The 72089-nt window shown below is 39.2% G+C and overlaps 1 protein-coding gene across 1 annotated transcript; it reads left to right on the plus strand.

Moving 5' to 3' along the window:
* The first annotated feature begins 22323 nt into the window (after positions 1-22323).
* Positions 22324-26934, plus strand: LOC148030037 (protein NUCLEAR FUSION DEFECTIVE 4-like). The gene is made up of 3 exons (XM_087686301.1): positions 22324-22949; positions 24345-25321; positions 25902-26934. Exons 1-3 carry the CDS (start codon positions 22620-22622, stop codon positions 26524-26526), a joined length of 1932 nt encoding a protein of 643 aa, XP_087542427.1. The 5' UTR covers positions 22324-22619; the 3' UTR covers positions 26527-26934.
* The last annotated feature ends 45155 nt before the right edge of the window (positions 26935-72089 follow it).

Here is a 72089-nt window from a genome sequence, read left to right on the forward strand (position 1 = left end):
GGATGTGTGTGTTTGCATATGTGCATGTGTGCATATTTGTAAGTGTGTGTTTTATAAGTTTGTGTCCATTCTCTCTCTCTCTCTCTCTCTCCAAAATTTTCTCTCACTCACATATATTTACATGTGTATGAGCATTTTGCATATATGCATACATATGTGTATATATGTATGCATGTACATATACGTTTGCACGTGTTACACGCATACATGTGTATGTGTGCATATATTGTTGTTGCATTATCATCAACAAAGGAGTTAAGCTACCAGGGTTGAGCCATCTAGTAGAGGGAGCCCCTTAATTGAACCCTCTTGTATCATCTTGTCAATCATCCTGCCCCTTAATTGAGCCATCTAGTAGAGGGAGCCCCTTAATTGAACCCTCTTGTATCATCCTGTCAATCATCCTCAATAAAGGGTCCACATATAATTTTTCAAAGACTCGCCTTTCTAATGCCACGAGGCATATTCCACAGTGGATTCCATAAAATTATATTTGTTGCTAGGGCTCATACACAAGGTGGATTCCTTGTGCGAAAATTCGATGAGACGAGCATCCCTCTCGTTTTCCATTCTCCTTGAGCCAAGTGCAGCGTGAATCTGCCTCGGCCCTAGCGTTTCTGCGTAAAGTAGTTCACTTCGGGTTCAACGCTAGTTGCCATTTAGGAAATGACCGGTAGGGAAAACGTTGATTCAGGTCGGTCCTAAGTGGAAATGGCCAGAATACTTCCACTACGTGGCAGACGCGGAAAGTCCTAGATCGCAAAACCCATGACCTTGAAAGGTCCATAAAATTGAGGAGCTAGCTTTACAACTGGGTGTTTGTCAACACTTTGTAATCTTCGCTTTTCAATGCGTAACCAAACATAATCATCAACTTTGAAACTCATAGCTTTTCTTTTCTTGTTAGCTTGTTTTGTATATGATTGCTAGGCTTTCACAATCATATCTTTAACTTCATCAAAAATAGTAGCATATATGTTAGCAATATCATCAGCAGCTTGAACTTTGTTGGACAATGATGTAACTGGTGTAGGCAATCTATATCCATAAATGATTTTAAATGGTGCTTTTTATGTAGCTGTATGTGGTGTGTTATTGTATGCAAACTGAAGTAAGTGTAAATGTGTGTCCCATGTTTGTGGTTTTGAAATTGTGTATGCACACAAAAGATCTAAAATTGTAATGTTAGTAGCTTTTGTTTGCCCATTTGTTTTAGGATGAAATGCAGATGAAAAATCAATCTTTGTTCCTAAATTAGCAAATAAAGTAATCCAAAAATTATTGAAGAATCTAGAATCACGGTCAGAAATAATAACTTTTGGCAAACCATGATTAGTGAAAACAATTTTCAAGAATAATTGAGCAGCTTAAGATGCAGTTAACATTTTCTGAAATATGCTTGTTTGCTAAACCTATCGATAGTAGTCCAAATCATATCATGATTAGCTTTAGTGTTAGGCAAACCAGTGATAAAATCCATTGAAATATGTTCCCATGGTCCTTCTGGAATTGGTAAAGGCATTAATAAACCATATTATTTACCATGGTGTCGTTTAACTCTTTGGCAAATTAAACATTCAGATACAAAGTTAGATACATCAGATTCCATGTGTGGCCAAAAAAAATCTTCAATCAGTGTACGCAAAGTAGAAATAATTCCTCTATGGCCTTGATATGGGGGACAATGAATTTCATGCAAGACAAATGATCGAAATGGAGCAGTTACACATAATCTTTTTTCATAGAACATAAATCCATTAGCGTAAGACAATGAATCAATTGGAATCCAACTATTTGCAACTAATTTATTCCAATCAGCTTGAAAACTAGGGTCTTGGTCATAGGTATCTTTCATAGGAAGAAGAGAGTCAAAAGATATCACAGAGATATTATGAATAGTCGATCTTCTACTTAAAGCATCGGCAACAACATTCTCTTCTCCGGGTTGATATTGTATGAGTGGATGAAAACTTTGAATAAAAGCAGCCCATTTAATATCTCAGTCAGATATTTGTGGTTGACTAAGGAGATGTTTAATACTTTATTGGTCATTTTTTATCGTGAATTCAGATCTCATTAAATAGTGTTTCCATTGACGTAAAGCTTGTACTACAGCTAGCAATTCCTTATCATAGGTAGAATACTTAAGTTCAGAGGGTTTAAGTTTGCAGCTAAAGTAGGCAGTGGGATGGGAATCTTGCATAAGGACTGCTCCTATTCCAGATCCACTAGCGTCAGTGACTACTAGGAAAAATGGTCTATTGAAGTCAGGTAATTGCAATATAGGAGCATGAGTTAAAGCATGTTTCAGTAAATCAAAGGACTTTTGTTGATTGTCGAACCAATGATACACAATGCCTTTCTTTAATAATTTTGTCAAAGGTAATGCAAGCAATGAAAAATTTCTCACAAATTTCCTATAAAAGCTAGCAAGACCTAAGAAAGAACGTAATTCATGCACATTTTCAGATATCGGCCAATTCAAAATTGCTTCTATATTTTTAGGGTCAACTTTAATACCTTCAGATGAAACAATATGTCCTAGGTATTCAATTTGTGTTTGGAAAAATTCACTCTTTTCAAGATTAGCATATAATTGATTGTCTTTCAATAATTTGAAAACCAAAGATAAATGTTCATAATGCTCGTTTTCATTCTTACTGAAAACCAATATGTCATCAAAGAAAACAATGACACAATGCTGATGCCTCAAAAATATGTGATTCATCATACAACCGAATGTGGCTGATGCATTAGTTAAACCAAAATACATAACAAGGAATTCATAGTGTCCAAATTGTGTTCTAAATGCAGTTTTGAAAATGTCAGATGTGTCCAATCGTACTTGATGGTATCCAGATTTAAGATCTATCTTGCTAAATATTGCAGACCCTTGTAGTTTGTCCATAAGATCATCTACCCTTGGAATCGGATATCTATTCTTAACAATGATCTTATTTAGGGCACGATAATCAATGCACATCCTATATGTATTATTTTTCTTCTTCACTAATAGGACATGTGCACCAAATGGGTCTAATGAGTCCTCGAGTTAACAATTCTTTAACTTGGGCTTGAATTTCTTTCCGTTCAATTTGATTATGTCTATATGGTGCTTTACATGGTGGTTGTGATCCAGGAATTAGGTCTATTTTGTGATCTTCAGGATATATAGGTGGTAAGCCAAGCAGTAAGTCAGCATCAAAATTTTCTTGAAATTGTGAAAGAAATTGTGCGTACTTAGAATTCATCTGATTTTCTTTAACTTCAATCTCATTCACCCATATTAAGTAGGATTTGCTACCTTTTTGTAATGCATGTTTAGCCTGTGTATGACTAAGCAATGGAAAATTATTGAAAGTGTGTATACCTTACAATGTGATTTGTTTCCCATTAGAATGAATCTTCATTGAATGCGTGGAATAATCTATATCGAGATTATACTAATGACGCCAAGGCATTCCTAAGATAATGTCACTAGATTGCAAAGGCACAACTAGGAAATTTCTACATTCAACATAATCACCAATTTTAATTTCTAAATCATGCACTTATTGTATTCCATTGTATCTAGTGCCTAAGAATGCAGTCTTGATGCGATAATGAGTGGAAACAATACGTAAATTCAATTCTTTGACCAATTTTGCATAAATAAAGTCGTGTGTGCTCCCATCATCATGTAAAATAGTCTTTTCTCTACCATGCACAAGACATTTCATCGTTAATAAAGAACGAAGATTTGGCATACTTGGTAAAGTATCTGAAGTAGTACCGATATCGTCGTTGTCTTCCGTGACATTTGGCATTTCTTCATGTTCTTCATCTTTTGTCACTCCCAAATAATTGATGTGAACAGTTGGCTTTTTGGATTGACAATTCGCCGCTAGATGTCCAGGTTGATGACATTTGTAATAGACTATGGGTTTGGCCTTAGACACATTATTGGTAATAGCGTTAGGAATGTTGGGATTTGAATGGAAAGATGGTTTAGGATTTGGATTTGTGTTTGATGGTAAAGCAGGGGGTCGTGTCCAGGTTTTACGGAATGAAGATGGAAGGAAACGATTTTGATTGAATCTTCGAAAATTTGAATTGAATTATTTTGAACCAAAGTTACCATTAGTTTGAAATTGTTGTGATCGCTTCTCTCATCCTCGAATTTTGTCTTCAGCATCATGGGCCAAGAAAATTGCATCTTCGAGAGTTGTTGGCTTGAACATGTTCACCTCCGCATAAAAATGTCAAAGTAAGCCAGACATAAACTTGTGTTTATGGATTGTCTCAGGTACATCTTTGAGCATTCAAAATTGCAATAAAGCATTCCAAAAACTCTCGGTATATTGTGAAATAGGCTTACGATCCCTCTATTGCAGAAGATCCCACTGTTTGATTGCTTTTTCGTAGAATTGGGGTGGAAGAAAATTCTGCAAAAATTTCTTTTGGAAAGTCTCCTAAGTAGTAGGATAATCAATGCTTTTGCGGACAACAGTCCACCATAGGGATGCTCTGTCCACTAAGTGATTAGTGACACACTTAATTTTGTCTTTCTCAGCATACTGTTCTTCATGGAAATAATCATCAAATCGACTGATAAAAGAAAGTACAATCTTTCCATCATGTGACCCATTGAAAGTACAAAATTTGAAATTTCTTTTACTTATCTTTGTTTCTTTCCTAATAGATTACACTTCAAGTGTCACATCAATCATACATCATATAAGATCTTAAGATTGCGGTCCATCTTGGTCAGTGGTAGATCATTGCAGATTGGCCAATTAAGCTTGCAAAGTTTGACGTGCTCTTCATTCCTCTTGAAGCTGCATCATAATTAAGTCCATTTTTTGCTCCATCATTGGTTTCAGTAAATCAATTTCGGTCATAAAATCTTCCATGGTTTGATCGGATATACTGTAAAATTTCAAAAGACCTCACACACTCGAAATCTTGTTAGTGGGATGAGCGTAGCTCAAAGTTGGGTTTACAAGGCTTATTTCTTTTTTTTAAATGGCTTTTTGCAGTATTTCTTCTTTGCGGATGTTGAATTTGATATCACGGTCTTCTTTCAAGAGGATACTTCGTACGTATAGTTTGCATGTAGCAATCTGTTTGTTGGAATTGAACTCTATCAGACCCTAGGTGTGAACAGGGGCTTGTAGGGAAGTTGAAAACCCGTTCAGGACTAGCTGTATATGAACAGCCACTGTGGGAGAGGTTGAAACTTTAGAGTTTGTAACCTTAGTAGCTTTAAGCTTAAAAGCTATTGTTGTCGACGTGAAAAGAGGGGACCATTTTTTATGCCGTCGTCCATTGCGACATACTCTCGCCCACAGAAAGATCAAAATTACAAGAGCTTTAAGCTCTTATAAGCTTTTAAAGCTTATCCTTTAACTTAAGCAATGATAATAAACTTCTTCTATTATTTGTAAATAAGCGACTTGATGTAGGAGTTTGTATGCTGGTCCTCCACCTATAGAGGCTGGTCCTTCGCGATCCAAGTGCGTAGCAGGGGGTTCTTCATTGCTAGGAACACGCTGGTATTGACGGATTGCCGCGAGACTGACTGTAGAGCTTGATCGTTCCAGGAGCTTCACCTTTGCACGAGATGATGAGCGATTGGAAGCTCTTGATCTCATCTTTGCTCTAATACCACTGGTGCACAGTTCGGATGTTGTATGCGTACGTAGCGAGTGCCAGAAGGTCCCCGAGAACAAAAGAACTCTACTTTTGCACAACAAAATCAATGACAATGCATTTAAACTAGAATTACCATAATACTGAAAAATCCACAACACTTTTCATATCAGTTTATTGTGACCTTTTAGAGGCCAATTACATGTACATCCTGTCTATGAAAATCCTCCTTTGTTAGAAGAAGAAACTGAAATCCTTGAACCTGAAACTATTCTAGATACTGACTTTTTGACCACTAGAACTAACCGTAGATATTCTAGATATTTGGTTAAGTTTAAAAATCATCCTATTGACGAGGCCCAATGGATGCACGCTCGAGACCTAAGTGTTTACCCCTCACTGTTGGCTCCACATTGAGCTAATAGCGATTGAGAACAATTACTATCCCACCCCGGGGGTATGATGCCAGGAGGCATATTCCACGATGGATTTCGTGAGGTTTTGCGGTGGATTCCGTAAAATTATATTTGTTGCCGGGGCTCATAGACAAGGTGGATTCATTGTGCAAAAAGTTGATGGGGACGCCTGTCCTTTTCGGGCATCTTGTTAATTTAATGTGCAAGTGGGTGATTCCATAGCGGGTGATTTTGTAAAATACATATTTAAATTAATTGATGTTTATGAGTTTAGAGTGCGCACTCGTAATAAATTAAGGTTAGGATTGAGTTCTAACCAATTTATTTATTTTGTAGCTGAAGACTGCTAGGTATTCACTTTTGTCGGTTTAATTTTATTATTTTCTAACAATTGTGAATGCTTCAGTTGATGTGTAGAGCAGGCAACGGTGGCGTTGGGAAGCACTGGGCGATAGCGTGTATTCACATTATTTAGAAGAAATTATCATTTTGATGGACGCGCATCTTAGCCGTGGCACCAATATTTATTTTGACGTGCTTATTTATTGAAGCACCTGATATTTATTTATTATTTTTTATGCGCATCGATGCACGATTTAAATATTTGTTATTGGACATTGTATTTGGGCACAGCTCGGCTCTTTGGGCGCCCAACCGCTTTATTCTTTAGTTGGACAAAAGCAAACACAAAAGCTAAAGCATGCTAATTGTAAATTGGGCTATTTTTTGAGCTTGAAGATGAATAATATATCAAATACGTGCTTTGTGGAGCGCTCACACAAGGCATGGGGGGAGATTATACCCAATTAGTCTTTTGATTCATGTCATGCAAGTCTTTTCTCTTGTTTTTTGTGCAAAAGTAGAGTTCTTTTGTTCTTGGGGACCTTCTGATGCTCGCTATGTACGCATACAGTATCCGAACCGTGCACCACTTTCTCCTTTCCATGATCATATCATGTATTCAATTGAGAGAGAGAGAGAGAGAGAGAGAGAGAGAGAGAGAGAGAGAGAGAGAGAGAGAGAGAGAGAGAGAGAGAGAGAGAGAGAGAGAGAGAGAGAGAGAGAGAGATTATGTGTGTGTACGTCTGTTGAATTGGGTGGAGGGAGATGGTAGAAAATAAATATAACCCCTACTCACCCTTCAAGAAAAAGCCATCTTTATTTCTTGAATACCAAACTTCTTCTTATTATACCACATAGGCTCAAGACCCTTCTAGTTGATTTGGGATCCCCAAGGCAAACCTTTTGATGATACATAGAATAGATTACACAACATATCCAACCATTAAAATTATTATCCCATCCTATAACTTTCAATTTGAAAAAACATTCAACTCTTTTTAATGGTGTATGTGCATTTGTGGATGTTTTTAGAGTATGTACATGCTGCATGCACATATTGATAATTAAAATATCATTTCATTTCATATGTCTAATTAAAAAGAAATTCATATATATATATATATAGAGAGAGAGAGAGAGAGAGCCACATACAAATTTTTAAAGACTCAATTTTCTAATTTTCATGATCATATCATATATTCAATAAAAACACGCACACAGAGAGAGAGAGAGAGAGAGAGAGAGAGAGAGAGAGAGAGAGAGAGAGAGAGAGAGAGAGAGAGAGAGAGAGAGAGAGAGAGAGAGAGAGAGAGAGAGAGAGAGTATATGTGTGTACATCTATTCAATTGGGTGGAGGGAGATGATAGAAAATAAATATAGCCCCCACTCACCCTTCAAGACAAAGCCATATTTATTTCTTGAATACTAAACTCCTTCTTCTCATGACACATAGGCTTGGGAGCCTTCTGGTTGGTAAGGGATCCCCAAGGCAAACCTCTCAATGATATATAAAATAGATGAAAGAAACAATACACAAACTATAACTACCAAGAAGAATAGGAAGACCCTATGAAAATGAATAGTAAAAGAGTTGAGTGCTAGCTCATGCATTCATCACCCTAAGAATCTACAAGACTATGATTGTGGCCACACAACCTCCTATTATAAAAAAGTAGTTGGGATGGCCTACTAGCAAAAGGTTGGCCCAATCGTCAAAGGTCTTTGGTTGGTGCTCATGAAACTGTGAAATGATCACTTCCAACACAATAAATGGGATAATATAAATATGCACCAAAGTCTATACACATAAGTAAATAGTAAAATATAAATGCATACAACAAATGGTCCTAATAAAAGGCATATTATTACATTGCATCACCATGGAAATGGTGGTTTAAACATAACGTAGAATTGTTACTCCTTTTGCATATAGTTTCAAAAGTGCTTTCATTGAACATGAAGAGACTTTCAAAGACCTCACAAATATTAATCCAACCAAATAGGAAGGGTATTCAAATGAATAAATAATGTAGATTAATAAAATCTACTTTCAATATGGAAATATTACCATTGGTTCGCATAGAATGCTTAGTTGTCTAACTAATGACACTTTCAAAAAATATTTACCAATTTTTCCACAAAAATGCAGAGGGCAAATGTCTCCCTTTTACTAGCCTATTAGAGGTGAGAAAGCGGTTATTTTGTTCAAGTGCTTATGTATTGTGCACCTTACAAGTAACGGACTATGATGTAGAGTTTTCTTTGAAGTCACTTTGAAGGAAATACATGCTTGTTTTACAATGCATGATGCACGATGCACAAGGATGAGTATTGACAATTTGAGCTCTTTTCAAAAGGCACATGCTTTATTCTTGAGCATATTCTTGCTATTGTAGTTGTAGTCCATAGACCTTTTGAGGTCATCCATGTAAGCTCACTACTATTTTGATACCTTAGTGGTTGTTCATGATGCTACATTTATTTGGGCATATTGTTGTTACACATATGAATCTCCACATTATCACTCAAGCCTTAAAATTGTATCATGCAAAGCTTAATTGGATTTGCATGTGGAAGAATGACAAGTTCAAGGAGTCAATGCATTTGATTATGGTTCTACACTACTATATTGATGTTTCTAAGAAGAATGTTATGAGCTCTAAAATAGAGTAGCTTGAAATGAAGAAAGAAAACGATAGATACATCATATTTTACACCCGTTAAGGGACAAAACTAACATTTTATAGACCTTCTAAATTCTCATTAATTACAATAGTTTCTTTATTTAAAAAAGAAAAAACTTCAACTATCATTGGTATTGCATTGAGTTCTTGATCTAGATGCAACATGAGATTGACATGGCCAGTAGGTAGATAATACAAGTCTTGCTAGTGGAGATCACCCACACATGGATTATGTCATTATGATTCCCCAAAATTTATAAAGTTTACTATAAAGAGCTTTCACTCTTACTCTTATCATCATTAATGTCAACTACATATGAGACTTCCAAGTGGCTACCACTACCATGATAAAATGATAGGTCCATATTGCACACATGTACTTTTGGTTAACTATTAATACCTTTCTACTTAGAAGCTTTAAACAATAAACAAACAATGATTACTTAGTTTTCAATGTGAATTAAAGTAGATAAATTAAATACTAAAAGATATTTACATCATCCTTAGGTTGCAACAAGGAATAAACCAATTAAACTAACTAGTGCTTTGCTAAGTAAGCTATGTCCCACTTAAAAGGAATAGGAGGACTTATCTTCTTCAAAATAGCTAAGATCTCTTTCATACATTCATCAAAACTTTGTAGCAAAAACCTTATAGATTTTTTTCATGAGCACCCTATTTCTATTTTCCCATAGTTGTTGAACAACCATATCATGCATGGAATTCCACAATTTTAAAGAATCAAAACAAAGGCCCAAATGATCACCAAAAAGTGTCATCCTCATAGAAATACTTGCCTTGAGATAACTCGGTAAAACCACGTTTTCATTTTCATCCATGCTATAGATGGACTTCTATAGTGCCAAATTAGATGAGGGATGGATTCCCTCTTGAGAGAGCACATAGGAAATGAGGAAGAGATCCCCTTGAAATTTGAGACTCTATCTTTGGTTGGGAACCTCCTAGAGATCAGCTTCCAAAGGGTAAAATCAAGTTAAATAGAGGGGTTACTAATCCAAACCCTTTTGCATCTATATCTCCATATTTTCCTTAAAATATTAGCAAAATCTTTCTTCCAATTTTCATTCATTTTCATAAAGAGACCATTGCTATGTTTTCAAAATCCTTTCTAGTCCCCTTAGCTTCAACACAAATTTCCCCTTTATTGGCAAAGAATTTAAGTGAATGGACTTTTTGTATAGCAAAAGAGGTGGGTCTGTCTCTTCGGCTAACATGTAACAATCTAATTCTTGTTCTTATGATCTCAATAGCCTTGCAACTTCATCATGGGCTTTAAGCTCTAACCTATTCACATCCTACATATCAATGCACTTAACTAATTCTACATAGTTTTGGCAAATTTAACATTTTTGGCTACGTGTCACATCATCAGTAAATAAGAATAAGGGAAGGTCCAACTTACTTAAAATAGTTGTGACTCACCATTTTTACTAAAATTTGTACCCCAATGCATCTCTATAAGGAGATTGCACCAATCCATGACAAGAGCTTAAGCCAACTCTGATTGCAAAAACTTGATAGAAGTATCCATAGCAAGAAATTTATCTCCCCACTCCAATCAATCCCACTTTCCTCTAGGATTTTTAGCCTTTGACTATCTAATCCCTTTGAATGCAGGCTCAAGGATGAAGGCTCTCAATATGCTTAGGGAAATAATAAGAATGCTCCTGCTTTTAAACCCCGTATCTTCAACTCTATTATGCCTCCGTAGAGACATAACAAAAACACAGGACACACCGGTCTGCCAAAACAGTCCTATTGCTGTAGGAAACTTCTTAAACAAATTCACAGCCATTAAACACACATAATATTCAGGAGAAATGCATAGACATGAGATACATATCATATTCATCAGTGCAGATTATTGTCTTGAAAGATACCACACAGATTTACACCATCACAGCCATTCCGAATCTAGACTACACCAATATTCAGGAAACAAGCATATATTATCTGAATCAGACATCAATGACAAGAATCTGGTGCTGACTTGACATATCCATGTTTTTGCACTATGCAGGGTTTCAAAAGACACAACAGTTTGATCACCAAGACAAGCGCGTGTATTTCAGGTGAAACCTCACATGAAAGATAAAAGTTGCTTTGCATATGCTGAACCTTCAAGCCTACATGCACACAAATACTAAGGTATAAAATAGCAAATATATGGTGGAATATGAGCCCTAATATGTGGCACAACTTGGTGGATGATTGGGACAGACCCACAAGCATGCAACTAAATGATATGTAAACTAACCCAAAGAACATAGTTATACTTTGCCAGAGGCCTTGCACCCCTTGACAAGTCACACTGAGTAGTAGTGAGTAGAGCCCGTCTAGGATACTCAAAGCTCTCTGGTGGAGTTGCATAACCAGCCCTAAGTGTCAATAAAGTGAAAATATGCAAAGTGAAATACACTACAATCATTTCAAGGCAACACACCAGTACTGGAAACCGATCAAGTACAATGACATCCATACTATATCATAGAGAACAAAGATATAGAACCATGACTGAATAAATAAACCACTACTCCAATGGCAAAGAGTAGAAACAATAATCAAGAAATATGTCGATGATGCTCCAACATCTACATCATAATTAATGTATGGCAATGTACCATACAACTTGAATTTCAAACAAGAAACTGCATCTCCAAAGAAATATGCAAGATAATCCAAGAAAACCCGTAAAAGAAAACAAAACAAAACTGCATCTGCATCATACTGATTTAGAGCTTCAATTTGCACCATATCATCTGAACAATATTGCTTTGGATCAATCCTAACTGATATAGCATATATCTCCTAACTTTCAGGTCGATTTTCAAGTTTCTAAAAAACTTGATCTCCAGGTTGTTGTTGTACTTACTGTTTTCCAGCTTGCTGTGACACTTTGTGTTGCATTTCTTGTTGATTTGGATGCTGCCACACACGATATATTGTTGTAGGAAACTAGATTGCTGGTGTAGGAACTCAAGTTGTAGAAATTTAGGCTGCTGCAATTCCTATTCAAATTTTGCCATTACCAGCAAACCTCAACAATCCTGAGTTACTGAAATATGTTGTAAACCTGAAAATTTCAGCAAACCTGAAAAACAATCTTGTAGGTAAAGGATTTGAACACTTCTTGATGGAGAAAACCACAACATAGTTTTGAAATTGTCATCTAACTCATCCAATATCCTCGCAGCCATGCTTAAAAACAGATTAATATGACCCATATCAACCATTCCTTTTGTAGCATCAATTGCATAGATATCAACTACTGTAGGTACTTGCATGATTCTACTCACTTCAACCTCATTTCCAAACTGATTAGAATACTCAAAAACTTCAAAAATATCAGATTGAACTGAGATATCAACAACCTGATCATTACCCTGATCATTCACATCTACATTGTTCACTATAGTCTGAGATGCTTCCATATCCTAATCTAGAGATTTTGCTTGCTGCTCAGGATAAAGTTGCATAGATCCAAAATTCTAAAATAATTTATCCAAGTCAGTCCCTAAACTTCCCTGAAATTCAAACAACTCCTGCTCAACCAAAAAGTCTTCAGGATGTTGCCCTGAATCATCATAAATTGTAGAAAGAGCAATTTGCTGTGTAGGAACTTCATTTTCAACCATGTTAGGCTGCTCTTAATACCTCTGAATCATGATATCCACATCCATTCCAAACATTGGCACGATGGATAAATTTTCCTAAAGAAAAAAATCATTCTCATAAATACTCATTGTGATAGGCTTGCCTTCTTCCTACTCATTTAGGTTAACCTTCCAAACTTCATCTTCAACTACTCTTACAAATCCTCTCATTCTGTGCTCATACCTCTGCTCAACTTGAAGAATAACCGTCTGTCCTTCCTCCTTTTGCATATCAGGGTTATCCATTTGCTTAGAATCTGAAGAATGCTGATTTTCAGGTTTCCTATTGAGTTTATTTTCAAGATAATATGTTCTTGAGTCTTGAATTAATTTATTATGTTCATTCCCTAACCTGTCTTGAAATTTAGGCTGCTCCTGATCTTCGATAAAACTACTTGAATGTTGTTCTTGATCTATAGGAAAACTGCCTGAATGCTGTCCTAACAGGTTTTGGACTATAGAATGAGCAGTTTGATGTTCCAAAACTGCATTTCCTTCAATTATGGGAAAACCTTGATTCTCTTAAATAATGCCCTCAACATCTATCTCCAAGATAGGGACTACATAAATATTTGCTTTGCATGCATAATTCTTCCTCATCTTCTTCCACTTCATCAATCATATTAACTGTTTGTGCATACAAATCCTCAAGAATAACATCTTGACTCGGAATACGAGAATAAGCCAAATGAGTATGCAAGTTAGCAATTTCATTATCTTTCAGCAAAATAACTTTCTCAAGAGCATCACTAACCTTTAAACAATGAGAAACTTGCAAATCCATTGCATTCTTGACATGAGAAACCTCTTGTTGAAGCCATGCTTTCTCTACCTAAAACCGATGGATAACATACAAAGCTTCAACTGCTACAGTTTTTACTGCATTCCTCTCCTCTCTGCAATTCTTGACTTTCAGCCTACTGTTGTAGACCTGGACATTGCTAAAAATTGTTCATTTGTTGCTCGAAAACTTGTTGAAAACTGATCACTTGCTATCCTAAAGCTTGTTGTCCTGAAAACTGCTCATACATGCAATTAGCTTGAGAGTTTATAGCAGTAGTAACTTGCTGAATTTCTTCAGGCTGAGTAGTGATACGACATGGAATAGTATTCAACATGCTGGAAATATATGTATCCTGCAAAAATACATTGTGAAATGATGGATTTTGTACTACATGTAGTGGCATTTCAAGTACTTGTAAAGCCTTTTTAGTGAAATATGACTCCTCGGCTGCATAATCTTCCTCAAAACCAGTAAGAGAACCAAGAAAATAATCCATAATAGCATCCTCATTGAGAAAAACATTAGCCTCATGCTTGTCATCCATGACAACAACATCTTCTTGAATATGTAACTAATCTTCTTGATTAGCAGAATGATCAACTTCCTTGATGATAACTTCATCAGTTCTTTCTTCTTCATGAAAGCTAATTCGAGATTGATTATGGCAATATGCTAAAGACCAAAATATGGAAAATACCTTCAAGTTGTCAATGCAAGGTGTGTGATGCTCCACTCTCCCATTGGTAAGCTCTTGTGTTGGGTTTGGGGCACTGGAGGATCCGTGGCTGCTTTGGCTCTTGTCCTCTCTGAATCCCTCAGCCTCAATCTCTTGCAAATCCATAGGTAAAGGATAGCAATCATCATCATCACTTGAACTTAAATCCTGATCCAAATCCAAAACATCATAATACTGCTCCTTGAGCTTCTCAACTACTCTAAGCAATCTCTAAACTTGCTTCAAACTTGAGCAAGACTTAACCTTTTGACCTTCATGGTCATAATGCCATTCATAAGGATCATCAAGTACAATCTCAAAAGAAGTTAGCTTTTCCCATGCTCTATCCAGTCTTGAACTAGAACCCTTCTTGGTTGCTAAAGAGAACTTCTTACGGATACCATTGAACTACTGACATAGATCAAACATATAGAAATACTTGCAGGACTTCTCGCTTTCACAAGACTCATGGACATATGGACATCATTTGGAACTATGCCCATGCTCAAAATAGACTTTGAATCTCTTTTCCTTCTTCTTGGATTTACCCATAATGATGCATTTCTATAGTTTGAAAAAGAATTTGCTTTGCTTTGATCCAACCTCCTTCTGCAATGATGGAGTAATAGGTCTTCAGCCTATAATACTCAGGGTACTTCTGCAATTCTAACAGTTCATGCTGCTTGAAATACTCCTTTATAGGTACTTCTTGAAAATTCCTAAAAACTCCTTTATCAACCAGACTTCTCGAGTTTATCAAGTTATCTCCAATATTTTCTGCAATTCAGGTTATGCTTATCATTTTTACAGCCCTCTAAAACTGTTGCACTTCAGGTTATACATGAAACTCCTGCAATTCAAGTAAGCAGCCTGAAAATTCTTGCAATTCAGGTTATCAGCTTGAAACTTCCTATAGTTCAGGTTATCAGCCTGAAACTTCTTATGGTTCAGGTTATTAGCCAGAAACTTCCTACAGTTCAAGTTATACCAAAAAGTTCAAGACATCTTGAGATTTCTCCATTCTTGCACTAGCAAGTCTGAGTATGAGGGACTCACTCACTCACTCACTCACTCTCTCTCTCTCTCTCTCTCTCTCTCTCTCTCAATATCCATAATGTAGCATACCACTTTTTGAATAAAAGAAAAACCATAAATTGCATATAATTTTGAGGAATGCCATTTATACTTACAATAGACGCCATAATTGGCTGTAGGCATGTACTATCATGAATATTATAGCCCATTTAGGTACAAAGCATGAGTGTTCATAACAATATGCTGTCCTAAAAATTGCAAATTAGTATTTCCCATCTTTGAACTTCATAACCTTCTTTCTCTATGAATATATCATCCTGACATCTTGATATGATGACTCCATCTTGAAACTCCCAAAATAATCACAGATCTAAAATTTTAGCTTCAATTGAAAACAAGATCTTCAAGAAGAAAGATAAAACCTGAATAACTTGCTTCAAATCCACAGCATTGAGAACTTTCAAAGAGATTGAATTCTTCAAGAACAAGAACTTCAAGATATCCTCCTTCAAACAATTTGATTGTAGGGTATTTCTTATGCAGGGATATGCTAATACTTGCAACTTGTAGAAGTGCAAAAAAATGGCTGAAAATGCAAAAATGCCTTGAATTCGTGAAAGATCTTGAAGCTTTCGTTATGAAAAAATTGGTTCTAGACTTGATGCCTAAATCATGAGAATTTTGCCCATGAAACCAACAAGATCGCCAAAGTGTTATGCCTCCGTAGAGACATAACAAAAACACAAGACACACCGGTCTGCCAAAACAATCCTATTGCTACAAGAAACTTCTTGAACAAATTCACAACCATTAAACACACATAATATTGAAGAGAAATGCATAGACATGAGATACATATCATATTCATGAGCGCAGAATTCCTGTCTTGAAAGATACCACACAGATTTACACTATCACAACCATTCCTAATCAAATAACTTGAAGTAGACTGCACCAATATTCAAGAAACAAGCATATATTATTAGAATCATACATCAACGACAAGAATCAGGTGATGTCTTGACGTATCCACATTTTTGCACTATGCAGGGTTTCAAAAGACACAACTGCCTGATCACCAGAACAAGCGCCTGTATTTCAGGTGAAACCTCACATGAAAGATAAAGGTTGCGTTACATATGCTGAACCTTCAAGCCTACATGCACACAAATACTAAGGTATAAAATGGTAAATATATGGTGGAAATTGAGTCCTAACAAACTCCAACACCACCATTCTTCTTAGCAGTCATAAGGACATTCCAAGAAATAGCATGTCATCTTTGAGCAGGCCCAAAGTTTTCTTCCATCTACTCTTAGGAGAATGAGTAAGCTTTAGATCCAATGGAGACTAAAAGGGATACAATGCTATTCAAAATTATTATCTTTTTTATGAAGGGTAACTGGAAGAGACTCAAATTTTGTGTTTTGTGATGTAACTTTTGAAGTAGCCAATAAAAACTACGATTTGAAATTACTCCGACATTGAAAGGGTAGCCTTAGTTGAACAAGTGACCAACAATAATTTTTTTGACATGTTGTGTTAACCATTACTTTGTCTAATGAACAAATTGTGTTTTTGACTTGTAAGCTTGAGACCACTATAAGGTGCTCATTAATGCTTATTAGTAGTTTGGTTCATCTTAGCCTTGTCAACCACTAGAATGTTTGAGTTGCCATAAGTAAATCATTGAGTGCAAATGGGAGATCGACTAGGAAGAGGTAGTCCTCTTAGATTCCCTTGATGCAATCTAAACTTGGTTATCCTTAAAACTAGATCGGTGGCAATGGTAATGGCAAAAAGTAGTGGAGCCACATGGAACCCTTTCCTAATAGATATGGAAAGCTAGAATCTTAGGAGAGATATGTCCATTAATATTGACTACTATTATTGAGGTATTCATAAGTATGTAGAGACTACATTATAGAACTGCCAACCAATTCCTGAAGCATTTAAGAGTTCAAGTATAAATCTCCAACTCACACAATCATATCCTTTCTTAAAATCCAGATTTACTAAGTGAACTTGCTGTGCTCTCACCAAGGCTAAATCCATAGAAATTCAATATTTCATCATGAATTTGTCTACCATGAAGAAAGCCATATTGAGAGGGATGAACTATTTTAGGAAAAAAGAACTTAACATGCAATGTAAGAGCCCTTGCCAAAAATCTTATAGCAAACATTGAGCATTGAGAGGGGTCTCCACAAATTCAACTACAAACCTATTCACACATTTAGGGATGAGCTTGATAAAGCCATCATTGGTAAAATTAGGGATCCCATTGACAAAGTCACATATATTAGGGTTGCATACCACCCAAATGGTTTCAAAAATGCTACACATAGGTCATCACTTTCAAGTGTCTTCCCTCTCTTGATCTTCTTCACATAAAGCTTATTTTCTAAAAAATGAATGGCCTTGAGATAAGAAAAGATGTCTGCTAAAATTTTAATCTCACAAGGGGCAAGGAATTCCTACAATATTTTTTCATACCCATCAATTTCAATTGAGCATAAACCAACAATTGCTGATCATGGTTTGATGAAGGCCCTTTCTTTGCTTAGATTTGAGAGACTAAGAAAAAAAGGAACAAGGCACATCAACTTTGATATGCCATTGTGCCATTAATTGTATCCTTCAACTCTCGATATAATGCTCAACCTCTTGAAGGAAAAGCACAAGAAGTTGATGAGAAGGATGGCAAGAAATAAGATTAAGTAAACTTTCTCTATAATCAATAGCAACATTGAACAAGCCTGTGAACACATCCATATTATTTTGAGAACTTAGACACAACTTTGATGCATTTCTACAATCTTGCAAAAGAGGAAGAATAGGAGTATTTTGCATCCTCCCATATCTATTTAGCACCCTCCAAATAGCACTAATCCTTTAAGAAGGAAGCATTCAATGGAAAAGGCAATGGCCTATAGTCATGGAGCCTCCAGATAATAACTAGCTAGAAAACTCAATAATACAATGATCTAAATTAGACATTTTTGCAAGCACTTTCAATTTAGAACTAGGCTAAAGTACCCATTGTCCTTATTTGATGTAGATCCTATGTGGTTTAATGGCTCACCATGAAGCCCCACTCTTTCGATGTGCCATGTAAAATGTCTATCATTGGATTTTCTAGCAATCAACATCATATCTACTAAACCATGGGAGCCACAAATAAGTTTTGGACTCTATTTATCATCATATAGATGGTGGCTAAATTATGTGATCTATCACCTTTTGAGTAGGTCATATTCCAATCGCCCATGGGGAAAGTGATCCATGCTAGTCCTAGTTTGCAAGAAATCCCATTTCTTAGTACGATTTGCAAATGCCTTAGGAGTGTGCACAGGGACAAGGGCCAGTTCATGCATATCAATCATACAAGGTATAGCCAACAAGCTTATATCATCATCTTTCCATCTCATATGTAGCCACGACTCTCATTTGATTATCACTTTGAGCTTATTTGAAGAATGGTAATAGGGGCTTTCCTAATCTTAGGTTTACCTTTGACCAACAAAGCCTTATGTTTATTTACTAAAGATCTTGAGATCTCGTCACCATGCTTACTCCATCTTCCCCATATCCACATCATAATCTTTAGCCACAAGAAAATAGTCAGGCTCTATAGAATCACTCTTTCTCCTTGAAGGTAAGCCGTCCTTCCCCATCACTTTGTGGGTTAAACTTTTACTACTATAGTAAAGGCTAGCCACATGTGGAGTTCCCATGTATTAGAAACTTGAACTCATGAGAGTGATGAAGCATTTAATAGCTTGAATTCCAATAAAGGAAATAGTTGTCATGTCATCTTGCTCACTACCTATCTCATTGGCCATGTCACCTTTAGTCGTTACTATTCCTTCTCAAGTACTTGGCCACAATTGCTTAGTTATGTCATTCTCTCACTTTGGAAGATTTTCCCCCCTTTAGAAAAGTAAGGTTCAATATTGTGTAAATCTCATATTTAGAAAAAATCATAAAAATCGAGGAGAGACAATTTAGAAGCTATATCAAGGCATTTGAGTAACAAAGGAAGAAAACATTGGAAAACATAACAAAGAAAGTAACAATTTAGAAGCTATATTGAGGCATTTGAGTAACAAACATAATACTTGTAAACTTTGGAGTTAAAGTTTTTGTTTTGGCTCTCAATTTTTGTTTCTATATTGATCATTGCAACCATCATTGGTTCAGTTTTTTGCTATGTGATATCAACTTTATACCTACATAGGGGCTAGTTGTGTAAAGGTTTACCAATAAAGATGTTTTCTCCATTTTCATTCATTGATAGTTCTCAAACTTTATGAGATTACTACATGAGATTGAATCACCTTTGTAAAACACCCACAAATCCAACATTCAATTTTGAGGCGAGCCTTTCAATATGGTTTCCAATGTTTGTTTCTTTGCAAGAATTTATTAAGGAAAGTAATTACAACACCCTTACATGGATGAGATTAGCTTTTTAAGTAAAATTTTTCATCAAATTAGAGGACATGGATTTCTCTCCCTTAATGACAAGAATAGTGCACCTTCGTAATCTCACTAGTCAAAACACTGTCTAAGATTCTCACTATACTTCTTCTACATCCCAAAAGAACTTCACTCCTACATAGCCATATTGACTTGCACAATATGCTCTTAATTTATCCTACACATAGTATAAATCCTCCTTGAAGCTGCCCTTATCACCTGACATGGCTTGCTTCCAAAGTGATGGTGTGATGAAAATCAAGGCCCTTCATCAGCTTCAGCAATTCGTTCAAACATCCCCTAACATCTCTACCATCCGAGAACAAGGGCTTAACAATTTCATCAAGATTGAAATATGTTCACCTTAATCGAAGGGCCTCCTTTTCCAAGTTCTTAGGGTGCTTCTAGGATCTTCCTTAGACAACAACACCTTTGCCCTTCATTATCCATGCATTATTATCAAAGGCATTGAAATCATCCCTCTTCTTGAAGTCAATAACATCTTTTCCTTTATTATTTAACTAACATGTGAGTGGTACAAGTAGACTTCATCAAGAAGAAGGATGGATGGCCCATTTTTATCCACAATGTACGGATTAGTGTTAGTAGTGCTCAAGCCAAACTCTCATGAGAGTTTCTCTAAAGTTTTGGGTTGATTTATCCCAAGTATTGCTCCATTTATGCAAACATTTATAATAAAGTGACAAATATAACTTCAACTTAACTATTACAAGAATGACTCTCTCAGTAAATGCCCCGGTTTTAACCCAAACAACTTGAGCAAGAGAGTTGTCTGCATGTCTCAATGCATGCTTAGATCGACATAGCATGTTGAATATCCCTTTCTATGTGTTGAGTAATGTTTGTGCAATTGTGTGTCCCTAGGCACTTAAGAAGCTCAAAAGTGAGTCCTTAGGATAATTGAACTACTCTCATGATGGACCAAAAGAAAATTTGTGAACACCACCACATAATCCAATGGGATGTCTCTAATGATTCTGTATCTTAGTTGAAGATTTACATTTGTCAAATGGCCTAGGTGTGCACATTTTGAAAAGGGTTTTCCATGTATCTAAACATTACAAGGGAGAAGCAAATAATGGATACTATAGTAATATTTGTTTCTTATAGAGTTTCTTGAAGTGGATGGAGACCTCTCACACTATAGCTAGTGCTTTCCAGTGGGGATCTTCATTCTATACCATGGTTTCACAACGAGTTTGTTAAAAACTAGAAATTCATACAAGATTATAGTGTTTTAGAGATAATTTCATAATTCGTTACACATGAAGGAGTGGGAGTAGGCAACTCAAAGCGTTGGTAGAGAGGCTAGCCTACTAAAGTGAAGTGACCTCCTTTGATTTTGGATCTCTAGGCATGGCCTCATCTTGTTGCATGCAATCAAACTTTTTTTCATAATATTGGATTTAAAATTAGGCCTTTGTAAGGAGTCACCCCAGGTTAGTGTTTTTATCTATCCCATGTGGATTGCACTAGTCATGTGATGGTTGGGCCAAAAGATATGACACTTTTCAATCACTTGCTACAGCTAAAAGCTTTTAATGCTATGCTTTAGCGAAAGAAGTCCTCTCTTTTAATTATGTTATGATGTGGGCTGAACACCTATCACACCATTGGCATCGAGGAGAATTCCATATCCATGGAAAGCATTTTCAAGGATTGATTTGTGGACATTCGACTTGAAAACTTGTAAGTTTTTCCAAGACTATGAATGACATTTCACAAAAGTACAACCAAAATGACATTTGCTTGATCGATGTTAAAATATCTTATTGTATTGTATTTCCCATTTTTGCAATTTATTTGACACTAAAACTTAGAGCTGTGCCACACATAAGTTGATGACTTTAGCTAATAGTGCGAATGAACATGGAAATTAATAGCCACACAAAGGTAAAGTCGATAGTGGACTCAAAGCCTAATAGGTTGTGCAGAGGAGAGAGCAATTAGGACAAGTTGAGAGAGAAACAATCTAGCATTTAGCAGACTTCCATGTTTGCAGAGTCGATAGACTAAACCCAAGCACCTCCATTTTCAAAGGTATTTGGTGCACTGGATGATGTTCCTTGCTTTTCGAGATTGAAGTTGACACTTAGACCCTTACTTTTTTGTGGATATTAGGACAAGTTTTTTGTGGATAATAGGAAAGCCAAGACAGAAATGAAGATGCACATGACTTTTTTTGTCATGCGGGTTTTGGATCTTTGCATCGGCTTTATACAACACAAAGTTTGGCCCAGTTGGATGTTGGGTAGCATCATGCATGACTTCAATAGAATTGCCTAAGATTGTTTTTAAGGTTGTCACAAGCTTGGCTCCTCTACTGTGGTGCATTAAATGCCTCCCATTGAAATTAAATGCCTTTTCATGGTGCACTAAGTTGCCTTCCAATGAAATCAAGAGCCCTTTTCACACTACCTGAAAAGCAATGTGAGATCTAACAAGTGGGCCTAAAGCTTTGCTGCTGTGGACACGTGTCAGTATAAGAGTAGTGCAACTATAGGCGTTGTTTACATCATGGTGGCGGAAACCCTCTTGTCTGTTACCCCTCAGGTCTCTCTGTCTCTTCCCCTCCCCCCTTCACACACACACACACACACACACTCTCTCTCTCTCTCTCTCACACACACACACACACACACACACACATTCTCTCTCTCTCTCTCTCACACACACACACACACACACACACACACACACACACACACACACACACACACAAAACAATCAAACCAATTCTCCCCCCTTTTTCAGGCAGGCCTTTTTCTCCATAACATCTCTCTCTTCCTGCTTCCCCTCTCTGATACTACCTCCCTTGCTGCATGACATCCTAGCATGGAGCCACGGCAGAGGAGCTTGCACGAGCTGTCCAAATGGATGGGGCTGGTGGCTGCCATATGGGTGCAGGCCTTTGCAGGCAACACCGCCGCATATGCGAATTATTCCTCCACCCTCAAGTCGGTGCTGAATCTTGATCAGGTGCAGCTGAATTACCTAGCTCTGTCTAAGGATTTCGGAGAAAATGTTGGCATCCTCGCCGGCGTGCTCTGCAACAAGGTGCCCCCCTGGGTCATCCTCTCCATTGCCGCAGTCGAATGCTTCGTGGGTTTTGGTTCCCTGTGGCTCGTTGCAAGCGGAACCATCGATCCGCGCCCTCTTTGGCAGGTACTTACTTATTTCATTGAGAACAAGACTCTGCTTCTGTTAAAAGACTTGTGCAATGTTAGTACTGATAGATTCAGAGTGTAAATGGAATTTGGTGCAGACATTGATAGAGTGAATATGTTTGAAGAACAGGACAATATTTATGTTAAAAAGACTTGTACAATGTTAAAAGTACTGGTAGATTTATAAGGGCAAAGGAATTGGTAGGTCCTTAATTATTATCTGAGAACAGGTCAATGTTCTTGCTAAAAGACTTGAACAATGTTAGAGTTGTTGATGGATTCATAGTGTCAAAGGATTTGGGTCTGAAAGACAGATTCATAGCGTGAACATGTTTGAAGAACTGGACAAGGTACATGTTAAAAGACTTGTACAATGTTAAAAGTACTGCTAGATTCACAAGGGCAAAAGAATTGTATGCAAAGAAAGTTTGATGGAGTGAACATTTTTGAAGAATTGGATGCAGGGAGAGATCATGGTTTCTTTGAGTTATTCATCTTTTGATACAGAGAGAGAATGGCTTCCATGAGTTACTTAATGGCATGGGTACACAGCAACTCAACTTTCCAGGACCCTTTTTCTTTCTGATATTTTCTATGATCCTATTGTTACTTACTAACATCGTTGTACCCATGCGCATACGAGCATGACACTGAGGATCAATCATTGTTTATCTTTATCAACCCTAAAAACTCATGAACACATTTTCTACTAGATTAAGTACTTGCTGGACATTCTTCTTGGAAGAGCCTAAACTGTAGGTGGTGAAATTGAGGGCATTGTTACTTTTGAATAGATGATTAAATAGTTCATTAGAGCATCACTAACAACTGTCTTCATTCATCCAACAACCTGTTTCAAATAGAGCCAAAAGTGCTAGAAATTTTACCAGGTAGAGTTCATGGCCACCTCAAGACTCGGCCGCAATCCGAGGATCCATTTTTTTGTCTTGAGTACTCTGCAAGCTCACATAATCTTGTTTGATGCAACATGCATGCAAACATCATATTATATCCATTGTGGATTGCAACTACTTTCTTTGATGCTGATATTTCTACAGTGGCCCTCCAAACATCATCTTATTTTGATTGTGGATTGCAACTGCTTTTATTTAATGCCCATTTCCACACAGTTTGGCTCTTCACATTTATGTTATGCCAAGGCAGAAGATGCAGTGGGTGTTACCTTTACATTTCTGCCTTTCTGGTTTAAAGCTAATAATTCTGATGGTATACTTACTAATTGCCAGTTCTTCAGAATTTTACTACTGTTTTTGGTAGATGCAAACTGGTGGCTGTGTCCTTTTAAACAATGAAACATGTTCAGTTTGCATCTTCATTTTCAAGCTTCTAATATTTGGATATGAATTCTTAAACTTTTAGAGTTTTGTGGCAGATGTGCCTGGCAATTTGCATCGGTGGAAATAGTATGACATGGTTCAATACTGCAGTACTTGTAACCTGCATGAGAAACTTTCCCAAAAACAGAGGGACAATAGTTGGTTTCCTCAAAGGTTTCATTGGCCTGAGTGGTGCAATCTTTACACAGATTTTTAACTCTCTTTTGGGGAGTAATGCTGTCAGCTTACTCCTCTTCTTGGCATTGGGGCCAACAGCTGTCTGTGTGGTCTCCATGGGCTTTATTCGGCCTGTCCAACCTGTGAGTAGCCCAACAGCCTTGCAAATTGAAGAGGAACGGCAGCAGTTCCGCTTCATACACATCGTTTGCATCACTCTGGCTGTGTATCTATTTATTGCTGTTTTCTTAGATCAATTCTTTGCCCAACCTTTGGTGTTAAAGATAGTTGTGAGTGTGATGTTCTTGTTTTTGGTTGCTCCTATATGGGTTCCTGTCAGAGTACTACTTCACATGTACATAACCCGAAAATCAGATGTGGAAGAAGCTTTGCTGTTACTGGATGAATCTCAACCTGTAAGTACGAGTGACAAGTCAAACCTAGCTGTGGACAGTGATGGAGGCCAGGGGCAAGGAGTAGACCCAAAGAGTCTAAAGCAAGCAACTGATCAAAAGAACGAAGGCTTAAGGAATAGGGGAATCTCAAAACATTTGGAAGTAGAGGAGGATGCAGACATACTACTGGCTCTAGGTGAAGGAGCTGTGAAGAGGAAAAAGAGGCGTCCTAGGCGAGGAGAGGACTTTAAGCTAAGACAGGCTTTGGTGAAGGCTGACTTTTGGCTCCTTTTCTTTACCTTCTTCTGTGGTGTGGGGACTGCAGTTACAGCTAATAACAACCTGAGCCAGCTAGGACAAGCACAAGGCTACCAGGACGTCTCTATCTTTGTGTTGCTGGCAAGCATTTGGGGATTCCTTGGGCGACTAGGAGGTGGTTCTGTGTCGGAACACTTCATCAGGTCAAACTTTCCTTTCTTTGGACATTTGTGGTTCTCAATTCATACCTCATCTACAAGAAACCTGTCATAGGAGAAAATAAACTTCACATATCTTTCTTCATTAACCGAAGATAATATATTGACCGTACTATGGTTTTAATTGAGCGCTCAGTTTTAGGGTTCAGGCTTTTCTGATGTTTTGATCTGTTGGAAAGTTTGTGTATGGAGTGGATGTTCACTAGCATAGTTTTGTTCGTGTTGTCACCTGCCTAACTTGCATGTAAAGTAAGTGTCCTATAATCTTTCCAGGTGGTTTTTGGGTGGCTGTCTCTTCAGGGATTTCTTTATGTTCTAAAACTTATACATTGTATTATTATTTTTAATTGTATTTTGTTTTTCTTTTGAAGATGAAGGTTCTGAGAGTTGGATATGGTACTTTTGGGGTCATTCTTTCCAAATCAACTACATTTCTGACGTTAAGAAATAAAGAACTAGCATAACATAAAAAAGCTGTTATTTTAAGAAGAATTCTGGGTATGAGAGAACCTTGGTTATTTTCAGTAAAGGTTGCTGCTAATGTTTCTACTATTTTTGTCTGCAGAGCTTCTCTTCTTCCCCGTCCTGTGTGGATAGCTGCTGCTCAAGCCCTAATGGTCGTTGCTCATCTTCTTTTTGCTTTTGCAATTCCAGGCTCCCTTTACATTTCAACCTCAATCGTGGGGCTCTGTTATGGCATTCAGATTGCAGTAACAGTGCCTACAGCATCAGAGATTTTTGGGTTAAAACATTTTGGCATACTTTACAATTTTATTACCCTAGCTGACCCGATCGCATCCCTTTTGTTCTCCACCCTTCTCGCTGGTAGTCTGTATGACCTTGAAGTGGCGCGGCAATATGGTATTTCTTCTGATGCAGCTTCTAATCTGGTATGCACAGGAGCACATTGCTTTCGTTTGACGTTCCTGATAATGGCAGCAGTCTCTGTGGTGGGAGTCGGATTTTGCCTCATTTTGAGCTGGCGATTGAAACCTGTGTACTGTACTCTTTATGGATCTCGGGACTCAGTGAATGCTTCCTATAGCTCCCTTCCATCTATGTCTTCCTACAGCTCCCTCCCATCAACCAATGTGTCGTCATCCTCGCTGCCACCTGCATCCTTCAGCTTCTCACGTGTTTCATCGTCCGCCTCCCTTTCAGAACCAGCAGCTCAAAGTGACTTACAGTAAACTATAGACTAATACATACTTCTTCATCTAACTTCATATTGCTTGGGGATCTGATTAGGTTGGCACTGTCAGTTTGTATGGTGTTCTACCTCCCATGTCAGGTCCCCCTGCTTTTGAACTTATCTCATATCCTATTGATGAGTTGCATCTGGGAGAAAGACAAGCCTCCTCAGTCTTAGTTTAACCATAGAAAATGGGTTTGTCTTCTGGTTACCTGTTCACATTGACCAAATTTTGACCTGTGCTCTGAAGTTGTTCATTGGTCATCCTGAGTTTATACCAATGTGCTGTGCCAGATTTGCCATTCTTATTGAACAACCCTATGCATATCTTTCCCACTATACATGTCTGCAAGCTAGTTGACAGGTTCTTTAATTGCCCTTAATCTTGGGGGTAGATTTTCTTGACCACTCTCTATTATCTGTGGTATCAAATTATGCTATTTGGATATGTGTCCTTATGGACTAACATTCTGTATTAGTTTTTGGTTGTTGGCTAGATTGTGGCGTACTGGCTTACAGGCAGGCTGGCTTTCCTTCAAGTAGTGATAACACGTACTTACATATTGGTTGCTGGTGAGGGAAGTGTATGCAAAATAGCAAAGAGAGAGTGGAGGATATGTCCCTTCCATCTGTCATAGGAGTCTTGAAATCACTGTAATGATTCCCTTCATCAAAGATTTCAAGAAAGAGTCTTACCAGTTGTGCTACTGTAGAGCTGAATTTTGTGAATTCAATGATTCTGCCACTTTGTGCAAGAAAGGAAGTTCCTGTTAATGTATTATGGGTAGCAACACAAGGTAGCAATCAAAGTTCTAATCATTGCCCACTGAAGCAAACTGGATAAGAATAACCAATGTTCCCCGTTCAGTGAAATTTTGTTTAGGTGGGATTATGAGAGGAAACAGTGTAATGGTTTGTATTCCCATGATTCCCCTAGTTATTTCTTTTGCTTGCAACCCAATTGTTTTCATGAGAATTTGTTCCTTGGTCTTTTCATTGCTCTATACATCTTGATATTTTTATGTTCCCTGGTATCACAATCTCCTCGAGAGTCGTCCTGCCTGCACCATCTGGTAATTTTGTAAGACCTTAATCCCTTGGCATTATCCTATTGCTCTGGGAATTGGCTATTTTGTTAGACCTCAATCCTTTGGCATCAAGATCAGATAAATGAGGCAATAAGGTCAAAATCATTGAGAATTGGTTGAACATTATGCTCTTTTTGTTGGTAAACGTTAATGAAGTGGCCTCTTGTTTTGATTTATGTGTTATCTAATTCTGCCTCCTATCTATGTGTCTATGGATCTATGCCTCACATTTGCTCAAATCATCTCTTGATCATGTAATGGATCTATTTGGTTTTACCTTACTCTTATGATACACTTGCTTCCACTTTGGGTTCCTTACTTACCATACCCTTAAAACCTTTTTTACAACAAATAAAGCATCACCTCATGTTCACATCTTCTTCACCTTCATATATCAATCGATATGCAAAGCATATTTCAACAAATAAAGCATCACCTCATGTTCATACCCTCTTCACCTTCATATATCAATCGAAATGCAAAGCATTTTTCAACATAGCCCACTTGACATCATTGTTACTCACAACTGATTTTGTTCCTTGCTTTGTTTTTTTCAAAATACTTTTTAAGTGATGAAAGAGTAAAGCAACCAAAAGCTTTAGTACGAGTGCTTTCATAAGACCCATAAAAAAATAGAACATGGATGATCAAACTTAGATGTTTTGGTAGTCATTTATGAATAGCATCTTTCCTTGTAAATCCCTTCAATTTCTTGTTAAATCAAAAGATCTACTAGGGTTGCTCTTCTATCTCACCCAGAAAGAAAGTTGTAATAGAGTAGTTGAATAAAAATTGCAGGACTAAAATGCTCTACTAGTAAAAAAAAACTACATTGGCTTTACCTTTCTCTATTCCTAATGGTTTATGGCTGCCTTTTTTTAGGGGGTTTTGAGATATGTGCTCTAGTAAGATCCACTCACATATTTTGTATGTGGAAATAGGATAGCTCACAATATAAACATCTGATCTTGCTTGTGTTAGCACCCCCCTTGGTGGCCTTGATGAGGACCCACCAAGTGAACGCTTGAGTGGATGGGAGCTTGAATGTACGTGAACCCACCATGTGAATATAGATGTTCACTAGTGATATATCCAAGAAGACAAGCCCATAACCTCACAATTATGAGCTTGGATGTAGAAGGAAATATGGGGTGCTAAGGCCTTTACCAATTTCTTATTGTATGTGGGATCATGTATTTATGACTTCATAATTGATTTTTTGACATATTTTCACATATTGACATGATCTAGACAATTATTGGTAGATTTAGCAAATAGGCTTACTTCATTGCGTGGAAAAAAACACATGAAGTATGTCTTAGGTTGTACACACCTTTATGGTGTGTTGTTTTGGTTGTCTTAAAAAAAAAAAAAACATTTTGAAACTAAGATAAGATTTTAGTTCTACCTATTAGATTGAGATCGGCTACATAGGCTCAAATTGCCAAATGAGCATACAAAATGTAGGAGTTGAGAGTTGACGTGTCAATATTTTGTTGGAGTTGCAAAATGCATGTGGGGGACACATGGATAGGGGAGATTCCTTGCCGAATGAGCAAAGCCACACTCGAGTGGGAAAAATACAATCACCTCCATTAATAAAAGTGGAATGCAGTTGATAGGGTTTGAATTGCCAACCAATCGCAAGAGAATGCTAAGCTCTAACCACTAGGCCAAGCTCACTTTTTTTAAAGACTCTCAAGTGCTCTCCATGTGTAAACAAAATCATGGACTCTTGTGAGGGCGGGTCGGGGTCTTCACTAGATGTGTGCTTGGCTTGAATTTAATGCCTAGATTGAGACAACTAGTAGTACCATATCTTAGATATCCTTAGATCTATGTAATTTGAGATACCTCCAATTAGGACCAATAGCTATATATTTTACATTTGTCCTAGAATAGCTCCTCACACCTATCTTGCCTAAGCAACTGGAGGAATCCAAGAGAGAAGCTTTGCAAAGATTGTCCAATATAGGTCGAGATTGTAGAATTGTCTCTCGCCATACTTGTTGAATCTATTGCTTGATCATTAGGAGTTTGGGGAGATGGTTATGGACCCCATTACTTGCTAATTCTTATTGAAATAGGATAAATGATGCAAAAAGGGAGAGTCTATGTTATGATAATATGAGAGCATAAATTGTGCGCAGTCAAGTGAAACCTCTTTTGCTTTAGAGGTTATCATTACTTTGTAGGAGGAGGAGAAGGATAGAAGTTTGGATTTGCATCACAATAGTGAAGTCACAACTCAACCTTGCTTTGAAGAAAAATCATTATAATGGTAGGCTCATAGTAATATCACTTGATTGAAATGGTGAAATAATTTAGATTTCTATTGTTTATGGCTTTAATGTTCATAGACACAAAATAGAGCTATGGAACTCCTTGGGAAGCCTAGAATTGGGGGATGGGCTGATTAGAGGTGATTTTAATATGGTCCCCAACATTTCAGCACTTCTCTAGCTTCATTGATTCATGGTTGGAAAAGGAAGCTTGAGACAATGCATGTGATTAGTTGGGACAAAGTGCTGAGATTGCATGTGATTAGAATATTATTGCCAACAAGGAGAAGAACAAAGTGTTGGGAGCTTTGTGAGGGAGTTTGAAAGGACTTTGAAAAAATAGAATTTGATTGGTGAGGGATAATCATCCCCAAACATTTTGATGAGCATTTACTTTGTAGAGAGATTGAGAGTAGAGTGGTGAGTCAAAGTAGAGCTAAAGAGTTGGGAGGAAGAGCCTACTTGAGAGAAGCCAAGTGAGGACTATGGGAGTTAAGAAGAAAAACATCATGCTTTTGGAGGTTCCTTGAGAATGTATACCTTTCTATCACAGGACAAGGGTGTCTATGAAGAGAACAATGCTTGGTCCAGTGAGGAGCATGGTGAAGAGTCCATGTTTTGAGCTCTTATCCAATAAGGATTTGGGATGTCTAAAGAGTATTGTGACTAGTGACTTCCAAGAGTTAAAGTGATGAAAAGGAGTCCATTAACACTAAGAGAGAGTGTGAGGGGGGTAAATATGAATTTTCAATTGAGAAAGGTTAGGAAGCGAGAGAGAAAGAAGAAAGAGAAACAACTACTAAAGGTAGTATATGAGATGAGGAGAGTATTGACATTAGGGTTTTAGAGGATGACCCAAGTCTCGAAGTCACCTTAGAAGGGACAAAGGAGGAATATGAAATAGAAGAGCTTAGAGGGGAGGGCACAGATGATGACTTTATGAGTTTCTTATATGAGGGTGCACAAGCTTGTTTGATGATAGGTCGAAAGGCTAAATCAATTCATGAAGAGGATGCCTTGGAAGAGCTACATTAGGGGGTGGGCTTTCAGTATGAGACAAATACTTCGAAAACTCACATAATGGTAGGGATTTATCATATATTTATGATACTTTGGAAGCAAACGATCCTATGTGCATACATAAAAGCATTGCCATACACTTATCCTTGGTCACAATGGAGAATACAAATACTAAAGATCAATGGCCCATCTTAGCTATGGGGAGTGACAATGAAGCACTTATTTTGCAACCAAGACCTAGAGTCAAGCAAGAGGAATGTGAGGAAGGATCTAGAGACCCTAGGGAAAAGACGTGGGAGGACTTAGGAATGAAAGGGGAAAAGGAAAATGTTTCAAGCTATGGTGAAGAGGATCACTCAAACAATAAAGCTGTGTAATTGTTGCTCGGACTAGTAAGCAAAGTCATAACCAACATAGAAAATGCATCTCTCATTAAGGAAATTACATGTACGAGATTGAGCAGGGACTCAAGAGCTTAGAGAGACAAATCTTCGAGATTTGGTAGTATTATAGTTGAAAGGTTATAATAGCACTTTTAGAAAAATTTGAAGAACCAAATCTCTAAAATGATAAACATGTATTGGTGGAGGCAAAAGCTCTCGGACTTATGTAGCAAATGTGTGTGAAGTCTAACCCCCAAACACATTCAATGTATGGAGCTTCACCATTGGAGACCCACACCAATAATGGGAATAGTCTATAAACTACTAGCAAAGGTCCTGGCCACAAGATTTTCAGAGTTTTGCAAAATCATATAAATGAAATGCAATATGGCTTCATCAAAGGTAGGCTACTCATGGATAATGCAATGAATGTAATGGTGGCAGTTGAATGGGCTAGTGGCATGGGACAAGAATGTGTCTCGTTGCAACTAAACATAGAAAAGGCATTTGATAAAGTATATTAGATTCATTATGGAAAAATCAAGACTCCATAAAAAAAATGTAGAATTTATCTTCTTTTTGGCAAGAGACTTTATGGCACACATATTAATGAATGAGTCTTTGTTGGAGCCCTTTCAAATCAAGAGAGGAGCAAACAAGGATGTTCACTAAGTCCTTTATTCTTTGCCATTGCAACACACTCGCTATTCCACCTTATGGAAAAATGGCCTGAATATGGAAAATTGAGAGGAGTTAGCAGATGAAGCAAGTGCTTGGGTAGGGTTTCATAGGTGATTTGATGATGATGCTTAAGGTAAGTAAGAAAAATATGTATGGAAAGTTTGTAGGGTTGTCTATTAATTTAAATAAATCCTCCTTAGTTAGTGTATCTAAGAAAGACCTCACCATCCTAGGATGGTAGGGTAGCATAGTAAGGCGAGGCTAGCTTTGTAGATATCTAGGATTCCCACTAGGCATAGATGTTAGGGAGTTTGACAAAAGCCAATGGGTCTTCAAAAACACGACAAGAAAGATTAACAAGATGGCCATTAAATGTAAGACTCAAACTTGTCAAAATTTTAATCTACTTGACACTAAGGTTTTATATAAAAGAGATGAGATGCTCTAATAGAGGAATTCCTATGGGAAAAACATAAGAAGTAGAGATATGTAGCTTCGATTGATGTGAGATCTTTGAAGGAGGGCTACAACTTATGGATACAATTACTGAGAAATATGCATTACGAGCCAAGATGCTAAAAAAATAGCATGCCTTGGTCACAATTACAAGCACATTGTCCCTCTACTAAAGATATGATAAATTCAAGAACTATTTTAGTATAAAAGCATCTTCTCTATTAGCACATATGTTAATGTCATGGAAGGAGATGTTGAGTGGCAATTACAAAGAGCTAATGAGTGGGGAGAACATATTTTGGGTATGCGCCATTCTTGAATCTCTAGCTAAAGTGCTTGGTAGAAGAGGTAGTTTTTCTTGTTAAATAGAGATTTAACAAGGTGAAGCTATGGGTAGATAATGGGGAGGCTCGCATTACCTTTTAAGAGGCTTGCACCCTTTGGACTATATCTATACCCTTCAAATTACCATTTAGTACCCAATGAACTATAGTACAAACTAATTGTAGATGTAGTACTAGATGATGTTTTTGGTCCACTAAGACTTCGTGATTCTTACTTTTCTTTTTGTATATAACTATTATGATGATGATCATCATTATTCAATGCATCACCACTAGATACATACTAACTACTCCTCTTATAAAAAATAAAATCATTGCTTACTTTGAACTCACGTGGGATAGGGTTATAACATCGATACCCTTTCTGCTCTAAAGAGCATCCAATAAAAATATATTTTTCACCTTTTAAATCAAGCTTATTTTGCAGCTCATCTAGCACATGAACATATGCAATATAACCAAACACTTTCAAGTGTGACATATCAAGCTTCTTGCTTGTAAATCATTATTCAAGGGTCATTTCATGAATTGCAATTGTGGGACTTTATTAGTATGAATAGCTTTAGACCAAAATATTTGGTAAATTCTTTTTAACCATTAATGCTCGTGCAACTTTTGCCATGTGTCTAATTTTTCCTTTTGCAACCCGTTTTGTTGTGGGGTATACATACAAGTAAATTTTCTCTTTATCCCATGAAACCTAAAAAATTCATTGAACTCATTAGAGAGATACTCTCCCCCTCCATCTAACCTCAAGCACTTAACTTTTAAGCTTGTTTTTATTTCAATAGCAGCCTTGAAAGTTTTGAAGTGCTCAAATACATCACTCTTTTCCTTCATGAAATACACCCATAGATTTCTTAAACAATCATTAATAAACTGTTGGAATAAAGGACAGTGCCCAATGCAGTGCTTGTGCCTGCCCTAAGGGCTGGGCTTGTACATGATATATACCTATCTGAAAAATTTATTGGGTACTTTTGAGTACCACAAAAAAAAAACTACTGTGTCATTGTCTCTCTCTCTCACTTGCATTTATAGCTTCACTCATTTAATCTCTGCATTCAACAAAGTGGTATTAGAGTGCAAGACTTGGACCTAGAGCTTGGCAATAGGGTCAGTAAGTCTTTTTTTGAATTCTCACAGGTTGCAGGACAACCATAACTCAAGTGTGTTGAAGCTTCTTCACCTTTATTTTGTCTGCAACTCATAGAGGCTTATGTGGACATTGTGTAAGCCCTCTTTGGATCTGTTTGTGCCCCTCCTTGGGCTCCATTGACTCCACATAGTGCTGCTACCCTGCCTAAATAGTCCATGCTATTTGCACCTGTAGGTAGCAGGCCCTCTCATGGCACTTTTCAACATATCCCTCATCATAGGCAATTAAGGAGTGCACACTTGAGCTCGTGGATGCTTGATATTGAGTCCTGGCATTGACATGTTGGTCCTGACATCGGCTTGGAGCACCTACCTTCACACTTGGGACGATGGTTTACACAGTTTATGAGCTGGAAACAGGGCAGCACATATCTTTGTGTGTTTGGTGCATACAAATCATGCTCATTTGATGGCTATTGGATGTTAGTGGATGCTGGATGTCTCAAGGATCATGTGGCATTGTCTTGAGGTCATTTGGAGCTAATCTTGGCAATGCATTTGGGCTGATTTTGATTGAGATTTCACTCAGTTTTGACAAGGATTTGTTGGTTGGAACATACAGGGCTGAATGCTATTTTGATAGTACATGTCTCATGCATTGCTTCTAGGCTTGATCTTAGGGGTTCAGAATGATGTATTGATGCTTGACTTTGATGTCATGTATGTGGAAATGGCCTTGAGAAGATCTTATGCTTGTTTTGGAGGATTGAAATCTTGCTCCTGATTGTCATAAAATTGCATGTCATAGGAACAAATCTAAGACAGTTTTACTTGGACTCTATGCTTCTCGCTTGAGTCGGTAGACATTGTTTTGGTACTGGATTACCCGCATACACTTAGGGAAGAGATTGGACATACTTTATATGTCATCTTTGGGATGAAATGCATCCGTTTGTGTAGACATTTTAAAGCTGTAAACAGTGGACAACAAGTCTTGCTCATACATGCAACTGTCAAATGCTTGTTGGATATACACTGATGTATGTAACTGAGTCCATATGCCATTGATATGCTAGGATATGATCAGTAAACTGGTATGAATCAAAGATCTTGGAATCTCTTACTGGTTGAAATTTCCAGTTTTTCTTGGTCACTTATCTTGACATTTTTTGGCTTGCATATGTGTACTTTTGGGTTGCAACTATGGCTGGAATTAGTGATAGTAGCAATTTATCGCACATTAATAAGCTTGAAGGAGCACACAACTTTGCAGTTTGGAAAAAGCAGTGCTATAACATCTTGTTGCAGAAGAACTAGACAAAGCTGATCAAAGAGAAGGGGATAAAACAAACAAATGTAAATCAAGATGACTAGGATGAGCTGAATGAGCTTGCTCGCTCGACCATCGAGCTGTCAGTCTCCGATGCTTTGTTGTTCAACATAGAAGGGCTTGATACTGCTTATGCCATTTGGACACGATTGGAGGAATTGTATGCCCAGAAAAGTGTTGCAAGCAAAGTCTGTTGGCTGCAGAAGCTCATGGATTTATGCATGAAAGAAGGCACTGCCATGTTTGCTCACCTCAATGAGTTTAAATCTATTTTCAACTAGCTTGTTGCCTTGAAGATCAACATTGATGAGGAGTTCAAAGCTACGTTCTTGCTATGCACTTTGCTAGAGAGATGGGATACTTTTAGGACTGCTATGAGCAATTCTAATGCTATGCTATTGTATTAGGATGTAGAGAGTGCTCTACTCATGGAAGAAATGAATCAACAGAACAATGCATCTAGCAAGTCTTCCAATGCTTTGCATATTCTATCTTTTTAAATGGATACAATACTTTTGTTAGGTTTTGAGAAATTGATCAAGCATACAGAGGCAGATCGAGCAGAAAGGGAAATTTGACAGTAAGGGGGATGCAGTAAATCCCATGGTAAGGATGTTGAATGCCATCATTGTGGCAAGAAGGGTCACTTTAAACATGACTGCTATAGATGGAAGAAAGAGAAAGGCAAGGGCAAGGATACAGATGACAACAAAGAAGAGAAGAAAGAGAGTCAGCCTGCTAAGAAGAGCAATGTAAAGATCAAAGAGGTGAATGCAGTCAGCCATGAGAGCAACAGTGGGAATGATGTCCTCTTGGTCTCTTCTTGTTTCGGTGCACATGCCCTGATTGTAGATACGGATGATGACATGCACACTTAGAATTTAGATTCAGGTGCCTCTTTCATATCACCCGTCATCGCGAGTGGTTTTTTGACTACATTGGGGGCAGACATGGAGTTGTCCATCTTGGGGACAACTATGCTTGTGACGTTGCAGGTATTGGTACTGTGCAATTGCAGTTTTAGCATGGATTTGTCTTCACTCTTTAGCATGTTAGACATGTACCTTAGCTCAAGAAGAGCTTGATTAGTACTAGTCAGCTAGATGATGATGGTTTTCATACCACCTTTGGTGATAGGAAATGGAAGATCTGTAAGGGATCTAGGGTTATCGCTAGAGGTTGCAAGAGTGATACTTTGCATCCACTTCATGTCTCTAGTGTGCGTGACCATGTTGTCACAGTGACCAAGTAGCCAAGTGTTTCCTTGTGGCATAGCTAGTTGGGACACATGAGTCAGACGTGAATGAAAGTACTTTCTCGTTTTGGCTACTTGCCTTGTCTTCATTATGCTGATTTTGAGCACTGTGATCATTGTGTTTATGGGAAGCATGCATCAATGTCTCATAAACAGTCTCTTTCATTAAAATCTTTGCCTCTAGATTTAGTACATTATGATGTCTGCTGTCAAATACCAGGGTTATCTCTAGGGGAAAAGAAATACTTTGTCACATTTGTCGATGATGCTACTCGGAAGGTATGTATTTACCCTATTTGTAGTAGCAAGGATGAAGTGCTTGACAAGTTTCAAAAATTCTTGGCATTGGTTGAGAACTAGACTGATAAGATACTTAAGTGTCTTCGCTTTGACAATGGTGGGGAGTATGTGTCCAAAGCCTTTCAGGCATTTTGTGACAGCAAGGGGATAAAGAGGGAGCTCATTGCCCCTCATAATCCACCCAAAAATGGAGTTATAGAGCGCATGAATTAGACCATACAGGATAAGATTCGTACAATGCTGTCTCATGTTGCATTACCCCATGGCTTTTGGGCAGAGGTTGTTATGACAGCCATTCATCTGATTAACAGGTCACAGAATATGTCTTCGGGGGGGAGAGTCCCTTAGGAAGAGTGGTCGGGAAATCCACCTTCTTATGCTCATTTGCGAGTGTTTGGCTGCAAGGCTTTTGTGCACATATGAAAATAAAAACGCAACAAACTATGGTGACAAGGGTTAGATGGGGTATAGAATTTGGGATCCCAAGAAAAGAAGATAGTACGCAGCAATGATGCCATCTTCCATGAAGATCGCATGCAAAAGCAGCCCAAGAAGATTAAGGAAGTTAGGAGGGTTGTTTTCAGGGAGGATGTACCTTTCAGAAAGCCGTTTGTGCCCAGTGGATAGCAATGTATACCTGTGGTAAATGACCGTGAAAATACGTGGAATGATACTAGAAATAAGCAACAAGGTATTTCCCAACACGTTCCATAGTTGCAACAAGAAAATATGCAGTTAGGACAACCAACTGGGATTGGACAACATTCTGAAATTTCAGGACAGTAAGTTGAAAATATAGGTTTGCAAGTTCCACATCGTACAAATACTGAGCCTTTGCTCTATAGGTCAACCCAACCATCGAGGCCACTTGATAGGTTTATTCCTGGTGCGCAATATGCTGTAGAGTATGTCATGGTTACTGATTGTGATGAGCCATCATGCTTCAAGGAAGCAATGACTAGACCGGACAACAAGAAGTGGTTCAAGGCCATGCTGTTGGAAATGGAATCACTTGATAAGAATGGTACTTGGGACTTGGTGCAATTGCCTAAAGGGCAGAAAACTCTTCTGTGTAAGTGGGTTCACAAGATGAAGGTCACTTTAGATTCTTTGCCAAAGTACAAAGCATGGTTGGTTGCAAAGGGGTACAAGCATGAATATAAAATTGACTTTGATGAGATCTTCTCTCTCGTAGTGAAGATGACTACTCTAATCTTGGTTCTGTATGTAGATGACATGCTCATTGTTGGCAGGGATACTCATGCTTGGGATTCATGGAATCAGAATCTACATGGAAGCTTTGACATGAAGGATCTTGGTGATGCAAATCACATTCTTGGGATGCGGATACTAAGAGATAGATCGAAGGGGTTACTTTATCTGTCTTAGTAGGAGTATGCCTCCAAGATTTTGCAGCGTTTCAATATGGAAGGGGGAAAGCAATTGGAGTTCCATTGCCTCCATATGTGAAACTCACTGCAGAGGACAGCCCTACATCTGATGATGAGAAGGATGAAATGGCCAAGATTTCGTATGCTTCAGTTGTTGGTAGTCTAATGTATGCCATGGTTGCTACACGTCCTGACATTGCCTTTGTAGTGGGAGTGGTTAGTAGGTACATGGTAAACCCTAGCAAGAAGCATTGGGAAGTAGTGAAAGGTATTATGAGATACCTTAAGGGCGCAAGGGATTTTTGCATGTGCTTTGGTAAGCACGGAAGGCATCTATCATTGGCTTTACGGATACAGACTATGCTGGACATACAGACTGCAGGAAGTCCACTTCAAGGTACGTGTTTACCTTCATAGGAGGATTTGTTTCTTGGATATCCAAGCTAAAAAAGTGTGTTGCACTATCTACTACCGAGGCAGAGTATATGGTTGCCGCTGAGGCATGCAAAGAGGCCTTATGGTTGTCATGTTTGGTTGCTAAGCTTGGTATCATTGAGGTTCCTGTCCTCCATTGTGATAGTGAGAGTGCTATGATGTTAGCACGAAACCTTGTCTTTCATGCAAAGACAAAACACATACAAGTGAAGTATCATTTCATCAGGGAGATACTTGACAACAAGAGCATTGAGCTAGTCAAGGTACACACTGATGATAATCTTGCAGACCTTCTCCACAAAGGGTCTCCCAGCAAAAAGGTTTTCCCATTGTAGGGAAGATGATGGGTATTGGATAGGTATAATCTCTTTCAGCTTTGTACATACTTAGACTTAGCTCATTATTTTCCTCTACCTTTGGGCACATTTCCTTTAGGGGGGAGGTTGCTGGGATAAAGGGTAGTGCCCAATGTAGTGTATGTGCCCACCCTAAGGGTTGGGCTTGTACATGACTTATATACCTATCTGAAAACTCACTTTCAGTCCACACAATTGAAATTGCAGTACATCTTAAAACTGTTGCTTGTAATCTTACGGGTTTAAAACAAAGTTTGAAATGGCCTCAGATGGCCAAAAAAAGCAGCGCATGAGCCTTAAAGGGCCTTTTTGTAGAATATAGAGTGCTTTGATTGCATACCAAATCTCATAGCAATAGGAGAGCTTCTTACCCATTGCTTTCTTACTCAAATCCTTGCTTCTTCTACTGCACTTCAAATTTCAAAACTAGTCTCTCTCAATGGCACCGCTATGATACCATGTTACAAAATTATGTGGTGGGGAAACCTGCTTGAGTTGTTGTGCTAAACACACACCATACACACAAGAGGAAGCTTGCTCAAGAACACAAGAAGAGAGATGGAGACCAATTTTTTTTTTTTTTTGGTTTCTTCGTTTTCTTTTTACACACAGTACAATGTACACAAATTATAGATAAGATACAATATAAAGGAAAGTGGCCTACTAAGTCAAACAATGCATAACTAATTATACTGATTAACTGGCACTATAATTATGCCAGCTATAGGTAGGTACAACAAACCAAATATAATAAGTGATAATTCAATAACCATGTGAGGATTATAATGACCATTGACATACTAAGTATAGACGTGTAGACCCATCTAACCGAGCAGTCCATCATTAATGTTCGCATGTGTTGAGCTTGCCATGTCAATAGAATTCATATGGTGGCCAACCCTACTCCTTGGTGGGAAAATGTAATCTATTGCTTACTTTCAAAATTGAGAGTATCCCTCTTCTTATTTATCTTCTTTTAAAGAAAGAAGTTGAATTCACATGGTAGCTAATCCTTTTCCTTGGTGAGAAAATGTAATTTGTTGTTTATTGTCAAAATTGAGAATATTCATCTTCTTATTTATGCTCTTCTAAAGAAAGAAGCTCTTGGGCTATTTCTATACCCTGGACATCCAAGATATAGCACCTTCGACAAAGGTAAAGGAATACCTAGGGTGGACTTCCTACAGTTTGCATGTCTTGCATAATCTGAGTTAGTGTAATCCACGACTCCTCTATCCTAGCTACCATAGCAAATGCACATATTTCTAGTGCCTTTAAGGTATCTTGTGGAACCTTTCATGGTGTCCTTGTGTTGCCTACTAGGTATAGCCATATAATGTACCGTAGTTTCCATTGTAAAATCATCTAACTAGAAACAATCTGTCTGATTCACCTTCACATGAGAATGTAACAGACAACCAATAGGCTTACCATCTTGCATATGAAATCACTCAAGTACTTTTGAATGTACTCCTTTAGGGAAAAGTAGATAAGTCTCTTAGAGCAATTGCTAGTAAACAATTATGATTTTAGGTGCCTAGGTTGTTTCCACTAATTGGTTCTCTTTTTGCATGTGTAAATGGTGGCTTCACAAGTTCCACAAGTTTGAGCACTTGTAAAACCTACTCTTATTTCCATCAAGGAGTCTCATAATGAAGACAAGCTCATTTTTTCCACAAAACAATGTAGGGAGTTTGATATTCAAGCCATCGTGTGGGGCTTTTAGAAACTTGAGATCTGGCTATTCACCAATTTGGAGAACATTAATAGATATGATAGAGCTAGGGGTTGGTGGCTAAGTGTGGACTTGGAGAAATGTTAAGGCAAGAAACAACCAGTTCATTTGTAATATGTTTTCATTTGATCCAATGCAGATCAAGTGAGATGACCAATCAATCAAGTGGGAGGCGAAAGCATAAGATAAGTAATAAGAAATTGTCCACAATATTCAAAACTAAAATTGTGAGAAGGATGCTAACCACCAATAACAAATCATTGGTTTGCTTGAGCACTAAGGCCTACGAAATCTAGCTAATTGAAGAAGAATTTTGAGCAGCTTTGGTGAAGAATTGATCCCTCAAAATGCCATTAAAGAAAATGATGTTTTGTTGGAAGATAATGACTAGTGTTTTGTTTCTTGGGATTAGATTAGAAAGAAGAGGATTATCCAATGGAAGATTTCATGCGGTGAGAAGGAAACCATGTCACATGCATTGTGGGATGGATATATAGCTGGAGACATGTGGAGTCCTGATTGGACATGACACACAAACTAACAACTCGAGCACTAAATTGGCTTGCACATTTGGAATGGCTAGAGACTAGAATAGTATGAGAAAGTATGTCTTCCAAATAGTTAGAGCTTTCACCCTTGTTCCCATATGGGAGAAAATACTCAAAATCGTCTTGTAGAGAACTAGAGAGTATCTGGGATGGGAGTAAATTTTTTACATAGTAAACTAGTTTTGGAATTTACCCACTATGGTTGGTAAGCCTAGTCAATAAGATGTAGCCTAAATGGCTAGTGTCTTGGCATAACACATATGCCTTTGTAACTTCGATATGTTTTAATTCATTTAATCTTTTCATTTTGCATTAAGTTTTTTTTCACAAGTATAAGAAAGCCAACAAACATAAGTGAGCTAAGATATTTAATTTTGATGACTATATTTTGCTTCACATAGAGAGATACAAACTTAAAAATAGAGAAAGAACCTAGTTATCAAATTAGCTCCATGTTTTTTTGCCAATTCAATATCATCTACAAAATCCTTGACTATGTTGATAGAATAGAGTTTTTGTCAGATTAGAATGTTCACTACACTTTTTGCCTTAGTTTTCTAAAAGCTAGGACACGATCAAGATTCTTCAACTTGAGCATACTTTGGATTAGGAACAAACTATCACTCATCACTTGCTATGGAAGAGTTTTACTATTGTTATTTGTAAAGTATAAGAACAACCATGTTGAAAGTGCAAAATGTCTTTAAAGAAAAGATTCTCTTAGATCTCCTTTCAGAATCAACTTTTCTTATCATTACACTCACAGTTAAGGTTGTTACAAGGTTGTAATACTTTATATTATTTTGTTAAAGAGTTATATTAGTTACAATCGACATGAATTAGGATATTATATAGATTTTATGATAGCTTAGAATTTGTGTTTATCTTGTAAAAGTTAAGCATCCTTAAGTGTGAATGGTCTTTAAGTAAGTGGAAAGTGAGTATGTCAGTAGGAAAAAATTGGAAAAAAATGGGCCCTCAAAAGTATTATAGTTTACGAAGCGGGCCTTTTGAATTATCCAATAGGAAGGTAAGATGTTGACATCTATAGATGGTGAACCTTTTGTCTCCAAATATTGGGTTTTTGATCTTAAAAAATGGGTGGCAAAGGATATTAAAAAGACAAAATGAACCACACATAGATTTTGTGAGTATCTCTATTTCTCTTAGAAAATCCTTTCCCTTTTTTGGCCAATTTTCAATTTTGCACTTTTTTCCACCTACAACAGTTTGATATAAAAATTGAGCAATAGGCTTCTTTCAACAAATTGTTACTTATGGTGGACTCTATATAGTGAGAGCAATTAGTATTTTGATCATTTCTATTATCTCTTTAATTTATTCTACTTACAATGGTTGATTTTGGGCAAAAAATAGACGTTTAGATCTTGTCACTGCCCTTGTGAGCAAATCGCCAAGACCCATGGACTTCTTATTGCTTTAAGCATTTCAAGCTGAGAGCTATGGCCTCTCACATAGCCATGCACACTCTTACACACATCAATGTAGTGAGCTTACCTTTGAATCAGATCGAGTTACCTCCTCCCATGAATTCGCTGGTAGCTTCATGATCCAAGACGTGCTCTTAAGCAAGCTCCATCTTCAAGCTCCAAGCTTTGATCTCCATAGCCATGCACGTGACGAAGGAGAAGAGAAGAAGAAGAAGATGAGGAGAGGAGAAGAAGAGCTTCTCCACAGTTCCACACACACACACACACACACACACACACACACACACACACACACACACACTCTCTCTCTCTCTCTCTCTCTCTCTCTCTCTCTCTCTCTCTCTCTCTCTCTCTCTCTCTCTCTCTCTCTCTCTCTCTCTCTCTCTCGCACAAGAAGGAAGTAAGAGTAAGAAGCAATAAGAGAACAAGTTTGGCCATACACCAAGAATGAGCTTCTTTATTCACTTTTTAACTTTTGCACATGCCCTATCCCCTCCTTGGGTGACCATCCCCTTTTTGGTTCGATTCCTTTACTCTCTTTCCTCCTCCTTCCTATTAGCATAGGCCTTAACCTGGACCTCTCACTCTTTACAACTTGCATGGGAGATAGTCTGACACTCTTTTACAAAATGAATTACAATGCACTTGGCGCTTTTCTTGCTGACATATTAATGTACACTTCCTACTATATTTGAGATTTTTTCTTGCACTTTGTATATTTAGATTTTTTTGGGTGTGCCTTTGTCCTCCGTCTTCCTCTTGGGAATGCCTTCCACTTTCAATTTTTTGAGTTTTTCTATCTTGGTCTTCCAAGGGTTAATATTAACCCCCTCCTAGTTGAGTGCCAATCCCATAGTACTTAATGGTATGGGTTGAAGTTGTTGAGGTTTGGTGTGAAATGGTTCTTAGGCCCTTTAGAGAGGTGGGTCACATTGGGAATGCTTTGTGAAGCAGGTTTAGAAGGTTGCCAATAGCGAAAATAGACAGTTGGTTAAAGAGGTCCTTTGTAGTTATTGGCTTGCTTCACTGCCATACAGTGTTTTTGAAAAGAAAAAGAGTGCACTTCCTAGGGGGTTGTGCCTACCTTACTGTGCAGTGCATAGTGCAAGTGATGGTGGAACTGGGAGGTATTGTCCCACACTTGAGGATCCAATTTATGCAAAGGAAGGTGTTGTGAGTGACTTAGGGAGACAAGTCTATCAAAATGTCCTGCCCTTGATGTACTCTAAATTGTGAAGTGGGGGAGGGCTAAGCTGGTCCCTAGGTGCAGTGATTGTGACGATCACAGAGTATAGATGGACATATTTTATGTTTGTGTTCCTTTTCATTTTCACTTCTTTCTCTTATTTTATTTTATTTTATTTTTCTCTTCTTTTTCTTTTGCTTTTGCCTTTCTTTTCTTCCCTCTCTCTCTCTCTCTCTCTCTCTCTGTGAATTACAAAGGGAGCATATTAAGTGGCATCCCATTAATGAGTAGGGGCCACAATGCATGGAGGCTTAAGGGATTTGCTTAGAAAGGCCCTATTTTGCATATAGCCCTTCAGATTAACTCTTACATTGAGGGGCGTAGATGTAAAAAATGGGTGGTTACACCCATTCAGCCTACTGTTGCTCATATCCTCTAATAGGCTCATACAAAATGCTGGCAAGAGGGTGGCTCTCATCATGAGGCAAACCATTGCACAACTATTTATTCCTGCATTAATATAAAAAAAGGGGGTGGTAACCACTCGTTCTCTGCAATAGGATTTTGCTTTATTAGTATTCGTAAAAGGTGGAGATAGTTATATGTGGTACTGAAAGCGGGATCTGGGCACAAGGAGAATTCTTTGAGGAAACTTGCTATTGTGGGTAGAGGTCCCCTTCACTAAAGGTTAGGCATTCTTCACGAGACAAGGCATTCAATAGGGAAGTCATACCTGCCATGCATCTCCTGGTTCAATCCTCTATGAGTAGGGCATGTAGGTAGGATCATTCCTCTTGTGTGGTAGGGTGCTACAAAAATCCATCCAAGCCTCTAAATTAGAGTCCCAGATGTTTCTACGCCACTTAGGTTGAGCCTCATACCCTTCTACTCTCTAAGGCACCTCCACTGCCTTGTTTTCCCAATAATCTGTAGGCTCCTATTACCACCTCATGGGATGTCTCATTCTTTTCTCCAACTAGATCCTCCCCAACCTCACCGAGAGCTTTATTACATCCTCCACCACCCTTGGAGATAGTACCCTGTCCAATATTTGGGGAAGGTGAATGCGAATTTGAATGGGTAGTTGTAGTTCTCCCACTGCTCCCATGCTGCAAGCTCTTGGCCTCAATATACAGGGTCACCACTCCTCTTCTTGAGGGATGGCCATATGTGGAACTTGCAATGGCTTTGCTTGGAGCTTTTTGCATGCTAGTTCTATCTCCTCTCTCTACTTGTTCCTCATCTCCACCATTCTTTTGGATTATATGGCTTCCTCCCCTTGCTCTTCTGGTTGTGCTTGTGGTTGCAGGTGGGGGCTTGATTCATGCACTTGTTCTTCCTCCATTTGTCTTGCTCAAAATGGGGACCTTCTTCATAGATTGGCTCTGTCGGCTCTTGTGGAAGAGGCTGTGCTTGTTGCTTTGGCTCCCCAAATCCCCTAGCAATTTGAGTTCTTGCGTGGTTAAGCTGGCTGAGATCAAATGGGCTCTTTGCTCCTCCACTTCTAAGCTAGTTTGGGTGCCTTGGTATGGAGGTCATGTTGAAGTACTCTCCTTTCCAACTCTAATTTCCTTTTGACTTCCTCAAGGGTCTCTTCTTCTCTTGTTTGTGTTACATTTAGCAGTGCATTTAGAAAGGCTCTATGTTGCTTTAACATCCTCATCTCTATGGTTGCTGCTTTGCTCTCTACCATGAGGCGTTCACTCTCTGAATGGTCCAATCGCTAAGCTGTCTTTGATTTTGTCCTCATTCTTGGCTGCCCATTCTCCTACTTTGTCTTTCATATTCTTCAACCCTTGATTCTAGTACTAGGCTAGAGTGGCAATTACCTGCTTTTGCTCCCACCATAATACATGCATTTATTATTTTTCCTAGTTTCAGTGCTCTACTTGCTCCTTTAGGATTGCTTGTTTGTGGAGAGTTGCTTGAAGTTAGTTATGCAACTCTACCAACTTCTTCATGGCCTCTTCATCTTTTTTTTGTTTTTGCTGCATGGAACTCTTTACTTGTCTCCTTTCTTTGCTTCTTCAACTTGTTTTCTAGCTATAGGTGTCTATTTTCCATGGAGTTGAAGGCACACATTTTCTCTTGAGCCATACCATTGTCTCTTTCTTCATCATACAAATCTTTAAAGATTTCTTTGCCTTGAAAGTGTAAAAAAACTGCCACTAAGACTCACTGACCACTTATTGTTCAAGCGTTTCAAGTGAACACCTATGGCTATCTCTCACCTAGCCAACGCACCTTCAATCTTATCGGGGTGTAGTGAGCTTACCTTGATGCTCAAACGAGTTGCCTCCTCCCTCAAGCACATTGATAGCTCCACGATTCGTGATGCAAGCTCAAGCAACCTCAAGCCTCCACCTTCAAGCTCCATCCTCCAAAGCCACATATGATACAAGAGAATAGAAGAGAAAGAAAGAAGAGAGGAGATGATGGAGAGCTTCTTCTCCTTGATCCCTCACCCTTACACCCTCACACACTCACTCCCTCACACTCTCACACTCCCTCTCTCAAGCACACACAAGCAAGCAAGAAGGAGAGAAGAAGATGAGTCCACTTTGCCACACACCAAAAACTGAGCTCCTCATTCACTTTTCAACTTTATATACAAAACCCTAAATCCCTTTTGGGCGGTTATCCCCTTATCTTCTTTTTCACATGGTCAACTAGGCTCCTTTTTCCATTGTCCTCCTATCTTCCTATTTTCCTTCCTACTGCCCATCTACCTTTACAGTTTGCATAGGAGGGAGCTTGGCGCTCTTTCACGAAAAGTTTTAGGGGCGCCTCGCATTAAAAAGTGCGCTTTTGCCTTTGTCTTAGCTTTTGTGACTGCCCCTGTGCTTTTGGTCGTTTCCTTTCCTACTTATTCCATTGTGTCTAATTTCCTTCTAGGCCGCCTCTTTTAGGTCATGACTTGCACTTTTTTACTTTTTTCATTTTTTCTCATGTTGCGGTTAACATTACCCTCCTCCTAGCCTACTGCCAGTCCCATGGCATTAATGGATAGTAATTGGAAGGTGGGATGGTGTAGCTAGATGGCTTTTTTGAGTTTGTATACAAGCCCTTGCGAGGGATGGTGGCGGTTGGATTAGCCCTTGAAATTGAATATGGTGTTGGGGATGATACCTGCTTAGATACTGACAGTGGGTGGATCTGTCTTTGAAATTCACATTGGTGTTGGACGGGTTCTCCTGTGGTAGATTGCCGGGGGGGGGGGGGGAAGGGGTGGATCTCTCTAAAATTTTAGATGGTGTTGGATGGATCCCCCATACCCCCTTCGAGGAGATTGTCATTGCACGAGCATAACATGGCTTTTCCCTATTCCCTTCAAGTTGCCTTATCCCTTCACCTATGTCCATTTAGAGTTTACCAGTTGCACAGAGGAAGCCTACACTTCTTGAAAAATGAATTACATTACACATCGTGCTTTCCTTGCAAGAGCCTTCGGAGGTTCTCCCTCATCCTTGAGAGAGCCTTGCTAGAATATTCATGCTTACATATATCCTTTTTGAGCACCTTGCTAGAATCTTTGGTGCTTTCCATCATCCGTGAGAGAGCATCTTTCATCCTTGATAGGGCCTCCCTCATCCGTGAGAGGACCTCCCTCATCCTTGAGAGGACCTTTCCAAAGGAGTCGGAGCCCCCCCTTGCTTTTTCTCAGGTTGCCATGTCCTGCAGTTTGCCGGCCTAAGCAGGATGAGCTTCTTCATTCACTTTTTGACTTGGGCTTCCATGGTCTTCCTTTGCTTTGTTTTGGCTGCATGGTGACACATTGGGCAACAACGATCGTGGAAGTTGATGATGAAAGGGTTTCATGGGGATTGGTCTCAGGGCCGAGAGTGAATTGAGTGGATGATGGGACCTTCAAAGTTGGTGGGTTGCATCATTTATATTTACTTGAAAAGAAAAGAAGGTGCACTATCTAGGGGCGTGTCTACCTCATCGTGTGGTGCATTATGCTCATGCTAGTGGAACTGGGAGTTGGGTGTCAAGAGCCTGGGTGTTGCCCCACACTTGAGAACCTAGTTCGTGCATCATTAGATGTATGGTGCACTAGCATGAAGTGGGGAATGAAAATGGGATAGGGGGTTAGCCGATGGAAGCCACCAGGCGTTTCTAACTTGAGAACCCCTAGGTGCAGTAAATGTGGCTTCTGTGCATTTTTTTTTTGGCCACACATTGATCCAGCCATATCATAGATATCTTTACCTGCATTTGAGGTAAAAAAGAGTGGTGGAGGCATGTTTGTCATAAAAACCTCCCTCTAAGAAGCCGCAGCTTGTCCCCTTTCAAAACTTGGCCCTGCATCTCTAGTTGGCTTTCGCCTTTCTTCTCCCCTATGCTTTGGCGGCTCTGCTCCAATGGGCCTTGCAATTTGTGTTTGGAGGTGTAGCCCATGCCTTAAAGCCCTACAGGTGATCTCCAACTTTTTCTTTAAGGACTCAACGGCCTCCTCTTCCTTAGATTGTGTGGTGTCCAAGAGAGTGCAAAGGAAGGCACGTTGTTGGGCTTCCAAGGTCACCTGTGCGGCCTCTACCCTGCTCTTTGCCAGCACCTTGTTGCCTTCTGCAAGGGCTAGTTGATGCGCTAAGGTGCTCACTCTTTCTTTGCTCCTATTCACCAAGTCATTTAATTTTTTCTTCATATCTTCCAAGCTTTCGTTGTGCCTGCAAGCTAATGCCCTTAGCCTCCTCTCCTGTTCTTTAATTTCTCTTTCCAAACACTATCATTCTTCAAGATCTGAGGCTAGCCTTTGTTCCAAATTTGCTATATGCTTTTGGTGTTGTTGGCTTCTCTCTTCTTCTACCACTGTTAGTTGCTCTGTGGCATCTCGGATCGTTTCATTCCCTTTTTGCAGATCTTTGTACAACACCACCAGCTCATTGAAATTGCGTTGTAGGCTCATGAGGCAGTGTTTCTGCCGCAAGTCTTGCTTGCCATCTCTCATCTTCTCCTCCCTTGGCCTTGAGCTTCTCTTTTAGTTCCTTGATTTCTATTTGATAGATGGCCACCCAACGGGTTCTCTCTAACTGAGAGGATACCATCGTCTCCCTTTCAACCTTGAGCTCAACTACGACTATCTTCTTGTCTTCCTTTGCCCGTTCTAGCTGTGACAGGAGTTCTTGCACATAGGCATCGTAGGTTGTGGTCAACAACAGTGCAAAGGAACCAGTGGTTGTAGATGCATCTGTAGCTCCTTGTCTTCTTGCTCCCGTCATAGGGGTTCCCACACTCGCACCTTGAGCTGCCTCTTTATTGTCCAGGAATTGCATCCATGCCACAAGATTACTAGCATCTATCATGGTAGAGGAGTCTTGGGTGGATGCATTGATTGGGGTGGCAGGTAGTAGGATGGGTGGGATAAGGTGGATCAAACCCTTGCCCTTTCCCTCGGTCACTAGGGGCGTCCGACTTTTTGGTGTCTTGGAGCTGGTGCTCGGACCTTTGTGTTGGGGTGGGCTCATGGCCGCCAACTCTTCTTGTCTTGAAGGTTGCTCCATTGCGAGGTGGATAGCGATAGCTATGTCTTCTTCTTCCTTCTTCCTGAGCTCTACCTCTTCCTCCTCAGCTCTTCTCTTTATCTTGTCCTTTTTGAGATATTGGCAGTCACACCTAGCTTAGCCTCTTTGTATGGAGCAATGTGGGCTCAGGATGCAAAATCCCATATGCACAGTGGTGGAAAGTGCAGCCTAGTCTATTCCTATAAAACATTGTACTTGCTCTCTTTTTGAATGAAATGTCATAGTACTTCTGTACTTCTAGCAAAGTGTCTGTGTCATTGTCAGTCCATTACACAAGATTGTGTTTATGAGTCCAAGCTTCCAATATGGAACCTAATTCACTTGTGTGACATTTGGTCTTGATGTCTGTTACCTCATGAGCTCACTCTTTCTCTTTCAACCTTCATAGCCATGCTCTAGATCCAACATTTTCTACATGGTATCAGAGCCCTGCCGGGCATGTCTCAGCTCTACAAATCACTCCTTCAGCTCCTCTCAATCTTTGGTTAGCTCAGCTTGACATAAACCCTTCATCTTCCTCCACCTCCTCACCCTATCTCTCTTGGCTACCTTAGATAGCACCTACCTACCTCTATTGGAGTAGTCATATCTCTTCAACCAGGCCAGATATATTCAAGCTTGCTTCTCAAGAGTCGTTCCTTAAGCAACTTTCTAGCCCAAAATTTCCTGACATTGTGCAACATATAGCTTGACATTGTTGAAAAACACAAATTTGGCGCAAATTTTGATGCTATAAATTGGACATGTTCTCTCTCACTACTGTGAGCATTATTCCACAAGTTATTATAGGGAATTTTTTGGTCATATAGGTGACTTACTTTAGCTAAGAGGGCTTGAGAAAATTCCGCTCTAGCAGAGAGATATTAGAAGATTACTTAGAGATGGTATTGTAGGAAGCCATAGCTGTAATATTTCCACGCAATAAAAGTTAGTTGGTTAGTTCGAAAGTTAGTTAGTCAATTAATAAGTTAGTAAGATTACTAACTAAAGACTAACTAAGGTGAAAATTGACTAGCATTAATAGCTAGTAATTTTCATTCAATTAAAAATATATTAAAAAAATTGAGATTCATAAATCTAACATTTTTCTCGGATTGATAAGGACCGTAGCCACCCTTCACGAAAAGTACAATGTGAACGGGACTTATGAGCCATATTAATCACTAGTATTAATGTGTATAGTTTGAATGGTCCAAAAATATTAGATTCTTGGGGGAAAAAAACTATTATATTTTAGGATATTATCTTAAAAATATAGAACTAAAAGTCATTTAAAAGAAAAGACAAGTGACGTTTTAGTTAGTTTTAGAGAATTTATAAAAAGAAAAATAAAGAAAAGTGATTTGCGAAATCGCGCATGCCACGATCGCAGTCTACAGGTAGTAGACAACACTTCGAACAGAGAAAAGAAGAAGGAGTGAACTAGGAGCTTTCTAACCAGGTGTCTTGGTGGTTTTACCCCCTTTTGGAGCCAATGCAACCATCAGATTTATGATTTGAGCATCAGATCATTGAGTCTTCTAAGAGCCCCTCCACTCTTGTTCTCAGACTTATCCCCTCCTCTCTAATTCATTATAAATATGAGGCATGGGGAGGCACAAGGGAGCATAAGGAGACCCCAAAAGGCTGCAAGAGAGAGGGAGAGAGAGAGTATACCCCTCCAAGAGATTGTGAGAGAGAGCTTGAGAGAGAGAGCTTGAGAGAGAGAGAGAGAGAGAGAGAGAGAGAGAGACCCCAAGAGGCTGCACAATTTTCCTCTATCCCGATCCTCGATTTAACTCTCTTACAATCTCCCATCTCGAATCTATTCCACCTTCTTAATCTCTTGAGTTTACTTGCGGACGATGGCCTCCAAGCAAAGAATGTCACGTGCAGATGACAATCCTACAACCAACAACAAAGCTTCGGGCGAAGGCATCACTGTCAATCCAATTGCGGTATCGGTCGTAAGTAATGTATTTTCAAATTGATAGATGCTTGTTTTAATGCTCACAAGAGATACATTAGGCTCCGTACCTTGTGATGCTAGAATAGGTCATTGAAAATGATAAATTGCATCTCAAATATTGAAAGATGAAGTTTGTGAAGTGCTTGTATCAAAGGGAGTTAAATTGCACCTAGTTGCTATGTGATGAAACCATGCATAGCATAAGCAACATATGGGACACTAAAGTATTAAGCATCGATGAGTCTTTGATTAATATTTACCGAGGATAATATTGTTTAAAGTTCGCAAATGTATATACATGGTAGATACATGGGAGAGATTATGTAAACTTTACATCGATGACATGCGATTCCTTGCCTTAGGAGAAAGGAAGATAAAGCCAAGAAAAAATGTTGCATAGTAGGGAATGCTAAAAGATAATTGTCACTTAGAGAAGAGGCATAAATGCTTTTGCTAGATTGATTAATTTGCATTGGAATGATAGGACTTACGTCATGTATAGTATTGGAACCTTTAGCATATGCCTTAAGCTAAAGGAGGGAATATTAAGCAAATTCTACTCTTTGGCCCCAAGGGGGAGAGTGAATATGCGATGGAATTATTGTCGTGTCTAGGATTGTATTGTTTGGGAAAAAATACAATTAGTTTTATTGGTTGATTGAACAATAGCCTAAATGTTTTTCTTTCAATCAAGGGATTGTTGCATTGTGATTTGGATAAATATTCCAAGGCTTGTATTGATGGCAAATGCATGGAAGGGGTCTGTAATGACAAGTTGCCATGGGAATAAAGGAATGTTTTTCTAGAATATGATATTAGGATTGATTGCTTTGATTGTGCTTAAATTTTAATTGGATTAATTAAGGAAGGATATTTTGCACACGTGGATCATCTCCAAGATCACATCGCAGATTATCCCGAGAGGGCACTACTTGATTCACAGGCCGATGGTCGAGTGGTGAAAAGGCCAACGACGAAAATGACATCTCACTCCTAGACCGCTTGTGGGTCAAGTGGAGCTCTGGATACCCCTTGCCTGTCCAGAATGGAGTTGGAGATCCCCATGCAAGGTCTGGGACGTTGGAAGATCCTATTCTAGATAAAGGATGGAAATTTCGGTGCCATGAGATTTGGATCGGGTACTTCTGTTGGACAGAAGGGATACATAATTCTCATGTATGGATAAGAGACAAAGATTAACTTAAAGATAGGTTAAGGAACTTGTTTGATAAAAGGACTACTTGTTTTGTTTTTGTGTATGTGTTGTAAATTACGTGAACGAACTTTATGCCCTAAAAGGCTTAATTAATGAAGCTGATTTTAAATGTCGCACATAAATGTGGTAGGACCTAATTAGACAACTAAAGCTATCAAGGAAAGTGCGGTGGACGTGACTTGGGTCCGTCCTACGGAAGGGTGGTCCCAGTTAGCTGGGAACTTTTCTCAAAAGACATAATAACAAAACTGTGAAGACCTAGAGTCAGTAGAGTTAGAATCCTGATTTATGATGTTTTAGGGGGAGCAGAATGGGACTATGCCTTATGGGCAGAGAGGTTGAGCTTCGCATCCCTCTCGTTTTCCATTCTCCATGAACCAAGTGTAGCATAAATCCGCTTCGACTTTGTTGTTCCAACGCAAAGTGGTTCATCTGGAGCTCGACGCTAGCTACTTCCTAGAGACTTGGCTGATAGGAAAGAAACCTTGACTTCAAGTCGGTCCTAAGTGGGAACAGCTAGATACTTCCACTTCGGGGCAGACTCGGAAAGACCTAGATCGCAAACCCTGTGACATTTCTTGCGAGTGCTAGGTGGCGCTTTCTAGACTCCCCTCCCGATGGGTTGCTAAGACGTGTCCGACAAGTGGACACGTTACAATAGCCAACAACTTACTATTGTTCAACTGTGATGATGCCATCATCACCCCTCACAATGTCAAGGGCTACCATAGGTCTTTTGAATTTTATTATATGGGCTACCTCCCAACAAAATTTCAACTCAAATGGTCCACTAGGTGAGTTGCTACAACCAAAATATCAGGTTGTTGTCCTGAAATCGTAACTGACAGCCATAGCCACTTACCTTCAAGCTCATTTTTTCCTTCATTTTCTCTCTCTTGCCACTTAAACCAAATCTCTACCACTTTGATCCACTAATAATTGAAGTTTCCAACAACATTTCAGTATTCAACAAGAAAGCCTTGTAAAGATTTTGAAGATTTGAAGCTTTCACTGAAGTACAAGCATCAAGCATAGTGAAATTTTATGCTACCATTGCTTGTGTTTTTCAACGCAGTACAAGTCAACTTGGTTACTAATCAACCTCAATCAAGTGAAGCCATTTTGAAGATCTTTGTAAGCATTTCCCATCAAATTAGCAAAGGAGGGGAGAAATCCAAGCATCAAGTCATCAAATTCAAGTGCCAAAGCATAGTATCTATTGATACTTATCAAGTGTTATTTGACACTACATTCCTTGTGTCTCTTGACGCAATTAAATCTTTTGATGCTTAAATCTGAGTTTTTTGGTGTTGATTTGCTACTCCAGCATGGTCAAAGACTCTCCAAATTTTCAATTCAAAGGGGTTGGGTTTCACACCTGGCAAGCTCATTCTGATGAAGAAGGGTCTTTGGGCCATTACCAATGGCAAGGAGAAGAAGCCTTGAGATGCGGACCTTGCAGTTACTTGGAAAAAGAATGATGAAAAAGCACATGCCATCATTAAGTTGGAATTGGATGACAGCTACATAGGCTAGATATGAAATCAAACACATCTCTTGCAACTCACTTAAACTACATGGAAAGTCTCTTAACTCAGCTTGTAGGAATTGATCTAAAGATGGATGAAGATATTTCATATTGGTGTGTTGTTAAAAAGCTTGCCTCCTGACTATAATAATGTGTCAACTACATTGATCAATATGCTTATTCCTAAACTGATTGACATTAAGGTCTCCCTGCTAGAAGAAGAAAAGAAGGTAAAATCCAAAGAAGAACCAAGCACCTTTAAAGATGTGAACAAATGTTATATGTAGGTACCAAGTATAAGGGCAAGAAAGATCAACTGGTATGTGACTTCTACAAAAGGATCGGGCACACAGAGAAATTCTATCATGCCAGGAAGAGGTCCCAAAAGGCCTATCTAGTTGCCATTAAAGAAGAAGAAGACCATGGAGCAAAAGAAGAAGAAGACCACCAGGAGAAGATTAAGCCTCATTAGTCCTACTATTTTGATAGACTTTTTTAGCCTTTTATTGCCTAGCCCTAATGCTTCTGACATAGCTTGTAAACTCCTCATGTAACCTTGTACTACAACCTTTGTACACTTTGTGAGGCCCCTGTTACAGCCTTTGGATGTCCACAACGTCTTTGGTACCCACACTTAGACTTTTCTGCAATAGCCTCTAGTGTTTACCATGTTTGTGGTGTGCCCACACTTTGCAGGTTGTTGCTCATGCTAAAGCCTCTACACACTTTGTACTTCTCTGGTTGTGATTGAGGAGGGGTGTTGAGATATTGGCAATCACACCTATCTTAGCCTCTTTGTATGGAGTAGTGTGGGCTTAGGATGTAGAATCCCATATGCATAGTGGTGGAAAGTGCATCCTAGTCTATTCCTATAAAGCATTGTACGTGCTCTCTTTTTGAATGCAATGTCATAGTACTTTTGTACTTCCAGCAAAGTGCCTGTGTCGTTGTTAGTCCACTACACAAGATTGTGTTTATGAGTCCAAGCTTCCATTTTGGAACCTAATTCACTTGTGTGACATTTGGTCTTGATGTCTATTACCTCATGAGCTCACTCTTCCTCTTTCAACCTCCATAGCCATGCTCTAGATCCACTATAGTCCTCAACTCTTTTGGATTCCTCTTTTATTCTATTTGCCTCGTTCCTTTCTTCTTTCTTTCATCATTCTTTTGTGCTTTTGGACTCGCTTTGCGCTCTGTGTAGGTCTGTTTTCTCCTTCTTCCCTCTCTCTTCCTTGGCCTTCTTTGAGGAAACTCTTTCTTTGACTTCTTGGCCCTTCCTTGGCCAGATTTTTCTTCTTGCTCTCCTTTGTCCTCACTCATAGTCCTTTCGCTAGATGGCTCTTGTCCTTGGTACGGAGGGGACCCGTTTGGCATTTCACCAATTGCTTTGCTGTCTTGTGCCCTAGTGCTTCTTCTATGATGGCTATCTCAAGATTCCTCCGAAGCCAATGGTGGAGGCCTTTGAGGACGATGATTTCTTAGCTTTAGAGGCTAGGAACTCTCCCCCCACAGGTCTTCCGCCAGTGGCTAATGCTTTTTCCAACGTATCTATCGTCTTCTCACGAAGCCATTGAGGTTTACCTCATCGAAGGACCGGGCAGCAGTGCTATCCAACATTGGTACGTTGATTTTGTTTATCAATGCATTATATCGTTGATTGGAGAATAGTGTGTGCACCATTATTGCATGGATTTGAACCTTGGGGTTGGGGATGTCGACTAGGCTGATGCCATCATTGGTGTGGACCAGCACTTTCTCCATCCCTACCATGTCGTACACATCTCGTTTTGGCCATTTTTCCACTTTGTTTGGTAGGCCTAGTGCTTCTTGTACCAGCTCAGGGCTCTACTCTTGGTGGGCTTCATTTTCTAGGTGCACCATGATAGTGCCCTGGTTTCTATTGAAGGTCTAAAGAAACTCGGCGCACTTCTCACTGTCTTGTAGCAGCCTTATGGGAGGTTCTATACGCCTAGAGGGCCTTTGTAAGTTGATCATCCCAATCATGATGATGTGCAACAATCGTTCTTGTCAGGATTGAGCAAAGGATGTGGTTGGTAACTTTGACTTGGCCATTGGCTTTGGGGCAATAGGGTGTGGACTTACGATGGCGGATCTTGTACAACTCTATTAATTCTTCCATAATCTTGTTAAGGAAGTGAGTACCTCTGTCACTGACGAGCTCTTGGGGATTGCCAAAATGGGTGACGATATTCTTGTATAGGAACAAGGCCACGCTTTTTCCATCATCCCGTGGAGCTTTGGCTTCACACCACTTGGTTACATAGTCCATATAGACCAAGAGGTATCTGCTATGCTTCCTTCTAGTTGGCGGATCAATAGGGCCCATGAAGTCAATTGTCCACTATGGAGGAAAAATTCAACACAAACAATGATATTACCACTTCAATAAGATACACCCATGTTGGTGTATATATTGGCCCTTGTGAAGCTCCTCTTGAGGTAGATAATCACCAATTAATATTAGCAACTTGTGATTCCAAGTTAATTATATCTTGCAATCGTACCCAATATTGATGAAACTCAATGTAGAGCTCCTTGAAGTAGATCTTCTTGAGATGTACATTTTGTTGTGAATTTTGTCAATGAAAAGAACCTACTTTTTGATGTAGAGATTTCATTTTGCTTGAGAATAATCCCTCTTAAAGTTCTCAATGTGGAAATACTGTTTGTATGAAGAAAACCTCTTAATAGTTTGATGCAAACTCAATGAGTGAGAAAATCAAGATATAGACTAGTTCTTGTTCAATGAGAAGTCTATCATGTGAGTGCACTAAGCTAGGCAATGCAACAATCAGATTAGGAGAGTTCTAAGATGCATGCAAGTACCTATTAACCTAGGGCTAGCTCTAAGGTTGTAGATGATGGAGGATGTTAGGCCATTAGAAGCTTGTGCACTTTGATACCATATAGTGAAAATGAGGGTGAGAGAAAGAGAGAGAGAGACAATGAGATGGATAATGAATGAGAGTGCATATATATATACAATAAAGTTGTGGATATGGTAGGTTTTGTTACTGAAGTATCCACCACATGTTTTAGATCCATCTTATCTAGTAAGAGAACCTACCTAGATATGGTAGGTTCTCTTACTGAAGTATCCGCTACATGTTTTAGATCCATCTTATCTAGTTCTCCTAGATATCTAGATATTGTCTTCCTAGATATTTAGGGTGAGAGAAAGAGAGAGAGACAATGAGATGGAGAATGAATAGTGAGCCCCAAGTGTTGCAAATGGAGGATGATTGGCCCTTGAGTATAATGCACCAGGAAATTACAATGTTAATGTAGAATCCACATGTTAGCTTCTATTTTAAACTAGATGGTAGGAAGATTCAAAGCTGAGCTGAGGATACTGTTACTAGCAGAAAGTGTGTGGCTCCATATATTTTAGAAATTGTAGAGTCTCCCTAAAAATCCCAACACCACAAGTTGTAATATCTAACACCTATAATTTTTGATTTTTTTTGGCCAATAGAATATTGTCGCTTGCAAACTTGCAATATCTAAAAATTATGGTATTTATGAAAAATCATACACTTGTTATACACTTTCCACATCAACACATTTACATATGCATATAAACTTTACAAATATGTAAGTAAAGCCATAACTAAATATCGTATGCAAACATACCTTAATGGTTTAAAACTTCACGTTTTTTAGGTAGAATTAGTTTAGTTCTTGTTTCATTGTTTCATTTCACACTTTCTCTCTTCATCTCTTTATATCCACCACATCCCTCCTACCTACTACGATGGATGCCCACGCACACTTTGATGAGTGGATCTACGAGACTATCTTTGCCAACCAGGGTGACGAGATATTTTTGATTTTCTCTAAGAACTTCAACCTTGAAAGCTTGCTCTCATCATTGGATCCCCCTCTTTAGGTTTTGGAAGACTTTGTGAGCACCATTGCTACCTGCACATGCTCCACCGAGGGATCTGACATGACTTGGGTGCCTCTGGAATAACTCATGGTATTTCAGGCACAGGGAAGAATCACCAAAAAGTGGTGAATAGGTGTCTGGCCCATGTGGATTCTTTGCACAGGGTATGCATTGTTCCCATAGGCAGTGCACGAGGTAAAGCACCTTTGGATCTCGTGGAGTGTGATTGTACATTGGCAATTTACCTCCTTGCATTGGAAACAACCCCTAGAGGAGGAGAGCGATGAAGATACAACTCCACATGTTGTTGCTATCACATACACGGGAGAAGAACCAATTGAAGAGCTCATAAATGTTGAAGAGGAACATCGGGTGGTAGTAGAGCAAAGGTTGGCTCTCATGGTGCCATCTTCTTCAGAACAGTCACAAGTTGAACAACCCAACTTTGCCTCCTTGACACCCATTGAAGTAGATGGTGGATAATACTTGCTTCTATCAGATGTGCTGCAATACTTGGAAATGAAGGAAGAATAGTTGTTTTCCATCCTAGTCAAGGATTTGATGATGGAAGACTTGATTGATCATGATTACATGGATATGCATCCGACAATGGGAGAGATTGGAAGATATGATGGCACAAGCTTAGATACAGTAAGTGTCATCATAGCAGCATAGGAGCATATTGCCTTGGTTGAAGAAGATTACCTTGTGCCAGATGCTGAATTTGAAGCACTATAGCATGATTTGTTTGGACCAAGGCCCTAGGCACAATATCAGTGAGTTTGGGAATCTCCCAATTCTCATTTTTTGACACCCGGATAACATGCCCATAAGTTTCTCAAAACCATATGCTATGGCCTATCATTAGAAAGTGCTTGAAAAATGGAATTTATTGAGCTATAGAGCGCTCGATTTGAAGTTATAGTGTTCAATTTATGACCAATCCAAAGATTTGACCACATATCCCAAACTTATGGAAAATTTCAAAATTCTCCAATATGGTGTTCCAGCTTTCTACCAAGGAGTTTGTAGATCCCTCTGCCCAAAGAGGTGCCTCATTGACACACGAGAAAATGAAGATACAAGACGATCTAGAGAAGGTGAGATTTTTAACTATCACATATTTTTATGCAACGAAACTTGACGATAGGGTGCGTCAGGTCCCAAAGAGTCCACTAGTGAAATCTTTGTAAAAAATGATGCTTGCAACTACCCTGCCCGAAGTGTGGCACATCTGGGGCCACTTTCTGGGCCAGAAAGTGGCCCCAGATGCCAGACTTCGGACAGGGCAGCTACATGTATCAGAAAGTGGCCCAGATGCTAGACTTCAAACAGGGCAACTGCAGGCATCATTCTTGGCCAAGATTGCACCGATGGACTCTAGGGGATCCGACGTACCCTACCATCAAGTTTCGTTGCTTTCTGATAACTCTAGGTTAGTCACTAAATATATGGTTTGATTTGACTTTGTCATTCAGGACATACTATATATAGATGAGTTTGCATCAAGGCAAGGAGGAACTCGACATGCGGATCGACGGAAGGATTCAGCTCTAAAGGAGTACATTGGCAACCTTCTTGCAGACTTAGTAGTCTTTCATTAAGAAGTGCTCACCAGGAGGATAAGAAACAATCATGAAAATTCGAGCTTTGACCAAGTTTGGATATTTTCTAGTGATACCTGTGACATCTATCTTGGAGAAGGTGGTGCTAATCAAGCAGTTAAAGCTTCTTTACTTGTTTGACCAAAAACGTGGTGGAGCAATGTCTGTGCTTGCTACATTAGGTGACCTTGTTAAAGTATCACATCCGCTTCCCTTGGAGAAAGAGCTGAAGGGGGAGTGCATCATTTTTGAAGCAAAGAAGGAAGTTATGTTTTCATCGGAAGCTAGCCCCTCCTCTCCACCGATGAAAAAGCCAAGGAACAATTGAGAGTTCTTGTTGGCTATCGACTTTTTGTATCTACCATCACTATCAGCCATCACATGCATTTTTCTTGATGAATATAAGATATCTTACTTTGTCCCTATAAATAAATATTTATTGAATAAATGTGTGGTTCGTGTAAGTGTGGCGATAATGTGTAGTACGTGAATGACGCATTCACATACGTTAACATAATTCAACGCGTAGTACTACACTTGCGATTGTGTAAGTGTGACGATAATATGTGGTACGTGAATGGCACATTCACCTACATTAACATAATTCAATGCATAGTACTACACTTGAGATTGTGCATAAGTAATAACGTAACTCGTATCTGTATGTATTACTACTTTCGATGCGTTCATACGTTAAAAAAAATAAGAGTCGTGCATTTCAAGAAACAAAATAAAAAAAATTTACTCAATTATTTGAATTCAGTATACACCCCATAAGATATTATGTATATATAAATAAATATTCCAATGTAGTAGAGTATACAATTTTTTTTGGCCTTCCAAGATGCTATGGTGCTCTAACACTCATTACAAAACCTTGCATCATTAATCTCATAACCTATGGAAGAGTCCCCTTGCCATGTCGAAACCTAATGATAAAGTTCATGTCTTTATCTATGGTTGTGACACGCTTTGCATGGATGGCCCTAAGTTGTATATCATTGAACAAGGCGATGAGAAACCCCTCTACAGTTGTTTGTAGGGCCTCCATAGCTGTAGCAACCCACCTTCCTGTTGGTGGGTCATCCTGCACTCACGCCCAAAATCTTTCTATCCCTTTCAACTCCAAGTGTTGTGTGACTTCCCGAACAACCTTATGAAAAGAACTTTTCAGGATGAGAAGCTCGTATCTGTGTCGGATTCTCCTTATCTCTCAAAGGGTGACAATGCCTAGTTTCCATCTCCTCTTCTTCTGTGGTGGTCCTTGTGCTCTATGGGAAGCACCTGTTGCTGTACAAGAGGAGGCTCCACCTTGTGCTCTAGGTGGCGAGCCTTGGCATGAGGTTTTTCCAGGGCCAAAACGGTGACATGCTTACTTGGTGCGTGCAATGCAAGCTCGAGAAGGGCAAGATGGAGAAGAGACAGAGGCTGGCGGTGTGAGAATGGAGGAAACAAAGAAAGAAGGATGTGAAAATGAGAAAAAGAATGATCTTTTAACTCATTTAAACCCCAAAACTAGGTTAATGCAGTTTCATATGCACTGTCCATCGTGTGATTGTAAATCCATAACCTTTTATCGGAATGAGACAAAATTTCACACGTGCACTCGTTAGGTGGCTAAGAGCCCAAAAAAAATGCATGCAGACCCCTGGTTCGAAGTTCGGCGTTTTGAGCCACTTTTCTTTGGACTCTTGGCCACCTAATGAGCGTGTCTGTGAAGTTTCATCGCATTCCGATACAATTTAGTATTTTAAAAATTATCCCACACCTAAATTATGAATGGATTGATAATTGAGAAATCAACATCGCGACCATTGGCCCTTAGAAACTTCGCACCACATAGACTATACATAGGCATCATGAGTAAAGCTTGCAACAAGAAATGGCAAATTTTGCATGTTTTTCCTATTGAAATTGACAGTGCTAATAAAAACTGTAAGTAAGAATTGAAAATACAGCGAAGATGCACAATCAAAGTTGAGAGAAAAAGACAAGAGTAAAAATTTAATTCATATTTTAAGGACACATATAATAGTTTTGCACTAGTGACATAGTCATATGTCCAAAGCACCAGGATAACACTATGCCAAAAAATATAACATTACAAATTGTGTTCATTCCATTGGAACAAATGCATCCTTCACTAGAAGATTTCTTACAAGTTGGAAGTCCTTGGGAGTTACAATGATGTGCTTCACATGTATTGCACAATGCTGTTGAGCATCAAGTCAACTAAAAAGGCCTCTGCAGCACACTGTAGAGCATGAAGACATTCTTTTGTGAAGCGACCAGGTCTATCCTAACCTTCTGCCAAAAACCACCTCTTGCTTTTTGTGCGGTAGAGGTCTTGCACTATCTTGCAGACAAGTCTCGAGAAGTTCGCCTTCGGAATGATGAGATCAAAAGAGCATTGATACCTCCTAATTTCTCTCAAGGCCACTATAGCTGGCTTCCACTTGCGTTTCTTTTGGGGATGTTGAGGAGGACCCTTGTGAGGGCGGCTTGAGGAAGGTGGGTTAGGTTGAGAAGGGGGTGCATCTGAGCTAGTAGATGCTCCAAAGGATTGAACACGATATGGGGCTCTGAGTGGAAGCTTATTTGCAACTACCTTAGACCTAGCCATCTTTCCTGCACAAGAGATGTAAGACTCATTCACGTAGATGCACACTCTCTGTTTCTCTCTTAAACTATGCATTCACACTAAACACATTGTTCATCTTACTATCTTAGCTCTCTTCAAATTCATTTTCTACCTTGTCGAAGCCTTGTTTCTAGCCACTTGGCATGGTTTTCTTTGGCACTTGAGGCTTCATAATGCACTCTTTTAGTGACACGACGTGATTCCATCATGTCTGCAACTGATTCATCAACACTTTAATTTTCTCTCTTTTACGAGAGTTTAGCTTCATCTGCTACTATAATCCTATACTACCAAGATAGCAATTGGATCATTGGATTGCTACCATTCACCCATCCACCATGATTAGTTTTTTTTTTGTATGCACCATGCGCTATCCAATGTGAATTTTCCATCCCTTGTGTGGACCAAATTTCGATGTTTCCCTTTTCTGCAAAGTATGGCCCATGTGCCTCAAGGATATGCTACAAAGACACATATCACACATGAGTAAAACTATGCTCAACAATTTATACAATTCATACAATGTTAAAATATTAACTTAGTACGCACCATGTAATATGTGATAGAGCTTTTGCCCCATGCTTCCACCATGTTTTCATAGAAGCTATGCATAACATTGATAAATTCTTACTTATCTTCATTGTTAAACATCATCTTGTGAAGTAAGGGAGCCAATTTGTTAAGACTTATCCAAACCTTAGCTTTGGCCAACCTTGTTTTTCCTCCATTACTTTGATCAGGAACTGCAAAATGTAACTTTTTCCACCCATCATAGTCTTGCAGCCTACAAGCCATGAGATTCCCTTCCTCATTGATTGGGTGCTCAGAGAAACTTCCTAGCCTTTGCTCCTCCAAAGCAAGGCTTTTTTGGCAAGTTACCATATTTTCCTAATCTCTTCTCATATTTTTCAATCATCACTTAATCCTTGTGTAGCCCAATTTATGATAGCACTCGCTCCACATTCCTACACATTGCAATGGCTACTTTTTCTGGTTGCATCCTATAAGCAAAGCAAATGTATTCATATACAAGTTTCTCCATGATTCTAAAGAAAGCATGCAATGAAAAAATGTGAATACGATCCAATGGAATGTTGAAGATGGGCTTTCAAGTGGGATCTTCTCTATTACGTGTCGATGCAGCACTTGTCACCCTTTGCCAGTTCTTCTTTCCGTCCTTTCCTTCCACCCTCTTTATCAAGCAATATAGGCATGGATTCTTTGTATTTGCACCATTGAAGATTCCACACATGCATTTTAAAGTTTTCAAGTCTCCTGCAAGATGCCATTCAACCAAGTATTGACCATACCCTTCAATTGAGAGCATCTCACCATGTTCTTGACAATCGATGATGCTTGGAATGCTTGTGTGCATAAAAAACAGTTGTAGCATCTTAAATGTTTCCTTAGGAACTTCAAATGCAGCGAGCCACCACACATGGTGCTCGGATTGAACACTAAAGTTTCCTGGATTGTTCTTGTTGAATTGTAAAGCTCAATCATCAGAGTTACACTAACTCTTTCAAGCTTTACTCCTTTGACAACCTCACTTTCATCTAATTTTATAACAAACTGTAATTTACCATTACATTCCTCAACAAACATATTGTAGTACATTACCATTACCGACATTGCACCTTGTACAAATCTAAATAGTAATTGTTGAGTTCGGTGAACTTCACCTCATATGCATTTTTGGTCCCAACCTTTAGTGTTTCCATGCATTGAACATGCATGGGATCTCCTATCAGCTCCAAAACCTTTGTATTAAGTTGTCGTCAGGCCTCTATTAACTTTTGATGGTTGAGGAAGAGGCATGATTCTATTTCTCTTCAGCACACAACCAAACCCAGCCTTCACACCTTTGAATATCTTTGTGTAAGTCGTTGTTCTAATACCGGCCTTGTCACAAATAGATTGTGCATCCACAGTTGAGAACTCATTTGCCACATCTTTTAATGTGCACTCAATTACCTTTTCCTTCATAGCCTTAAACTTAGGATTGCTCAAAGCGTTTTCCAATGTACTTGCCTTCAGCAATCTTCGAATACACGATCCAACCTCACCCTCACCTAGGTTCTCTTTTTGAGCTACCTTACATACTTTGATACATCACTTCCACTGGCTCAAGAGACAAGAAGAGAGATGGAGGCCAAAAACGTTTTCTTGCTGATTTCTTCTTCTTCTTCCACACACTTTTACAATGTACACAAAGTATAGATAAGATACAACATAAAAGGAAAGTGGCCTACTAAGTCAAACAATGCATAACCGACTACACTAGTCGATTGGCGCTATAACTATGCCAGCTGTAAATAGGTGTAACAACCTGAATATAATAGGTAATGAGTCAGTGGCCATGTGAGAGTCATAATGACCACCGACGTGCTAAGTGTAGACATGTGGACCCATCTAACCAGGCGGTCCATCATCAATGTCCGCATGTGTTGAGCTTGTCATCTCAACACTCCCCCTCAAGCTCAATTGCATCTCTGCAACTCCAAGTAAGATTCGAAACTTTTGAAGCTTCTCTGTACCCAATGCCTTCGTGAAGATGTCAGCTATTTGATCCTGTGTGCTGACATACACCAAGTCAATCTCACCTGCTAGTACCTTCTCTCTCACAAAGTGGTAGTGTACCTCAATATGTTTTGTCCTGGCATGGAACACAGGGTTCCTAGCCAACTGTATACTGCTCATGTTGTCACAATAAATGACAACTGGACCTTCCACCTGCACATCCAAATCAGCCAATAGCTTTTGCAGCCATACTACTTCACATGCTGCAACAGCAGCACCTCTATACTCAGCCTCTGTACTCGACAAAGCAACTGTAGATTGCTTTTTGCTGCTCCATGCAACTACTGCACTACCAAGAGAGAACATGTATCCGTTGGTAGATCTTCTATCAGACATACTACCAGCCCAATCTGCATCTGTGTATCCAAATACCTGTACATCTGTACCTCCCTCATAGAAAAGTCCATAATCTAATGTGGACTTCACATATCTCAATATGCGTCTCACTGCATCCAAATGTGGCTTTCTAGGTACTTGCATAAACTGACTCACAAGACCAACAGTGTAGCTCAAGTCTGGCCTTGTAATGGTCATGTAGATCAAACTCCCCACTATCCTCCTGAACATAGTAGGGTCTTCTATCTCATCCCCAACATCAGCACTCAGCTTTATATTCTGCTCCAACGGGACTGAAAGTGGTTTGCATGCAGTCATACCATACTTGGACAACATATCCAAGCCATACTGTCTTTGGGACAGCCATATACCATCATCACATCTGATCACCTCAATGCCAAGGAAGTACCTTAGCTCACCTAAATCCTTCATCTCAAACTTCATCTTCAAATAGCCCTTGACTTCAGCAATTCCACTATCACTGTCACCTGTAATAATCAAGTCATCCACATAGATGACTATGATGACCAAATCTACATCTCCCTTTCTTACATAAAGTGAGTGATCAGCATCAGAAACATAAAAGCCAATATTGACAAGATACTCTTTAATCTTGTCAGACCATGCTCTAGGTGCTTGCTTGAGCCCATAGAGTGCCTTCTTCAACCTGCACACATATGTGGGATGCTCTAAATCTTCATAACCTGCTGGCTGATCCATATACACTTCTTCCTACAAATCACCATGCAAGAAGGCATTCTTTACATCCATTTGCTGCAACCTCCAACCTTTGGCTGCTGCCAAAGCAATCACACATCTGATAGTTGCCATCCTAGCAACTGGACTGAAGGTTTCATCATAATCTATGCCATATGTCTGGGCATAGCCTTTTGCAACTAGCCTAGCTTTGTACCTACTAATAGAACCATCTGCATTGTGCTTAATCTTATAAACCCACTTACATCCAATAGCTTTCTTTCCCTTTGGCAATGATACTAGATCCCAAGTCTTATTGGCCTCTAATGCAGCCATCTCCTCATCCATTGTTGCATCCCAATGAGCATGACCAACAGCCTCCTCAAAACATGTGGGCTCAACATCCTCAACTAGTTTCACCATATAAGCATAATGGTGAGCTGCATAACCTTCAAAACCAAATCTTTTAACAGGGTATCTCACCCTGCTAGACCTGCGTACCACTGGATCACTCAATGGAGTCTTTGCATTAACGCGTGCTCTCTGCACACCTGGAGTCCTCACTGAAGGAATGCCAAGCTCATCATCCAAGCTCTCTGAGCCACTGGAGTCTCCATCAAGAACTGCATCAATGCTTTCTGACACCTTATTCTTTCCTTTGTCTTTACCTGTAGTGCTACTAGATGCACCCGAAGATGTAGAGGTACTCCTTAGTCTCCCAGACCAAGGACTACCAGATGATGTCTCTGGTCCACTAAGAGTCCGTGATTCTTGCTTTTCAGCATGCACATGAGTGTCATGATCATCATCATCATCCAATGCATCACCATTGGATGCATACCAACTGCTCATTTCATCAAAGATAACATCCCTGCTCACTCTGAACTTACATGTGACAGGGTTGTAACAACGATACCCTTTCTGCTCTAAAGAGTATCCAATAAAGACACACTTTTCAGCCTTTGGATCCAGTTTCTTCCGCAACTCATCTGGCACATGAACATACGCAATGCAGCCAAATACTTTCAAGTGTGAAACATCAGGCTTCTTACCTGTAAAACATTCGTCGGGGGTCATACCATGAACTGCAGCTGTGGGAGTTCTATTCATAATATAAACAGCAGTATGAACAGCCTCAGACAAAAAATGCTTAGGCATATTCTTTTCAGCCATCAAGGCGCGTGCAACTTCTGCAATATGCTTGTTTTTCCTTTCTGAAACCCCATTTTGCTGTGGGGTATACCTACATGTGAACTGTCTCTTTATCCCATGAGACCTCAGAAAATCACTGAACTCATTGGAGAGGTACTCTCCCCCTCCATCTGACCTCAAGCACTTTACTTTCAAGCCTATTTCTCTTTCAACTGCAGCCTTGAAAGTTCTAAAGTGCTCAAAAGCTTCACTCTTTTCCTTCATAAAATATACCCACAGCTTTCTAGAACAATCATCAATGAATGTGACAAAGTATGAACTGCCTCCAAGAGATACATTTTGTGTAGGCCCCCAAATGTCTGTATGCACAACATCAAGGATATTTCTGCTTACATCTCTGTCATGTGAAAAGGGTTGTCTTGCCTGCTTACCAAACTGACATGCTTCACATACCTTCTGAAATTCTGCAACTTTAAAAGTAGGCAAACCTGTAACCAACCCTTTGGACTGCATTAATTTGAGCCTTTGTACATTTGCATGTCCAATGCGTTTGTGCCAAATTTCAATGTCTGCAACAACACCTTTTCCTTTGGCATACATAGCAGCATTCATAGTAGGAATTCCAGCATCTAGAGTGAACATACGTCCAACTCTACTTCCCTTTGCTACCAACCTGCACTTGTCATTGAAGTCTTCTACAAAGCAGCCCTTTGCATTAAATCTGACTTGCAACCCTTGCTCTACCATTTGACCGACTGACACCAAGTTCTTTGTAATAGATGACACATGCAATACATCTGAAAGACTCTTTGTCTTACCATCATGCAAGGACAAGGAAACTTTTCCAATGTGTGAAATTGGGTGGCATGAGTCATCACCCGTCTGCACATAACCTGCATTCTGCAAATCCTGCATCTCTCCAAACCATTCTGCATGGCTGGTCATATGATTGGATGCACCTGAATCAACATACCAAACATCTTCATGTGTTCCCTTTCCTGTAACGGCATTCAGCATATGCTCCATAACGAACAAACGTTCATTTTTGTCTTCATTCTGTCGTGAAGACGATGCATAGTTTCCTTGCTGCAACTTACCACTGCGGATATCATCTTTCTTAGCATAACATTGGGCTGCAATATGACCTGTTTTGCCACAATAGTGGCACACAATACCAGAGTTGTTAGAGCCTCTGTTCTGCCATCCACCTCTTCCTCTAAAGCTCCCCCTGCCTCTAAAGTTACCACGACCTCCTGAAACCTGCATATCGCCAAATTGGTGATTCAATCTGTTTTGCTGGTTGTCACTACCACGTCCTATACCACGGCCTCTTGAAGAGAACCTACCACGTCCCCTTCCAGAACTGGAGTAGAAAGCTTGGACCTGTTCACCACTTCTTTCAGATGTCTCACTCTGCATGTTGATCTCTTCACTGATCATAAGGGAGACCAATTCATCGAAATCTGGAAATGGCTTTCTGACATATACGGAAGTTATAAAAGACTTCCAAGCCTTTTCATTGTTAAGTCCACCCAAGGTAGACGACACCAAATCATCATCATCGGGCATTGCATCAATCGCTGCCAATGAATCTGCAATGCTTTTTACTTTCAGTGCATACTCATTGATAGACATATTCCCTTTCTTCAATGTATTCAACTCTTGCTTGAGTTGAATCTTTCGTGCCTTTGTATTTACAGAAAACATACTTTCAAGTATGGTCCAAGTTGCATATGCATTCTCTGCATTTCTAATGTGTCCCAGCATATTATTGTCAATTACTACAGACAACCAATACATGACCTTTTTGTCTTTTGCATTCCATTCCTTTCGTGCCTTTGTCTCTTCTGCAGTTGGAGGATCACTCACCTCCGGCTCCTTTTCTTCACCTGAAACGAACTCGTAGAGGCCTTTTCCAATAAGGAAGTTCGTGACACGAACCTTCCATGATGGGTAGTTGTTCTTGTCGAGCTTCTCAATGATGGGGCTTCCACTATTCTTTGCCATTATCACAAAACTAATACCAAACAACAAGCAAATCTTCTGCAACCCTTGACCTGTAGTGCACAGCAGTACACCAGACAGCCTTTTTCACTGTCTGCTCAACAATACATGCAATCTGCAACCAGTTTGCAGATAAACCTTGTGTTTACTCACTGGTAAACACCTTTGAACTTACAGATCTGAAATCTGTAACATGCGCACCCACGTTCGGTCAATATAGTCGAAGTCACAGTGTACCCCGAAACTGCTGTCCGCAACCTTGCGGCTCTAAAACGGGCCCTGAAATGGCCTCAAATGCCCAAAATAACTGCGGGCAAGCCCAAAAGGGCTTATCTGCAGAATATACAACGCTCTTCGCGCACACCAAATCTCACTGCAATCTGAGATTTTTGCTCTGCCCTGCTTTCGGTGCCTCCACAGGCACTATCCAAGAGAAGGAGTGGAAGAATGGGAGAGATTCTTACCCGTAGCTTGCTTGCTCGAACCTTGCTTCTTCTCCTTCACTTCAACCTTCGAAATCAGCCTCTCTCAATGGCGCGGCTCTGATACCATGTCAAGAATCGCGTGGTGGAGGAGGTTGCTCAAGATGCTGCGCCGAACACACACAGAATGCACAAAGAGAAGCTCACTCAAGAGACAAGAAGAGAGATGGAGGCCAAAAACGTTTTCTTGCTGATTTCTTCTTCTTCTTCCACACACTTTTACAATGTACACAAAGTATAGATAAGATACAACATAAAAGGAAAGTGGCCTACTAAGTCAAACAATGCATAACCGACTACACTAGTCGACTGGCGCTATAACTATGCCAGCTGTAAATAGGTGTAACAACCTGAATATAATAAGTAATGAGTCAGTGGCCATGTGAGAGTCATAATGACCACCGACGTGCTAAGTGTAGACATGTGGACCCATCTAACCAGGCGGTCCATCATCAATGTCCGCATGTGTTGAGCTTGTCATCTCAACACTATTCACAATTAACTTATTGATTGGCTTCTTCTTTTATTTGCACTTCTATGTTAGCTTGTTGTTGATCTTTCTCAAGTTGTCTAATTGTGACTTTGCCTCCTCATATGAGATACCAATGTCATGGATGGTGTTCTGCATTGAAATAATTTGATTGTTTTGTTGAATTATAGTGTCATTCAGTTGTACCACTTGTCCTATGAGCTATTGTATATGAAGTTGATGTGCAACGATCACATCATGGAAGTTTTTTATGGTTGCTTGGCAAGTTGTAAATACTTTGAATACCTGATCATTGAGCCACCTAGTGTAACTGAGCAACCCATTTTCACCCTCACACATATACTTTAGCAAATTTGTGATTCCTGAGAAAGTTGGAGGTCTATTGTTTAAGGGGTCTATTGGGTAGATTCCCCCATCAACCCACAAATCCACATGTTTTCATCCCATTTGCCTGTAACTCTGCAAAACTGGTACACTGGGTTCTTTTGAATAATGGGGCGTATTCAATCTCTACCTCAATATGCAGCTCCTTCTTTCATATATTCATTTTACTATTAATAGAAACGTGGAGCCTACTTGGTTATCACATGAGGTAGAGTGGAGATGCACAGAGAGGCACACAAAGGTGCCAAGGGAAAGGAGGCTGTAAGTAATTCACTCTATTAATAAAGGTTGCATAAGCACAGAGAAGAGGTCACAATAGAGCCATGAGAGAGTATAGATATGGGGGAAAATAGCTTAGAGGGTAGGGATGTCCAAGACTTTTCGTATTTTAGACATTTCTATTTTACCTCCAAAAACATTTCCAAAAAACACAAAATTTGATCACTTGGTTTGTTTTTTGACCAAAAGCTAGAATATAAAAAATCCCCAAAATATCTTAAAAGGAACTTTCGAAATTTTATTTTTCTTATTCTCAATTAAAAAATCAATTACCTCGTATCTACTAATCATTTTGCATTGAAAACAAACCATCACACTCCTGTAACTAACTCCTTTATGAATATAAAATTTGGTTGAAAAAGACTTCTTGAATGAGGAGAGAGAAGGAATTTGAGTATATCTTTGTAGATAATATAAAAAAGGCAAAATGAGATTGCAAAAGTGGAGAGAGAAGAGGATTATTTTACTATTCTTCTCTCCTCTTTTCCTTGCTTTAAGGAGGAGAGAGGGGGGGGGCTAAAAGGCCCATTTGTGAGTTTATTTTTTTCCTAATGAATAGAATTTTAGTGTTGACACCTTTGGTGTTTTTGATAGAACATAGAAGAGGAGTGGGATATTCTCAATCTCAACACTAACTATTAATTTACATCTTCCCAACAAGGAATATGGCCTACCTTCGTATGTATTTTTCTTCGTGCTCATTGGCTATAGTTATAGTTGCCCAAGGTTTTTCCAATAACAATAATAAGGTATTGTAATTTGACCCCTCAATGATAAGAGCATCAGCTATGATAGATTTGGCTATTGTGAGGTGGATGTGAAGATACATGATTGGAATGGTGGGCTGATCATTGGAGTCCAAAGTCCAAAGTAGTAATGGTAATAGCTTTAACATTTATGGTTGGTGGGCTAGGTTGTTTGGGGAGAGACATTGAAGGGTATTACTGTTGTTCTCAAACTATTTATAAAAAGTCTACTCCACACACAACAGGGGACTAACTTCATTTACCATGGGTGCTTCATGTGAGGGATGCCCAAGAAAATAGTATCTCTTTATCCTACTACCATTAAAGTGGCCAATAGGATGGCCATCTAAGATTTGCAATTCAACATTTCATGCATGGCTAATTATGTAGACACGAAAAGGTCCAAGGCCTTGAAGGTCCAAGGCCTTGAAGGTCCAAGGCCTTGAAGGTTCAACTTCTACTTATGGCCTTTTATCAAATAAAGCAACATGAGATCCCCCTTGTTGAAGGATTTTTGTTTAACATGCTTGTTAAACTAGTCCTTATGTCAGGCCTTCTCTCAGCACAACAAGCAAGGCGTGAGTAGCTAAGAAATGTGTTTTTGCTAAGTGTTCAAGCTCTTCCAAGAGCTATCATGTCTTAGTACCTTCCTAATTTTCTTGGATAGTGTTGTATATATTGGGGATCAGAAATTCTAT

The sequence above is a fragment of the Lygodium microphyllum genome, chromosome 10 (genome assembly GCF_053477565.2).
Source record: "Lygodium microphyllum isolate KBCC chromosome 10, Lygodium_microphyllum_v1.1.10, whole genome shotgun sequence".
Lineage (NCBI taxonomy): Eukaryota > Viridiplantae > Streptophyta > Polypodiopsida > Schizaeales > Lygodiaceae > Lygodium > Lygodium microphyllum.

What these genes read in the sequence shown, in the direction of transcription:
- LOC148030037 (XM_087686301.1), top strand. Translation starts at nt 22,620, where the DNA reads ATGGAGCCACGGCAGAGGAGCTTGCACGAGCTGTCCAAATGGATGGGG. An exon ending in ATCCGCGCCCTCTTTGGCAG is followed by an intron (nt 22,950 to 24,344) that starts GTACTTACTTAT and finishes GTTTTGTGGCAG; the next exon opens with ATGTGCCTGGCAATTTGCAT. An exon ending in GTGTCGGAACACTTCATCAG is followed by an intron (nt 25,322 to 25,901) that starts GTCAAACTTTCC and finishes TTTTGTCTGCAG; the next exon opens with AGCTTCTCTTCTTCCCCGTC.